Genomic DNA, 72,089 nt, shown 5'->3' with positions numbered 1-72,089 from the left:
TAAGAAGCAATATATTGAATAAAATAAAGAATCACAGAAACCAGTCGAACATTCACTACAAAATCCATTAGCATACCTAAAATCCATGCATGTTATACAGTAGAAAAATTAACCTAATTTTCTAATTACCATCAATAACACTGATCTTGAAGAAACTCATTTCATTTTTTTTTTGATCGGCCAGAAACTCATTTCATAATCATAAAATAATTCAGAGAAAACCAAAAAACCATACTCATTTAATAATTACCGTCTCGTTTAGAATGAGATGATCCCACACAACCCATCAACTTCACGTGTGTACCCCTCTTTATAAGACCTGATTTGTAAAAGACTATCAACCCTAATTGAAACTTTAGAAAATAACTAGGAATAACTAAGAAACATCAGGGAAAATAAAAACCTAGATACATCGGTGCGAAATTCACACAAAAAAAAAAAGTTGATTTAAATCCAAATTCAGAACCCTAAAAGGTTTACAGCGGTGGGAGGTGGCGAGTGGCGGTGGAAATTGGCCCTGTGAAGAATAACAAAGAAAGAGAAAAGGTCAAAAGCTCTTCCGAACATCCTGCTTTTTGGTCAATTTGCATATATAGTAGTCAACGAATATTTGGCCCTGTGTATAACAGAAAGGGCCCTGTGAATAGCTGCCGTCTAAAATGAAAGTTCTCTCCAAAAGCACTTTACAAAAAAGTTGCCAAACATAATTTTTGGTAAAAATTTGTTACAAAGTGTTTTTGGTTGAAAAAAACAATCCCAAACGGGGCTTTTATGGGAGGTCGATCGCGGTTTAATTTTGTATGAACCAAAGAATAAAATATACAGGGAGCTGGCGTTGGATTCTGATTGTACTGAAAGGCCGATTGTTGCAGAGAATTACAGGATGAGCTCAGTTTGGCTTTAACTAAAGTACTTGATGAAGGATGAATAATTATATGAAATTACATATTAGACTTAGGACCGTGTCTATATTTGTTTTTGTTAGGTACTAATGTCCCGGTTTTATGTATAAAGGATGCAAGACTCTGGCAGCATACTGTAGCATTGCCAACAAGGTTTCAAAGCATACATATAAAATACTCATTGAATTAGCTTGTTTATTCCTTTTTCAACCACATAGTACGAATTTTTGTTTTCGCCTTTTCCTACTTCGGATCCTGGTTTGGCCACTGGATTATGGAGTAAGATAACCTTGAACTAAATGTTTCTCTGTTACCTAACACGGTTTTGCTAATAGCACATATTTAAAGTTAGTATGAAGAACAGTGAGATGTTCTTGGATGGTCCATTATGGTTTCGTCTTCTATGGTGAATCATTGGAGGTTAGTATGACAAGATTGGTCTATCCTTTGATCTTGAATTGTCCAAGTCCCTTCACATGAGGCCTATAAAACCATCAAGTTAGAGAAAAGTGTAATCAGGCAGTTCAGTGTCAGTATGGGTGTGATTTGCCACCTCCACAGGTTTTTGAACTTGTTGTGATTGATTGTCACGTGATTGTAGTGTGTCAGCATACTTGGGATGGATTCCAGTTGATAGAGATACTGAAGGCGATACCTGGTTGATTCTCTCGAAAATAGGTTGTGAATCGTGATTCAAGTTAGAGTTCTAATGCTCAGTCAAGCATTACAATTCGAGCTGTCTGCACACCTTGCACTACGGCTATTATATATGTTTATTCTTGTTGCAACCAACTGATTGGTCTATGCAAATTTGGTTCCACCCTATCCTTTCTCATTATATGAGGGGTCTGGCTGTCTCGATTGGGATCTTGTATGAATAATGTGTTGGAAAATCACGGAAACAGAGGATAAAAATCAGAGGACGAAAAGAATGTTGTATCACTGGAGCTTCAAGGCCTTCCGATTCTTTTCAGCAATTATTTTGAACCTTCTCAATAAATTGGCGAGTACAATCGGTCAGCGAAATATTGCTGTAAGGATACAATGATGCCCTACCAACTTTGTTGGATTCAAAGGTTGTACTCCCTTGACCCAACCAAAAACACACTGTATTTGTTTCTGAAGATGCTTAGAGAGAAAGAGTTTCATGTCTTTTGGAGATGTCGTTTCATCTTCAAAAGACGCTATCAAAGGTCGTCATCCATTAATGGGAAGAGACGCGACTGTAGAAAATTTTGGAAATCGAATTAGGTTTTGAATTTCAAAACCAGAAAAAAATTCTACGAGACGGGAGGGGCTACGCCCCCTCGGACCCCCCTTCGTAGCGGCAAACAATATTGAAAATATCTAACATTTTCCCCCTATTTTCAAAATTGAAAAAATCATAAAAGAAAGTAAAAAAAAAACTTTAAAATCAGAGTGGCTGCATCATCAAAGTGACTGCCTACGTACCCGAGTGGGATCAAGCCAACGTAGTTCACGCTCAGTTGGGAAATAAGCATCTTCGTCGAAATCAATACATAAATGATAGGTATCTTTTCGATTTGAACCTTCACTCAGTGTAAGAAATTCAAATCCTTATCGGGGTTCAGTGGTGAAACCAGTCTTGAACCAAGTTCCCCATGTGATAAAACCGAAATCTCCACACATACTGATTTCTTAGAGTAGTGTATTTTGTAGCCCGCGCATTAATGGCCCTGCGCTTATCCTGAATTCATGAGTCACTTAGAGAGCGGTTTTTTCTCTTAGTAAATGGCCTGATTTCCATACTCATATAGGTAAGTTTCTATGGTGTTTCTGCGTTATACCTGTAAATAATTGTAGACTCATTAAGGATTAGCATCCATCCTTTGTTTCTTGCAGAACCATGACACTAATTTGAAATGGGAAGTTTATTATTAGTGCACCATGACCACTTCCATAACTTGTTGGTACCACATTGAACCTTATTTATCTTTTTCAAAATATAGGTTGGGTTTCTGCTATAGGAGATCAACTTTCCTTCACAGACCTTAGTCCCATTTCCTTACATTTTACTGAAAACATCGCATTTGGTCGAACACAGTCGGGAGGGGCTGCGCTCCTCGGACCCCCCTCATAGCGGCAAACAATATTGAAAATATCTAACATAATGGGAATTCAAGTTCAATATCCTAATGTGCTAATGTTGATGGTCTCTTTGAGGTGGAGATTTGCAGAAAATTGTGATGTTACGCTGTATTGTGTGCACTGGTCAGAATGGTCTGCACCAAGATCCTTTTTTTCTGAAGTATGTGTTGTCTCCTTTCTCACAGTATAAGCATGTGGTGAGGGGGTATGTGTTTTCTTCATCAATAACCATCACTCAGCCTTTTATGACGACGCATTTTGTAAAAACAGACTGCCCTACTCAAGGAAGATGCCATGAAGAATATATTATGTTACCTGGTAGAGAGGCAAAAAAAAAAAAAGCAAAATCCTGGTAAACGGGTAGCTAAAATAAGTTGGCTTTGGGGTTACAAATATACACTTGGTGGAGGGAAAAGAAACCTTGCAGTTGCACTCAAGGAAGATATAAGTTTGAGTTTGTGGGTTTTAGATGTCTGGATCTATGTTATCAAATCCGTCCTGGGCGCTCGCCTAGGTGCGCGAGTCGGCCAGGGGTGCCTAGCAATAAAAGGCGCCTTGAACAATTTCATTTTTCTGGGCGCCTTTCGGCGCCTAGCATCTAATACAACATAGGTCTGGACTTCTTCGGTAAAAGGACAAGGGATTACTTAGTATGATCTAAAGAAAATAGTAGTACATTATTAAGTTCCAAATGAATGATGGTAGCAACAGAGAACACTAATTTCAGTAATTTGTGATGATAAAACCAGCTTAATTATATGGAGTTCGGGTAGTCGTTTCTGCAATCCTCTTCAGCAAAATAGAGTGACTTTCCCGCAACATTATGTAAGATCCTTTTGCGAGCTTGTTGCATTGCTCCAAACATGACATGATAAGGGGCATTGTCGGATTCGGGTTCTCGAATAATACCCAAACAAAAATAATTCGGAAGGATTTTAAAAGCAGTATCCTCATCGTGTCCGTGGAGGAAAAATGCGGCATCCTGAAAGTGGAATGTGATTGTTGGATATACAAAAGGCTTGATACGTCTTAGGAAACAAAGAGTATATTTAAATGGAGATGGTGTAACAGGATTAAGACCAAACCGCTCAAAATACTCCGTCACCTTCTCCGCAACCCTATCGAAGAGACTTTCGCGCATACGGCTCACTGAAGCCCCTGAATCTATTATACAACCGCCTCTTCCCGTACTCACCCTATACTGGAAATCCCTTCTTTGGAATCCGACTCTACTCCCATTCACACTAATATCCTCTAAAACCAAATAATAATATTGTTCGCCATAGTTAAATAAGGGAGTTCTGTATGCTTGTCGAACTTCACGATCAAGTCTCGTGTCTGAACCAAATCTTAAGTACGTATGGGTTCCGTCCATACCATCCCTATATGGCCTCAGGCAGTATTCAAATTTACCTAAATTTAATTGTTTTACTAAAGACTTAGATCCTCCACTTAGACCGAGTGTTCCAGAAAAAACTTCAGGTTGGCTACCAGCCATGTTCACTTGGTTAAGTCCACAACCCATGACAATAATAAAAGATTCAAGCCGACGGTAATCTGAATTTATAGTGAATTTTTCTTTAGCCAATTTACCTGTTGTAGATGTACCGTCCTCGTAACTTCTTTCGTAAGTACACATGCCTTGATCATCACATAATCCTGGGTAGCAATCAGGGTTTTCGATGGTACCCATTCTTCTCCTGTTACACCTTAGAGGTTGATACGTACTTGAACTTGTTGCAGGATAAAGGGGTTGTTGTTGAGGGAAAGAAGAAGTAGCACCTTGACATTGAATCCATGTAAGTGGGCTACCAGTATCAACCATTAAATAGTGTCGCTTGTAAGGTTCTGGACCAACAAAAGTACCTATTCCCACCGCTGCAACATATGATCCAGAACCATCGTAAGTCACAGGAAAAAGTGCGTTTATCGAGTTATTTAAACTTGATATTTTCCTCCCAATGTAACGTGCTCTATTTTTGGATTGTTGGATGAGTCTTTCGAATCTTTCTTCTTGTGTTAAATGATCGCCTGGATATAAAGGTGATTCTTTGGAGTCTCTATGAAAGATCTTCATGCTAAACCCACTTGGATTAACAGCAGTGACTGAGTTTGGCAATAGGGATATATGGAAAAGAATTGTTAGAAGAAGAATGAAAAGAGAGATCATTCCACCCATTTTTGGAGGTGTTCTATGTTTTTCTCTAATAGTGTATGGAATAATGTTTCTTGTGTCGTTTATGTATATGTATTAGTAGTTATCATGCTTGGTAATGATATTTATTATTATCAGAAATATCCATTAATGCTAATATTTTGAAAATTATTTCACGCTTTAATGTTTTGCATAGAAATAAAACTAGATCTGATACGATTTCATCATTACGATATTGGTCTATAATAAAAAAGAATATAACTATGAAATTTGAAAATGTTGTTTCGGGTTTTATTACTTGATGTTAACCTTAGCTAATTGGGGACAAAGTTACAACGGCAACTTACCACCAATGGAAGCATTGAAATTTTCTCATATGGGCCATATGGCCATAAAAATAATAATTAAGTCTGATTTTTAAAGATATTGACTCTAAAAATATTTTGGATTTTAGTATTTAAATTCATAAAATCAAATTTTGTCCTAATTACACATCAAATACTCAGATATTGGTTAACAATAAGTCAATAACACTAAATATATTTGGGATTCTATCATTAAATTTTATCCTGATACGAGGATTCACTAACTTTAAAAACTTTGGATTCTCAACATCGTATGTATTCTATTGAATTTTGATGGAAAAAACATGTAAACCACGAGAAATTATTGGGCGGTGACTACAAGTACAAAGTAACCATAGAAATAGGAGAAACACCATGAGATATTATTGTTTATTAGTATTACATAAATTATTCCTTTGTATTATATATAAGTAAAGAGAAAATTTGAACTATGAGATTGTACCGCACACAATGAGTCCTAAGACTATAACATGGAATAATCAATTGGAAATTAATTTATGTGATTATGGAGGATCAAAGATTAGAAATGGGAGAATCGACCTGAGATGTTATATTGTACATAGCTTTATTTTTTTCCACTTCAACCATTTCAAAATAATGGGTTGGTTTCATGTGCAACACATAAAACCATCATAGTATTTTGAAACAAAGAGAATATACACAAGTGAATAGAAAAAAATAATTATCTGAGTGCACCGCGCATAATGGGCCATAAGTCATAAGTCCTACAACATTATCGTGTATCCACAATAACATCAGATCAATTACAAATTATCTTCTTAGTATCTTCACATACGGACTCACACGCTTTTTATGTAGCTAGGTTCAAAGTATGACGTACACGATTTCTACATAGGCACCGGATGGTTATACCAACGGACCCGTACAACTTAACATTAACACTGATTACTACTGGTTAACTTGTGATAAGATAAGGGAACACTCTTTTCGTAAAGATTGTCTCCAGGGAACTTTGCTACTGTGGACAAAAGCACTTAGACTAAGTCCCATGGGTTAGATTTGGCTGCTAGATTATCCAAAAAGCGATGTGTATTTGTTAACGCTACTTCTCTTTCTAGATATATCTCGCATGTGAACTTGTATCTAGATAGTTTCGTTGAATGGTACAGCGCAGCCAAAATCACATTTTCGCAGAATGGTTCAGATTGATTTATTTTTTGATCCGACAGCTGAGATGGTTGCGATGTTCCATTCAGCACATCTACTTTTCGTTATTCCATATTTAACACATTTAGATGCTAGATTGGAATAACCATAAGACTTCAATGCCAACCTAGGTGTCAATCTAGATGCTAGATTAGAAAACCATAAGGCTAAGACTTTTCACAAGCCATAAATGTGTCAAACGGGTCACATAAGTAGCATTATATTTGGATCCTCGGATGGAGTCTTAGCGGGAAGTTGAACCTCAAACTGGCCTCAAAGAAAGGGGAATTCTCAACAACTCAAAAACAAGACAATCGACACGTTGATCCCTTCATGATGCGGGAAAATGTGAAAAATATAAGAACCTACATGAAAAAAATTCAATGTATAAATGTCAAATGCAGGAAACTACTGAAAAAGATAACAAGTTAACAAGTAATCATGGTTTTCTTTACTTCCATATGATGAGACAGGGGACCGTGTGATATTAGTTATCATATGGAGGGCAACACAACATTGGTCAACTGGTATCTGTAGGTACATAAAACCCAGTGTACACAAGAATGCAATATTATTATTATTAAGCATATTTCTATGCACATGCCAAAAAAAATCTATTTGGCATACCAGGTGGCATGGCAAACCAGTTGTGCCACTATGGGAATACCGATAAGCAATATACTTTCTAGCGAATGATATTTTGATCGAGCGATATTAACAACGACTATTTTCCCCTACTGGTTCCTATATATACGCCCTCGTATTTCTTCAACGTACTCACACCTATTTCAACCTATATTATCTCTATTCTTATTTTAAATTTCATAATCATCAATGGAGATATCTAAGAGGTTGCAAGAACTGGACGATGAGGATGCTAAAGATAATAAACTCATCGACATTTTGATGCTAGTACATACGGGCCAAATACCTAGAGTTCTAGATCCACAAGAAGTATTGACAAGAAGGTATAAGTATCGAGGGAGGGAATTTTACCATTAGAAGCTGATGCACGATTATTTTCTTCCCAATTGTGTGTACTTTAATCAAAATTTTCAAGGTCGATTCTGTATGCCCATATCGTGGTTTGAGTCCTCGTGAAATGCATAAAACTATGCTCACTTGCATAATTCTTCATAACATGGTAATTCATGAAACCCGTCGTGATATGAAGTGGACAAACTATGAAGATGAAAATTTGAGGCCGGAGATTCGACCACAAAGAGGCGTCCCTGCAAGGAATTATGCTCAAATGACTAATTACATTCAGAACCGAAATTTGTATGACATTTTAAGAGAAGATCTGAGGTTGAATCTTTTGGCAGAGCATGGAAGACAATGAGTTATGTATTTTAATTTAAGTTATTTATTTTAATTAAGTTATGTATTTTTATTGAAGTTAATGAGCAATAGACTTATTTAAGTTAAAATGAGCAACAACATTTCGACTTAATCAACTTTTCATTTCAAACTAATATTAAAACTTATAACTTAATTTAATATATCAATCATGTAGAGGTTCTACTACATCAAACTCATCATCAGTTCCATTATCATCATTATCATCATCAAAATTGTTGTTAGTAAATCCAGCTTGTTGTTTCAATTTGTGCTTGAATTCTGTCGAATTCAATTTTCCACACATGTTTTCGCTGGCGTTCATAATTGAAGTGTTAGCTGGAAGAATGTTATGCTTATCATAGTCAAGCCCGAGTTTTCCTTGAGAAAGACGACTTTTTTTTACTCTCCCTGTTTTGAAATTTCCTATCAACTGCTTTTTGCTTCTCGACGGTCTTTTGATGTTCCGTAAACTCCGTCATGTTAAATCCGTCGGAACTCCCTCCTTCTTGAGCTAATTTTCTAGCTAGTCTTGCATTGTTTCTCCCTGGCAGTTTTCTCTTACCGTCATCAAAATTATTATAAACTAAGTTACCTTTTTGGTTTCTTGTAGTATCTGGTGAAAATTTTTATGGACTTTGTGAAAATGATGAAGAATTTGGTGTTGAGGGAGAAGATTTTTTATATGGTGACTTTTCAGGTACTTGTTGATTAGTTAATAACAAATCTGGACTATATTTGTTCAACACCTTCGAAATATGATAAAAACTTTTGAAAGAGAACTGTTTACCATGTTTCGCTGTCAATCCTTACGAACCTGTCTTTTAAAATCAACATCCAGCTGACCACTCTCCTTGCCTGCTCTCTTGGCTTGTATTATCAATGCAACATAAGCGACTATTTCCCTGTTGATTACGACGAAGTGTTCTTCCAATCCTTTTGCATAACGAAAATTGATGTTCATGGTTTGTTCTTCATATTTATGAAATATATTTGTTACCATGTTGTTGTGCACCATCGATACAATCTTGTGTGAAAAACATAATTACGACAAATGCAATCATCCTCTACCATGTCGTATATTGCACCATGGACTTTGCCTTTGGATTTGCCTTTGCCTTGACTTTGATATTGTGAATCCATATTACAAAAAAAAAAATAGTAGAGAAGGAGTGATTGTTTTAGATTTGAAGAAAAAGATCGAGAAATTCTAGAAAGATTTAAAAATTCTGGTGTGAGTTGAAAAGAGAATGAAATTAGGTATTTAGAGAATGAAATGGTAGTTGTTGGATGAAGATATGATGAACGATGATCAGAGAACCGAGCGATAGCTTGACTAGCGCTAGCGATCTGAAGACCATAGAGCGCTCGGTTGATCACCGAGCGACCGAGACTCTATCGCTCACAGGAAACTCTGTCATGTATGCGTATATGTTATTCCTGGCATATAGACAGAGTTTGGAAGTTTGGCATACCCATACAGTGGGTGCATATATGCCAAAAAATCAGTATTTGACATACTCATACGAATATGCCTCGTAGAATACATACCATATCCATTAATTTTTGTCGATAACTAATATATTTGAATATATTTCCACTAGATGATTTAATACATACCAAGATTACTTACCAAATAACCAGCACCTAAAATCCAGTAAAGTTGTAGATTCTTGTATGACTTGGTAAATGCGTATGTAGCTTTATTGCCCAAGCTCTATCTTTTTTAGCACTTTATACTCTTTTATGATATCAATTTCATCAGAAACATTCAGACATTATCGCGTTTTACTATGAATCCTTCTGGTTGCTTCATGTAAATTTCTTCATCTAGGTCGCCGTGAAGAAAAGCTGTCTTTACATCCAACTGTTCAAGGTAGAGATCTTCAGAAGCCACTAGACATAACACTACTCTGATATTAGTCATCTTTACAATTGGAGAAAATATCTCGTTGTAATCAACACTAGGTTTCTGCTGAAAACCTTTCACAACCAACCTCGCCTTGTAGCGAATTTCTCCATTTGCTTCAGATTTCATCCGATAAACCCACTTGTTATGAAACGCCTTCTAACCTCTTGGTAATTTTACTAACACCCAAGTTCCATTCTCATCAAGTGAATTTATCTCATCCTCCATAGCAAGTTGCCACTTGATTGAATCATCAACCTCTACTGCTTCCTTAATATCTTCAGGTTCGCCTCCATCCGTAAGTAATAGATAATTCAAAGCATACCTTGGGTTTGGTTTAGGAGTTCTTGACGATCTTCGTACTTCTTGTGAAACTGTAGGAATAACTCCCACTCCAGTAGAAGTCTCTTTAACTTGTACTTGTCTGCCATCATCAACATCATTCTCTTCTTGTTCCACACTTCTTCCAGAAACATCATCAATATCGATATACAACTTCTTATCGACATTGCTTGACCTGACATCTTCAACTTGTGTTGTATTCCTGTCCTTGTACAGCTGATTCTGATTAAAAATGACATCTCTACTTCTAATAACTTTGTGACCCTCATAGTCCCAAAGTTTATACCCAAAGGCGTCAATTCCATAACCAAGGAATATACACTTCTTTGCTTGAGCACCTATCTTATACCTCTCACCGGGACTAAGATGAACATGACCAACACAACCAAAAACTTTCAAATAGGAAAGATTTACCTTTTTTCCAGTCCAAACCTCCTCTGGTATCTTCATATCTAATGGACTACTAGGTGTCCTGTTAATTAGATAAGCATCCGTCTCTGTTGCATGTGCCCAGAAGGTCTCGGGCAAACAAGACTGCAACCTCATGCACCTTGCACGTGCATTGAACGTCCAATTCATACGTTCTGCTACTCCATTCTCCTGTGCTGTCCTTGGAACTGTCCTCTCCAAACGAATTCCATTCGTAACACATAACTGTAAGAATTCTGTCTTGTCATACTCACAACCGTTGTCTGACCTTAGACACTTCAACTTCAGACCAGTTTCTGTTTCAACCAAAGCTTTCCACTTCTTAAACACTTCATACACCTCGAATTATTCTTCATGAAGTAAAGCCACACCTTCCTTGAGTGATCATCAATAAAGGTGACATAAAACTGGAACCCGCTGTGAGATGCAACATCAATTGGTCCCCATACATCCGTGTGAACCAAATCAAGTTTTTCATTTTTCAAGTCTCTTCCTCCTCTGCTGAAACTAACTCGTTTTTGTTTTCCAAGAACACAATCTTCACAAAAACTCATATCAACAGACTTCACCTTAGGTAGATATCCTCCCGAACATATAATCTTCATGTTCATCTCACTCATGTTCCCTAATCTTCTATGCCATAAGTTAGTGTCTTCACCCCTATTAGCCACTGCTAAAGTAGTTCCATCTGAAGTCCGGTATAGAGTATTGACTCTAACTCCTCTAGCTAACACCATAGCTCATTTCTTCACTTTCCAATTGTGTTTCGTTAACACAACTTCACAGTCATCATCACAAACTTGGCCCACACTCACCAAGTTTTTCTTCAAATTTGTAACGTGTCGTACATCCTTCAATTTCCATATCGACCCGTTGACTTTCAAGACCACATCACCCAAACCAGTGATGTCGCATGCTTCACTGTCACCTAAGAATACTTGGCCATAGTATCCTTCTCTATAAGAGATCATAATATTTTTATCACCCGTTGCATGGAAAGAAGCTCCCGAGTCTATAATCCAAGACTCATCTTGCTTGTCCTCAGAGAGTAATAGAAAACCTTCCGTAATCACCTTCTTGTTATCAACAATGACCTTCACCGGTTCCGCAGCTGCAACTACGTTGACCTCTTCTTGATTACCTTTGTTTCCACCATTATTAACACCTTTGTTTTCCGGACAATCGCGCTTGAAGTGTGCTACTTTCTTACACGCCCAACACTCAACAACACCTCTAGGTCAAGATTGAGATCTCCCCCTAGAATTTCCTCTAGACTTCCATCTGGATTTGTTGTTGTTGTTTTCTATTTGAACTCCTGCCTTTATCTTCATCATGCATACTTAAGGCCGAGCTTGAAGAACTAGAAACATAACCTTGTTCTATTTTTATCCCCTCTTAAACGATCAACCTTTGTTGCACATCATCAAGCTTCAACTTCTCGCTCCCTGCAGAATTGCTAATGGTTGTCCTTGCAGTCTCCCAACTCTTTGGAAATGACGACAACAACCGTAAAGCTTCAACTTCATCATCAAAAGTAATACTAACTTTTGAAAGCTGAGAAATAATTGATTTAAACTTCCCAAGATTTGCTGAAATCGCTTCGCCTTCTTGCATCTTCAGATTAAATAATTGTTCACAGAACATAATCTTCCCCGAGGCTGATGACTTTTGATACAACTTTTCAAGTTTTGTCCATAAGATTCTTCGTACTCGTTTCCTCTTGTACGTTATTGTAGACTTCCTCCGTTAGGCATCTACGGATCACGGCTACACACTTGCGATCAAGAGTATTCCATTCATCGTCTTTGTGTGCTCCCTTTTTCGCAACTCCACCCAATGGATCAGCAAGGTCTTTCTCATATAGGTAGTCTTCCATCCGAGACTTCCAAAACGCAAAGTTCTTCCCACTAAAAACTTTAACCCTAGCTACCGTACTTTCGTTATTATCACCCATAACTCCCAATCCAATCGTACTATGATAAACCCTAAAGCTCTAACCCGTGCTCTATACCAGTTGTCAGGATTTTCTTAGGGAATCACTGACAACCGCGGAATAACGGATCTTGAGATATTATTATGAATAATAAGTAAACCAAGCACAAGAAGCTATGAAAATACGAGAAAGATAAATCAACTCACAAGACACAAGATTTATAGTGGTTCGACCAATACATACAACTCGTATATATTGTCTACGCCCACTTGGAGCCGCACCAACTCAAATCCACTATGAAGAAAAAACGATTACAACGTCGTGTGAATCCCAGCAAACCCTTGGTTACACCTGATAGAGACATTTTTGTGTCTAAATTGTACTCAATGTCTCTATTGTTAGTGCTCGATTTTTGTACTAATTTTGATGTTTTGTGTGTTTGTAGGTGTTTTTGGAGAAATACACTTGTGTGGAAAAATTTGCTCAAAAAGTGCTATTTGGACTCTCGGAGAAAAGTAGTAAAGGCACCCTCAATTTGGATAAGGGGCACCTCAGTTGGGCACCTGCTATTCGCACCCCCAGTTTGGTTAGGGGGACACCATCTCAGTTGGGAAAATCTGGTTTCAAAGAACCTGAATTAGGGTTGGCAGTTTGGACGAGAATGAAGGAGACTCAACGACTGGGAATTGTTGGGATGACTTGAATGGTGGTAACAGGTGTGGTATGGTCGATTTCGTCAGCTATATTTGTCTAGATTCTTGGTGAGAAGAAAACATGGGAGTGCGTACTTGAGAAGAGTTTTTCACGGGATTGTACGTGTTTTCTGTGCATGGCGTAAGATGGATGTATGTTTAACTACTTCTGGGACGTGTTTCAGACTAATTGGAGTGTGTCAGATGTGCAAAGACGCGTGAAGATTCAAAACAGGGAAGAAATCTCCGTATCTTGCATGGGAATATTTTTTATTAACTTCCGGGAATTATTTGGAGTTATGAGAACATATTCTCGGTCAGAATGGGTATATATAGGCTGTTAGCACCACACAGAAGGGGTGTCGAGAGTCTGGGGGGCTGAGGAGAGCCAGAGAAGAAGAAATTCAAGTTTTCCCAAACGCGGTTTCTGTTGTTGCTGCTGCTGCACCAAGAACACGAAGAACATAAGACCCACACAGAGCAGTCTTATTTTGCTACAGTTTCAGCGACTGTCGTCCAACAGTCTTATTTGTTAGAGTGACAGTCTTATTTGTTACTGTCGTAGGAAAGTCTTATTTGCCGAGGGTCGTAGTTCTCTGGTTTGTAACAAATATAATTTTTACAAACCCGGTTTTGAATTATTTCTCCCTTTTCATCATTTGAAAACACCGTTTGAGCAATAATAATGAGTTTTGAGCGTGTTTCCAACATGATGAGCGGCTAATTCTCCCACAACCAAGGCAATGAGGAAGCTATTTACGCATGAATAATTGGTAACTATTTTATTTTCTCTAATATTTAATTATAATTCACTCAATCACTGCTTTTGCATAGTTTTAAATTGTTTGCGTAATTTTCCTAATCAGTTGTGATTCAATTAGATAGGTTATGCTTTGTTTAGATAATCTATGTTTAAGGGATACAATTGATGTTTGAGAATTTGCTTGATTATTAATGAGTTAAGATATAAAGGACTTAAAAGATAATTAGAGTTTTGGATTATTTACCATCATTAATTCATGTGTAATAGTGGAATCAGTGTCTTGGTTGTTTTCTCATACCTCTCGCCCACTTTGTTAATATTTTTGTATATAATTTTATTAAATCTTTAAATTTAATCTTCACAAGTCCGAGAGTTTGAACCTCATTACTACAACATCATTCAAAAAAATATTACCATTTTGGCGCCGCCGACGCGGATTTGTGCTTAGGTAGAATTTTTAGTTTTTTTTTTTTTATTTCATTTGTTATTTTTACGTTTCTTTGGGTGTGTCTTTGTATTACAGGTTTGAAGTTGGATACTAAAGACTTGGAATCAAATCTTAAAGCCAAAAGAGAAGGAAAAAGACAAAGCAAAAAAACAAAAAGAGCTAAAGAAAAATTAAAAAAAAAAAGAGAGAATTTATTTTATTTTTTTAGAGACCTTCCATTTTTTTGTAATTAGTTTTTTTTTATTATTTCCTATCTTTTGCACTTTATTTGGACTTTGGACTTGGGAAATTATTTTTTTTAAACCCTAAGGAAGGGTACATTAAATATAAAACTGTTTGCAGGGAAGGACGATGATTACAATATCGTCTCGGCCCCTCGGGTTCGCACATGACATAGGAGTCGTGGCCCGAGTCGACTTCAGCGGTTCTGTGCCCGTCTGGTACGGGAGGTAAGCTTTCGAAACACCCGCGAATCCCCTGTCAGCGGGTTTATTGTATGCCTTAAGGTGAATATTTGCTGAGGATTTGAATACGGTTGTTTTAATTTCCTAGTAAAGGGCAAGGCCTGGCCAAATTAAGATAAGGACTCGGATTTCATCACCGTTTCCTTCTTGCCCACATTAGGAAAACGAAACCAAACGCGAACCTAAGCTTAAAATTTTGACTAAAACGAGACCTATAGGGTAACGAGCTTAATAGGAAAGTCGTTCGAAAAATATTGATTACTCTTTTGAGCATACTTTGAAGTTCATGATGGTTTCTGCGAGTTGAATGCGTGACTGCGCCGCCTTATAATACCAGTGAGACCTTGGGTATCAAAGCTCCTCGCATCTTTTCTCATCTCAATTCAAGTTACTTAAACTCGGATTGATTCCAGAGAGGTTTGCTCAGATTGTAACGAATTCCTTTTCGAAAGATTAGAATCTGGTCTAGAAACAATCTAAGTGGAGCCATCATGCTTGTTGTTTTCTAGATTTTATAGGTTTGATTTGGTCGACTCAGCCTTGTTTGTGATTGTGTAGAATTCCCTTGCATTTAAGAATGTCGAACTGGTATGAGAAGCCAATACAATGATTATCGACCTGAATTTGAATATGGACATCATACTTTTTATGACCATGTTGGGAATAGTGGTTGGGAACGCCATCCTTTGGAAGGATATGGGTCATGCCTTGGTGAGCCCAATTACTATCCACACATGCATCAGTCTTACGAGCAAGAAGATTATAGTACTAGTTCTTCGTATCTAGAGCATACAATCAAACTATTGAAAAGTAGTCCTTTTTATGATCCCTCTGTTCCTATTCCTCCTTTAGAAGAGTCCCTCAGGAAGTTAGCTGAGTCGACGCGTAAGTTAGCTGAGATGAATAGTATAATTATAGACGAAAGAACTACAATAATGAGTGAACCTTCTTTAGAAGACCACCTCAAGCGGATAGCTAAGACGAATGAAATAATTGCTCGAAATTACTTGAATTTCCAATATAGTGTATCCAATAATATCCTTGAGAATGAAGATAGTTATTTACATAATCAAGATAACAAGGTTAGAATTGGTAGCATTACTTGTTTTGATGAGGTTCAAATGTGTCAAATATTTAGTTGTCAGACTAAACCTAAATGCTTTAGGAAATTAAAATCAACACATTTTCTTAAGAATGACTACTACCCTCACTGTGGTCAATTTTGTAAGTCAAACCTGATTGACTTAGAGGATCCTCAATTATTTAGGTTATTATTATGTGCTTCTAAATTTTTATTTGAGTTTTTACAGACTCTAGGACCTAATAATTCGGATCTCACTTTTGAGGAGTTGCAGACTAAAGAAATATATTTAGACCCTTTTATAGAACCTGAACCACAATTAGACGTAGTTGTCTTAATCAGGAAACTAGGTAAGGGCCTGCTAGTCTTGTTCATTTTCTTGGTTTACTGCAGTTTCCTTTGGTCAAATCTATTTGGTTTTGAGGACCCACAGTTATTCCGGCTACTATTATACGGTTTGAGTTGACTAATCCTTTCCTAAGTCTGGCTGAAGACTTTAAACTTACCACTTCTTGGGAGGTAACAATGCTCATGCAACATGGTAATATATTTCCTTAACTCCTTTTCTTCAAGTGGTAAAAGTTTCTCCTTGTTGATGCTTTTAATTTTATCTTTAGGACATCAAGGACAATGTTAGATTTAAGTTTGGGGGTGGGGAAGAACTTTTTAGTTGCACTTTTGAAACTTCTAGCGTCATATGGTATCCGATTAGCTAAGTTTACATACTGTTTCTCACCGAAAAGATAGAAATTGGAATGCTAGGGATAACAACCTTTTGAGACATTAGAGAAAAAGACATTGAGATCCTTGAAATTCAGGAGAGAACTTGTTCCTTTTAGAGGGTGATCGTGATGGACCTAACCATACATGATGGAAAGGCAAGTAGGTCAGGAACTTCCAGAAAGACAAAGCAACCTCACAATGTAGTCTTAGTTACTGGATTGAGACTCTCTCTCAGTGGAAACTTATCATCATCAACAAGCGGAGCGACATCAAAATCTATGAAGAAAGTTGAAGACGTTTTAGGTTTAGAAGCAACAGTAGAAAATAATAATTTAAAAATCAAAGTTGAAGTTATAAGAGCAAATGATATAAATTGTTAGAATCCATGATACCAAGACATCACAAGTTGCGAAGATCCAAGTTTTGAAAGTCCTTCTCTCATGGCCATGTAAATTGTTGTCTTGTAATTTTTGTTTCCAAAAAAAGAATAAAAAAAAATGAAAAAATGAAGAAAAAAAAATGAAAAAAAAAATGAAAAATGAAAAAAATCATCATTACGTTTTGTTCAATAAGTCCAAAGGGAAGTAGAAATTATAAGTCAAGGAAGAAATCGAAGAGAAGAGTTAATTGTCAAGGTTCTATGAGGTTCGATAGTTTATCATCAACAGTTGAAGACCGAAGAAGACGTTGTTTCTACTGAGCACTATGAGATAGTCGAAGAAAGATACATTTGGTTGCTTTGTTAGTCCGCTTTCAATCTGGCACAAGATCTTTCTAGCACTGGTTTAACTCATCACACGTAATTAGTCCAGCTGTGTAGCAGATGTCCCTCTCATCTTTATCTTTCTCCTAATCTTATCCAGCTGTAAATCAGCGGACGCATCTTACAATGTTTATCTAGCTGTGTAGCGGATATCTCTTTATCTAGCAGTGTTGCGGATGTGTCTTCCCTTTTCTTTAGTCAGCTTTAGAGCTGGCACCTTTAATTTCTCTAGCATTCTAGTTACTTGGAGATAGGTTGAGAATATGTATGTCCTCATAGCTCTTTGGATACTTGTGACCAAGTAGGAGTAATGGTTTTGTGGGTACACCTCTGGTAAACCCTCCCGAGATTAACTCGGTTTTATTTTCTTATTGTTAGTTTTGCTCGAGGACTAGCAAATAATAAGTTTGGGGGTATTTGATAGACACATTTTTGTGTCTTAATTGTACTCAATTCTCTATTGTTAGTGCTCGATTTTTGTACTAATTTTGATGCTTTGTGTGTTTGTAGGTGTTTCTGGAGAAATACACTTGCGTGGAAAAACTTGCTATAAAAGTGCCATTTGGACTCCTGGAGAAAATTACTAAAGGCACCCTCAATTTGGATAAGGGGCACTGATGAGTGCCAAATATTGTATATATTTATCCCTTTTTGTTGGCATTTAACTCATCTTTTGTGCATTAATTCTACATTTTATCCCATATTCTGTATTTTCATTGTTTTCAAGAATAAATATTTTTCTTACTTAATTTTGCATTTTTAGGTAATAAATAAAGTCTGGATGAATTGCGGAGCGGAAAAGAGCTGAAGAGTAGTGAGAAGCCGGAAGAAATTACGCAAGGAAGCCGCAAAGAATGGAGCGCACGTCCAAAAAGCTAGGAATGGGCTCAAGAAGGAAGAATTGTTCTTAAAGAAGATATGGGCTTGGCATACCCAAGGCCCAAAACCCTTACCCAAACCCATTTTCTATAACCAAAACCGCCTCCATCTTCAGCCGTCGGATTGGATCCATCTCATCATCCGATGGTCGCTCCTTCATCGCGCATCAAAATCTGAAGATCCTGCAAAACACCATAGTGCCTAAATTCCAAGCCTTCAGATTAGATCACATTTAGATCCTACGGTCGCTTCTTTGCATGCGCATCAAACCTCGATACTTCCGCTTAACACTACAACACCTAACTCCATCTGGCGCCGTTAATTTCGTTGTATATCTGCATCCAACGGTCGCTGCCAGCATCTTCACTTTTATCCGTTAGATCAATCTTCATCTCCACACCCCACGGCTAAGCATCGCAAGACATCGAAATCTGATGAGCCCGCCTCACACTCGAACAACCTAACCCTATACCCATCAAACCAAACAGACCCTATCCCTAAAACTATCGGCTTCTCCTTCTTCTCCCCCTTCCTTCTCCTCTGCAACTCCACGACCACCACCCATTCCGCCACCATACCTCTGCCATAACCACCTAACCACCTCCAATTCAGTAAACCCATCATCCCATACTGCAAAACCTATTCACCTAGCCTTTATTGTTTCATCAAACCCACACTCACGCCTCTGAACCCTAGGGTGTGGAGTTGATGAAGTAATTCATGCTAGACACAAAGCAGGAGCGTGAGAAGAATCAGAGCAGAGAGATAAAGCATGGGTCGACGATGTGGTGAAGACCTGTCAATCAAATTAGGTAAAAAATCAAACCCTAGGTCTGTAAAATTAGGGTTTTTAATTTAGGGTTCATAGGTCCTTTTTTGTATAAATTGAACACAAGGGTGTCGAATAGAGGGTGTTCTTGGACTAGCCAAGTTACCAATTAGGTTTAATTTTAGTTTGTAAAATTTTAATTTCAATTTCAATTTATGCTTGTTACTGTTTTAATTTAGTGTTAATTTCTTGTTTGCATGTTGTTTTAATCCCACTGATAATTCCATGTTAATGTCTACTTTCAATTTCTTTTGATTTTCAACTTCAATTTCTTTATCAATTTCACTGTCTTATATACACTGTCCATGTTTAGTTTAATTTTTAGTATCATGTTTAAGTGTCACTGTTAGTATTGTGTTAGTGTGACTGTTAATTCTCTAGGTTCATTGTTAATGTTAGTATTTTATCCCTCTTTAGTTCACTGTTAGTTGTTGTTCACTGTTGAGTAATGGAATGATAAGTTAAAACCTGGGTGCATTGTGTTGATTGAGTAGTGGGGAGAAACTAGTGCTCACTAGTGACAATGAGCAAGCTAGTTCTCTTCCCACTCTGGAAGAATGCCTAGAGCCATTGACTTGGCTTTGTTTCTTTTTCTTATTCATTTTCCTTAGCTATATCCACATCCCTGCCCTTGGCCTTAGGCCTTGGTTTGTATTGTCATCTTTCTTTGCTGTCTAGTATTTGCTTTGTTTAGTTCTTGGCTGTTCTTTTGTTTTCTTCATTTGCTTCATTGTCTTTGCTTCACTGCTATCTCTTTTTTTCTTCCTTGCCTTGCACTGCTGCATTGCTTTCCCCCCTACTGCTGATGTTGCTTCCCTTGCTGTTGCTGCTGTTGCTGCAGCTGTTGTTGCTGCAGCTGCCTTTTCCTTCCTACTGCTGCTGCTGCTTCCTCTTCAAAGCCTAGCTCAAGCTAAAGGCTCAAGGCCCAGATCATCATTAAGGTCTAAGGCCCAATTCACTGTTACATTGAGCCCAATTCACTATGAAAGCCCAGCTCAACCCAAGGCTCAGCTAAGACCACAGTTCAGTTGAAAGACCACAGGCCCAGCTCAAACCAAAGCCCAAACCATTCAACTGTGGGCTTAATCCAAAAGCCTGAACTCAACTCTGAGGCCCAGTTCAGCCCAAGCCTAAGTTTAAGGCCAAAGCCTAGTGCACTTCAAGACCCTTTGGTATTCAAAGCCCATTAGCAAATTTAGAACCCAAAATAGCTAAACACTACAAAACACTCCCAATCTCTGTGGATCGACCCGTACTTGCACGAGCTACAACCGACGACCGTGCACTTGCGGTATTACTGTAGGCCCGCGTTTTCATTACGCTTTAATTTTATACGCTTTCCCGGGCCCACCAAGTTTTTGGCGCCGCTGCCGGGGACCATTTCGCATTTAAATATAATATCTTTGAGGCCTACCAGGCACCTCAGTTGGGCACCTGCTATTCGCACCCCAGTTTGGTTAGGGGGACACCATCTTCTACCTTTCAAATATGTTTTTGGTGGGAAAATCTGGTTTCAACGAACCAGAATTAGGGTTGGCAGGTTGGACGAGAATGAAGGAGACTCAACGACTGGGAATTGTTGGGATGACTTAAATGGTGGTAACATGCGTGGTATGGTCGATTTCGTCAGCTAAATTTGGCTAGATTCTCGGTGAGAAGAATACAGGGGAGTGAGTACTTGAGAAGAGTTTTTCACGGGATTGTACGTGTTTTTAGTGCGTGGCGTAAGATGGTTGTATGTTTAACTACTTCTGGGACGTGTTTCAGACTAATTGGAGTGTATCAGATGTGCAAAGACGCGTGAAGATTCAAAACATGGAAGAAATCTCTGTATCTTGCATGGGAATATTTGTTATTAACTGTCGGGAATTATTTGGAGTTATGAGAACATATTCTCGGTCAGAATGGGTATATATAGGCTGCTAGCACCACAGAGAAGGGGTGTCGAGAGTCTGGGGGGCTGAGGAGAGCCAGAGAAGAAGAAATTCGAGTTTTCCCAAACTCGGTTTTTGCTGTTGCCGCTGCTGCACCAAGAACACGAAGAACATAAGACCCACAAAGAGCAGTCTTATTTTGCTACAGTTTCAGCGACTGTCGTCCGACAGTCTTATTTGTTAGAGTGACAGTCTTATTTGTTACTATCGCAGGACAGTCTTATTTGCCGAGGGTCGTAGTTCTCTGGTTTGTAACAAATATAATCGTTGCAAACCCGGTTTTGAATTATTTCTCCCTTTTCATCATTTGAAAACACCGTTTGAGCAATAATAATGAGTTTTGAGCGTGTTTCCAACATGATGAGCGGCTAATTCTCCCACAACCAAGGCAATGAGGAAGCTATTTACGCATGAATAATTGGTAACTATTTTATTTTCTCTAATATTTAATTATAATTCACTCAATCACTGCTTTTGCAGAGTTTTAAATTGTTTGCGTAATTTTCCTAATCAGTTGTGATTCAATTAGATAGGTTATGCTTTGTTTAGATAATCTATGTTTAAGGGATACAATTGATGTTTGAGAATTTGCTTGATTATTAATGAGTTAAGATATAAAGGACTTAAAAGATAATTAGAGTTTTGGATTATTTACCATCATTAATTCATGTGTAATAGTGGAATCAGTGTCTTGGTTGTTTTCTCATACCTCTCGTCCACTTTGTTAATATTTTTGTATATAATTTTATTAAATCTTTAAATTTAATCTTCACAAGTCCGAGAGTTTGAACCTCATTACTACAACATCATTCAAAAAAATATTATCAACATCGCCAACAATTACCCGAGACGATAACCTTGTCTCTTGTTCCTCACCAATATGCTCTCACAACGAAACCTATCTTTTTACCCTAAAATCTATACAAGAAATCTCTCACCGATCTCTTAGGCGTTTTCTACACATTGTACAAATTCTACAAGGCCTAACTACCTATTTATATAGATTACAAACATGGCCACCAAAAATTCTAACCGGTTTAGGAAACTCCTTCCCTAAATAACCACGGCTAACTTTAAGAAATAATTAGTTAGTCTTCCATAACTAACGCCCTGTGCGTGTGAGCTTGTCGGGTATAGACGTGAGAACAAACTGGTTCCCCTTGCTGCTATAGATGCTCGTTGGAAACATCTCTCCATGGTGCCTTCACAGCTTGTTGAACCATATTGTGACTGGAAACCACTTGTGGAAAACATACAGAGTAGGTGGGACACGAGTAGTGAATATCAGCGGGGCGAGATGTGGGCGAGGCTAGTGGAGATTGGTGAGCCGGTAAAAACAAGTTTGAAAGAATCTTCGGAAGTGTACAACACCAGAGGTCGTCGCTCTAAGAAGAAAACTAGGCAAGAAAAGAAGAATGAAAACTCGAACAAACGCTTGCCCTCTTTACATGAGTATGGATTACTCTCAGATGGAAATGTCATTACAACCCTTGGAACGAATACAACAGCTCCCACAAATCCAACACCGAAGAGGAGGAGAGCGTCATCGTTGAAGTCTGATAAAAAAGGCGTTAATGTCTCAGACCTTAATTCTGATCCGGGTAACAATGCGCACCTTATGTATGAAGCACCTCTTAACAATGCTCAACAAGGCTATGAAATTGGTCCACCTCATCAGCTGTCCCATACAAATGCATGTAAAGATCAGCCTGCATCTTCATCCACTTGAAAGCCAAGAATCAGGTCAACCACAAAAGATGAGCAGCACCTGCAATTGGAGTACAGTAAGCTGGATGGCTGAATATTTTCACATGCAATATCTAGGTTGGTAAATGTTCGACAAGATGGCCACTGTGGTTTTCGCTGTGCCGCTAAGTATCTGTATCATGGTGATACTCGAGGGTATTTAACAGTTCGTATGAAGATGGTGTAGGAAATGGAAACGTACCGGGAACTCCATGAACCTCTAGTCGGTGGAAGAGAACGGTATGATCAGATTTTACTTGCACTTAGATATTATAAGAACACATGCTGTGACAAGTATTGGATGGCTCTGCCCGACATGGCGTATATATTTACGTCTGCTTTCAATTGCGTTTCATGTTTTTTTCTTGCAATGGAAACACAAACATACTTACCATTACGGACAAAGCCAGAAGAGCCGGTTGTGTATGTTTCCATCCTCAACGTATAGCAGAGGCATTTCATGATAGCTGAACTAAAGCCACATGGACCGATTCCTCAGTTATGTCGTGGATGGAAATCATTTGCTAACCTAGTTTCCCATGCATGGGAGGATGTTGTCATGTATATGACACTGAAATGGACACTCTCATCCCTCTTGCAACCATCTCTCGGTCCACCAGGTAAAGGGCAGACTGCAAGTGATCCTATTATCGTTGTTGGCCTTGAAGATTTATAAAGTACCACCAGTACGTATATAGTCATAACTATGTATTGTATTTTGGGTATTTTTTGGGAAGGTACACAAGGTAATACGAGGGCCAGTGCGCATATAGTATGTATTTTATTTTGGGATTTTTTTTGGGGAAGTAATACGAGGATTATGTACCTCAAGTCCTTGTATGTTCTGTAAACTACAGAGACCTGTTATGTATTTATTTTTAATTATTTACATCATCTTTGATGAACTAGGCTTTTCCTGTTGACCGTTTATCTGAACTGACAAAGATGTAATGAATATATTTTGTTTGAACTGAAAAAGAAGTTTCGAGTTCCAAAATGTGTATATGTTATTGAATATCTGAATATCACATGCAGGTTTGATGTATTAATCAAGTACTAGGATATGCTTGAATATCACATGCAAGTTTTATGGAGAATTTTCATGAGAGTTCTCGGCATCTTCCATTCCTCTAGCTGTAAGCATTGAAGCTCAACAGTTCAGCGTGATGCTGGTAGCTACGTGACCTTAGCCTGTATAGTAGCAAGGCAATGGCTACATGGAATTTGGATTGAACTTTGATTGTTGCAGTTGGGGCTAATGTTCACCTATCTGCATCAGTTTCCCCAACCTTACGACGACAAATTCAAATTGCTTGGATTATCTTTCAGTAGACTTGGATTGTTGCGGCTTACCTGTTCAATGTGTGCTATGTTTCTGAAAAGGATGTACACAGATTAGCAGATATAAATGGGAACCATAAAGCAACCACAGTTAAAAGTTTTCTTTCTGACTACTTCTGTTAGATGCAATGCTCAAAACTGAGATGATTTAAACAATGAGTTCTTGTTCTGCCATATGCCTACCATCGTAATATCAAACAACATTTTACTGTCGTGCTTCAACTGGGATGTTTTTCATGGATAAATTGACAAATATAATAACTAAAACATTACAACTATAAAAGAACTATATGATAAGCTTCATGACAACTTGTATGCCTAGTTCCGCATATCTTACAAATCTGATATCAATCAATTCCTTGTTTTCTGACTGATCTTTGATTGATCCACATTGATTGATTTTGCAATAGGAATTTCATTTTGATATTTTCAGTTGACCTTCATCATGTTGGAGTCTTGCAACAATAGAAGAAACGTCAGATGTATCAAACAATAAATATAAAGAACCGTATCAAACAACTCTACCACAAACAAATTGATGAGGGAAGAATCACAGGTTCAAAAAGCTGTCCTTAACACATTAGTTCGCGGGTATACTCTAAAGTAATGCTAAACCCCAACATGCGATGATGTGTCCAGGATAAGACTTCCCGATATAACTTGTATTAGCACAATACAAGTTACCCACTCTTAAACTCAGCAACGGGGATGGAAGTAAAACGCCGCACGAAAATAAAAGCAAGAAGATGAAGAAAAGTAGACCTAGAGATGGTCGCTGCTTGTGTGTTTTGAAAAGAGATTTTCGAGTTGTATTTATAGGAAAATTAACTTGCAAATCAAGTTAGGTTTAGGTTTTTTCTTATAAAACGAGTTTTGTTTCTTGTAAAACAATTAAACACAAAAAAGAAATTTTTTCCATAAATAAAACTCTTAAATAAATTATTTATCAAGTTAAAAACTTGCAAAAAATAATTTCAAGTAGACACGGACTTGGTGCTTGGTACACTGCGCATGGGCATGGGTCGAAACATGTATTTCACCCGCTCCACCCACATTGTTTTACAACATATCCATGAGAACATGGTAATACAGTGGAGAACCTCTTTAGTTTTCCACAATGTGGGACTAAGGTTCCATTTCATTCACTCAAAAATGAGTGAGTATCCTTAGACCCTTAGGTCATGAGATCAAACCACACCAAGACCAAAAAATCATTTATTAAATAACTCATTTTCTCCAAAAATCCCCCACATGAATGAAATCTCGGTAAAAAACGAAAAATCAGAGTACGGAAAATACCATTTAGGCAAAGGTGTCATGAGGTCTTGAACCTTGCTTAGAGAGAAGTTAACGGAACTACTAGCTAGACAGTGAACTATGTCTTGAACTGCTAGCGTTTGGTGTAATTCTAATAACATCGATGCATGATATTTTCCAAGTGTTGCTATGTTTGTGCCGTTTTGTCCATTTTGGCCCTGGACATATCCTGTTTCTCAAAATGCTTTAGATAATCGGCTCCATTCTCATTGGAAGCGACCCACTTCCTCATTCAGATAGGTGATTTCCATCAAGAGTGTTTACTGCTACACCCCACTTCAATCTTAAATTGAAACTATAGAACTCATTAAGACTTAATTAAAAGTCATCCTCCACATGCAGTCACACTATCACATCAACACCATAGGGAAGGGACAAAGAATGAAATTCTCTGATAGTGTTTACCTTTATCCACCATAAATTAGTTGTCTCATTCGAAACCTTGTTATTGGAATCTCCAGTAAGCAAGGTTGAGTATCCTTCATGGAAAGTTTAATTATTTGAGCCTAAGACCCATCCCCTTCGATGCTTTACTAACTATCTCCTTGGGAAAACCTTTCGTCAAAGGTTCCGCGATATTTTCCTTGGACCTTGTCCAATCTATGGAAATAACGCCTGTGGAGATTAGTAATTTTAAAGAATCATGTCTTCTACGCATATGTATATACTTTCCATTGTAGAAGCTATTATTAGCTCTACCTATTGCAGATTTGCTGTCACAATGTATAGATATAGCTAGCACAGGCCTATACCAGAGAGGAATATCTTCTAAAAAGTTTCTTAGCCATTCAGGATCCTCTCCTGCTTTATCTGACGCAATAAACTCCGACTCCATAGTTGAGCGAGCTATACATGTCTGTTTGGAACTCTTCCAAGATACAGACGCACCTGCTAGAGTTAACACATATCCACTCGTAGACTTAGACTCCTCTGAGTCTGCTATCCAGTTGGTATCGCAAAATCCCTCAAGGACGGCCGGTTACCCTTCGTAATTCAAACAAAATGTCATTGTGTACTTCAAGTACTTTAGCACTCTATTAAGTGCATCCCAATGTTTCTGCCCTGGATTACAAGTATACCTGCTTAATCTACTCACAGCATAAGCAATGTTTGGTCGCGTACAATTCATCAAATACATCAGACGTCTTATGACTCTCTAGTATTCAAGTTGGTTAACACCTACACCCTTATTCTTCATGATTTTGCAAGAAGAATCATATGGAGTGCAAACAGGTTTACAGTCAAACTGATTATATTTCTTAAGTATGGATTCAACATAATGAGATTGCCTCAGACTATAGACATTAGAAGTTTTTCTAATCTTCATCCCTAATATGACATCAGCGGGGCCTAAGTCTTTCATGTCAAAGTTCTCATTCAACATTTTCTTAGTGGTATTAATAACATCCATGTTTGTACCTAGTATAAGCATATCATCAACATACAAGCATACAATCACACAGGCATCCTTGACAAGTTTAGTATAAACACACTTATCAGATTCATTAATTCTAAAACCACTAGAAATCATCACATGATCAGACTTCTCATGCCACTGTTTAGGTGCTTGTTTCAATCCATACAAATATTTCTTCAGTTTACAAACCTTCTTCTCACAACCTTTAACTACAAAGCCTTCGGGTTGTTCCATATAAATTTGTTCATCTAATTCACCATTCAAAAACGTTGTCTTTACATCCATTTGATGTATCTGTAGTTTATGGACAGAAGCTATTGCAATTAACATCCTAATAGAGCTAATTCTACTTACTGGTGAATATGTATCAAAGAAGTCTATCCCTTCTATTTGTTTATAGCCTTTCGCTACCAACCTAGCTTTGTATTTTTCAATAGTTCCATTTACATTACGTTTTCTCTTGAAAATCCATTTACAACCTATGGCCTAATACCCTGGAGGTAAATCTACAAGTTCAAAAGTACAATTTTCTCGAACGGAATCCATTTTACTAATTGAAGCTTCTTTCCACCACGGAGCTTCAGGACAAGTCATGGCTTCTTTATAAGTCTGAGGATAAGACTCGGCTAGGTATGTAATGTAACCAGGATAGGTTTTCTTAGTTTTAACCCTTTTACCTCTTCTAGGTTCTATTTCTGGTTCATTTTCCTCTAAAGGTAATGACTGACTGGATGATGGAAATTATAAGGGATCATCTAAACAACTCATTCGAGAATCACGTTTCATAGGAAAAACATTATCAAAGAACTCAGCATTCCTAGACTCCATGATAGTATTCAACCCTATGTCAGAAATTTCAGAACTCACAGCCATAAACCTATGAGCACTAGAATGCTCAGGATACCCTATAAAAACACAATCAATGGTTTTGGGTCCTATCTTATTTGTCTTAGGAGGAGGGATGGCCACCTTTGCCAAGCACCCCCACACTTTGAAGTAATCATAAGATGGTTGTTTACCTTTCCATAACTCATATGAAGTTTTATCTGATCCTTTAAAGGGTACTCTGTTCAGGATGTAATTGGCTGAGAGGATAGCCTACCCCCACAAATTCGAAGGTAATCCTGAACTAATCAACATGGCATTCATCATATCCTTAAGGGTACGGTTCTTACGTTCAGCTACACCATTGGATTGAGGTGAATAAGGGGCTGTAGTTTCATGTATTATACCATGTTCTTCACAGAAATCTCCAATAGGAATTAGATACTCACCACCACGGTCAGACCTAAAAGTTTTAATGGTAGCATTCAATTGGTTTTCAACTTCACGTTTATATATCTTAAAGGATTCTAAGGCATCGTCCTTCCCTCTAAGCAAATAAACCTGACAGTACCTCGTACAATCATATATAAAAGTGACAAACCATTTCTTACCACCTCTAGCTTGAACTGACTTCATGTCAACTACGTCTGAATGAATCAATTCTAAGGGTTTAGTGTTTCTCTGGACATTCTTCCTGAATGATTTCTTAGCATGCTTAGATTCTACGCAAATCTCACACTTATGACTTTTATCTAAAGTGAATTTGGGTATGCAGCCTACGCTAGCCAGTTCATGCATTAATTTGTAATTTACATGACCAAGTCTACAATGCCAAACATTCGATGACACATACATGTAAGAAGAAGAATCATTCAATTTCACTTCAGGACAGGTTACATTAAGTTTGTAAAGACCCCCAGTCTTATAACCCTTACCCACATAATCATTGCCCTTAGTTACTATAAGTTTTCCAGACTCAATTGAAACATTAAAACCCTTATCATTAAAACAGAACAAGAAACAAGATTTTTGCAGATGTCTGGAACATGAAGAACTTCATTCAATGTGAGAGTCTTGCCAGATGTGAGCTTCAGAACGAACTTTCCTTTTCCTGCAACCTCTGATGCAGATGAGTTACCTATATAGAGTTTCTCGCCTTCCCCTACCCTCTGGTAGGAGGTGAACATGTCTCTGTTCCCACAAACATGCTTGGTAGCTCCAGAGTCTACCCACCAGTCCATCACATTGGTCACCAAATTAACTTCAGACACTACAGCAGTAAACTCATCCTTGTTCTTTTCAACCAAGTTAGCATTATCCTTCTTGTCCTTACGATGTCTACAGTGAACTGCCATATGGCCAGTAACTCCACACGCATAACAAGCACCCTTAATTTTAGTAATGCTAGACTATGCTTTTCGAAACATACCTTTCTTGGGAGGACCACGCTTAGAGTTACGATTGTTACTATCACATTTTCCAGTTTTGGAAGATCTATGTTCAGTCATATGAGCTTTATTACTCATGTCCCTTGCAGAAGCCACATTCTTATCTTTGGAGCACAACAACTCTTCCACTTGAATCTTCTTCCCTAATTCAACCATGTTGATCTCGCCAGTTTCATGTCTTAGCTTTTTCTTGTACTCAGACCAGGAAGTTGGTAACTTCTCAATTACCGCAGATACTTGAAACGTCTCATCAATGACCATACCTTCAGCAAGAATCTCATTAGTAATCTGTTGAAATTCGAGGAATTGATCAACAACAGGCTTATCATTCGTCATCTTGAAGTCCATAAAATTCGCCACCAGAAATTTCTTGCTCCCTGCAGTCTCCGCTTGATACTTTGCTTCTAACGCAGTCCACAAATCATAAGCACTGAAAAAAAATTTAGCATTGTAAAAATCATACATCGTATCTTCCAAACCATTCATGCTATGATTATTCGCCAGAAAATTACACCGCTTGTTATACTCGATCACCTCCTCAGTTAAAGCTTGGTCTATCCTTTGATCTTGGAGGTTAGTATGACAAGATTGGTCTATCCTTTGATCTTGAATTGTCCAAGTCCCTTCACATGAGGCCTATAAAACCATCAAGTTAGAGAAAAGTGTAATCATGCAGTTCAGTGTCAGTATGGGTGTGATTTTCCACCTCCATAGGTTTTTGAACTTGTTGTGATTGATTGTCACGTGATTGTAGTGTGTCAGCATACTTGGGATGGATTCCAGTTGATAGAGATACTGAAGGCGATACCTGGTTGATTCTCTCGAGAATAGGTTGTGAATCGTGATTCAAGTTAGAGTTCTAATGCTCAGTCAAGCATTACAATTGGAGATGTCTGCACACCTTGCACTACGGCTATTATATATGTTTACTCTTGTTGCAACCAACTGATTGGTCTATGCAAATTTGGTTCCACCCTATCCTTTCTCATTATATGAGGGGTCTGGCTGTCTCGATTGGGATCTTGTATGAATAATGTGTTGGAAAATCACGGAAACAGAGGATAAAAACCAGAGGACGAAAAGAATGTTGTATCACTGGAGCTTCAAGGCCTTTCGATTCTTTTCAGCAATTATTTCGACCCTTCTCAATAAATTGGCGAGTACAATCGGTCAGCGAAATATTGCTGTCAGGATACAATGATGCCCTAGCAACTTTGTTGGATTCAAAGGTTGTACTCCCTTGACCCAACCAAAAACACACTGTATTTGTTTCTGAAGATGCTTAGAGAGAAAGAGTTTCATGCCTTTTGGAGATGTCGTTTCATCTTCAAAAGACGCTATCAAAGGTCGTCATCCATTAATGGGAAGAGACGCGACTGTAGAAAATTTTGGAAACCGAATTAGGTTTTGAATTTCAAAACCAGAAAAAAAATTCTACGAGACGGAAGGGGCTACGCCCCCTCGGACCCCCCTTCGTAGCGGAAAACAATATTGAAAATATCTAACATTTTCCCCCTATTTTCAAAATTGAAAAAATCATAAAAGAAAGTAAAAAAAAACTTTAAAATCAGAGTGGCTGCATCATCAAAGTGACTGCCTACGTACCCGAGTGGGATCAATCCAACGTAGTTCACACTCAGTTGGGAAATAAGCATCTTCGTCGAAATCAATACATAAATGATAGGTATCTTTTCGATTTGAACCTTCACTCAGTGTAAGAAATTCAAATCCTTATCGGGGTTCAGTGGCGAAACCAGTCTTGAACCAAGTACCCCATGTGATAAAACCGAAATCTCCACACATACTGATTTCTTAGAGTAGTGTATTCTGTAGCCCGCGCATTAATGTCCCTGCGCTTATCCTGAATTCATGAGTCACTTAGAGAGCGGTTTTTTCTCTTAGTAAACGGCCTGATTTCCATACTAATATAGGTAAGTTTCTATGGTGTTTCTGCGTTACACCTGTAAATAATTGTAGACTCATTAAGGATTTGCATCCATCCTTTGTTTCTTGCAGAACCATGGCACTAATTTGAAATGAGAAGTTTATTATTAGTGCACCATGACCACTTCCATAACTTGTTGGTACCACATTGAACCTTGTTTATCTTTTTCAAAATATAGGTTGGGTTTCTGCCATAGGAGATCAACTTTCCTTCACAGACCTTAGTCCCATTTCCTTACATTTTATTGAAAACATCGCATTTGGTCGAACACAGCCGGGAGGGGCTACGCCCCCCGGACCCCCTCGTAGCGGCAAACAATATTGAAAATATCTAACATAATGGGAATTCAAGTTCAATATCCTAATGTGCTAATGTTGATGGTCTCTTTGAGGTGGAGCTTTGCAGAAAATTGTGATGTTACGCTGTATTGTGTGCACTGGTAAGAATGTTCTGCACCAAGATCCTTTTTTTCTGAAGTATGTGTTGTCTCCTTTCTCACAGTATAAGCATGTGGTGAGGGGGTATGTGTTTTCTTCATCAATAACCATCACTCAGCCTTTTATGACGACGCATTTTGTAAAAACAGACTGCCCTACTCAAGGAAGATGCCATGAATAATATATTATGTTACCTGGTAGAGAGGCAAAAAAAAAAAGCAAAATCCTGGTAAAAGGGTAGTTAAAATAAGTTGGCTTTGGGGTTACAAATATACACTTGGTGGAGGGAAAAGAAACCTTGCAGTTGCACTCAAGGAAGATATAAGTTTGAGTTTATGGGTTTTAGATGTCTGGATCTATGTTATCAAATCCGTCATGGGCGCTCGCCTAGGTGCGCGAGTCGGCCAGGGGGTGCCTAGCAATAAAAGGCGCCTTGAACAATTTCATTTTTCTGGGCGCCTTTCGGCGCCTAGCATCTAATACAACATAGGTCTGGACTTCTTCGGTAAAAGGACAAGGGATTACTTAGTATGATCTAAAGAAAATAGTAGTACATTATTAAGTTCCAAATGAATGATGGTAGCAACAGAGAACACTAATTTCAGTAATTTGTGATGATAAAACCTGCTTATATGGAGTTCGGGTAGTCGTTTCTGCAATCCTCTTCAGCAAAATAGAGTGACTTTCCCGCAACATTATGTAAGATCCTTTTGCGAGCTTGTTGCATTGCTCCAAACATGACATGATAAGGGGCATTGTCGGATTCAGGTTCTCGAATAATACCCAAACAAAAATAATTCGGAAGGATTTTAAAAGCAGTATCCTCATAGTGTCCGTGGAGGAAAAATGCGGCATCCTGAAAGTGGAATGTGATTGTTGGATATACAAAAGGCTTGATACGTCTTAGGAAACAAAGAGTATATTTAAATGGAGATGGTGTAACAGGATTAAGACCAAACCGCTCAAAATACTCCGTCACCTTCTCCGCAACCCTATCGAAGAGACTTTCGCGCATACGGCTCACTGAAGCCCCTGAATCTATATACAACCGCCTCTTCCGGTACTCACCCTATACTGGAAATCCCTTCTTTGGAATCCGACTCTACTCCCATTTACACTAATATCCTCTAAAACCAAATAATAATATTGTTCGCCATAGTTAAATAAGGGAGTTCTGTATGCTTGTCGAACTCCACGATCAAGTCTCGTGTCTGAACCAAATCTTAAGTACGTATGGGTTCTGTCCATACCATCCCTATATGGCCTCAGGCAGTATTCAAATTTACCTAAATTTAATTATTTTACTAAAGACTTAGATCCTCCACTTAGACCGAGTGTTCCAGAAAAAACTTCAGGTTGGCTACCAGCCATGTTCACTTGGTTAAGTCCACAACCCATGACAATAATAAAAGATTCAAGCCGACGGTAATCTGAATTTATAGTGAATTTTTCTTTAGCCAATTTACCTGTTGTAGATGTACCGTCCTCGTAAATTCTTTCGTAAGTACACATGCCTTGATCATCACATAATCCTGGGTAGCAATCAGGGTTTTCGATGGTACCCATTCTTCTCCTGTTACACCTAAGAGGTTGATACGTACTTGAACTTGTTGCAGGATAAAGGGGTTGTTGTTGAGGGAAAGAAGAAGTAGCACCTTGACATTGAATCCATGTAAGTGGGCTACCAGTATCAACCATTAAATAGTGTCGCTTGTAAGGTTCTGGACCAACAAAAGTACCCATTCCCACCGCTGCAACATATGATCCAGAACCATCGTAAGTCACAGGAAAAAGTGCGTTTATCGAGTTATTTAAACTTGATATTTTACTCCCAATGTAACATGATCTATTTTTGTATTGTTGGATGAGTCTTTTCAATCTTTCTTCTTGTGTTAAATGATCGCCTGGATATAAAGGTGATTCTTTGGAGTCTCTATGAAAGATCTTCATGCTAAACCCACTTGGATTAACAGCAGTGACTGAGTTTGGCAATAGGGATATATGGAAAAGAATTGTTAGAAGAAGAATGAAAAGAGAGATCATTCCACCCATTTTTGGAGGTGTTCTATGTTTTTCTCTAACAGTATATGGAATAATGTTTCTTGTGTCGTTTATGTATATGTATTAGTAGTTATCATGTTTGGTAATGATATTTATTATTATCAGAAATATCCATTAATGCCAATATCTTGAAAATTATTTCATGCTTTAATGTTTTGCATAGAAATAAAACTAGATCTGATACGATTTCATCATTACGATATTGGTCTATAATAAAAAAGAATATAACTATGAAATTTGAAAATGTTGTTTCGGGTTTTATTACTTGATGTTAGCCTTAGCTAATTGGGGACAAAGTTACAACGACAACTTACCACCAATAGAAGCATTGAAATTTTCTTATATGAGCCATATGGCCATAAAAATAATAATTAAGTCTGATTTTTAAAGATATTGACTCTAAAAATATTTTGGATTTTAGTATTTAATTTCATAAAATCAAATTTTGTCCTAATTACACATCAAATACTCAAATATTGGTTAACAATAAGTCAATAACACTAAATATATTTGGGATTCTATCGTTAAATTTTATCCTGATACGAGGATTCACTAACTTTAAAAACTTTGGATTCTCAACATCGTATGTATTCTATTGAATTTTGATGGAAAAAACATGTAAACCACGAGAAATTATTGGGCGGTGACTACAAGTACAAAGTTACCATAGAAATAGGAGAAACGCCATGAGATATTATTGTTTATTAGTATTACATAAATTATTCCTTTGTATTATATATAAGTAAAGAGAAAATTTTAACTATGAGATTGTACCGCACACAATGGGTCGTAAGACTGTAACATGGAATAATCAATTGGAAATTAATTTATGTGATTATGGAGGATCAAAGATTATAAATGGGAGAATCGACCTGAGATGTTATATTGTACATAGCTTTATTTTTTTTCCACTTCCACCATTTCAAAATAATGGGTTGGTTTCATTTGCAACACATAAAACCATCATAGTATTTTGAAACAAAGAGAATATACACAAGTAAATAGAAAAAATTAATTATCTGAGTGCACCGCGCATAATGGGCCATAAGTCATAAGTCCTACAACACTATCCACAATAACATCAGATCAATTACAAATTATCTTCTTAGTATCTTCACATACGGACTCACACGCTCTTTATGTAGCTATGTTCAAAGTATGACGTACACGTTTTCTACTTAGGCACCGGATGGTTATACCAACGCACCCGTACAACTTAACATTAACACTAATTACTACTGGTTAACTTGTGATAAGATAAGGGAACACTCTTTTCGTAAAGATTGTCTCCTGGTAACTTTCCTACTGTGGACAAAAGCACTTAGACTAAGTCCCATGGGTTAGATTTGGATGCTAGATTATCCAAAAAGCGATGTGTATTTGTTAACGCTATTTCTCTTTCTAGATATATCTCGCATGTGAACTAGTAGCTAGATAGTTTCGTTGAATGGTACAGCGCAGCCAAAATTACATTTTCGCAGAATGGTTCAGATTGATTTATTTTTTGATCCGACAGCTGAGATGGTTGCGATGTTCCATTCAGCACAACCTAATTCTACTTTTTGATGTTCCATTCAGCGCATCTACTTTTCGTTATTCCATATTTAGCGCATTTAGATGCTAGATTGGAATGACCATAAGACTTCAATGCCAACCTAGGTGTCAATCTAGATGCTAGATTAGAAAACCATAAGGCTAAGACTTTTCACAAGCCATAAATGTGTCAAACGGGTCACATAAGTAGCATTATATTTGGATCCTCGGATGGAGTCTTAGCGGGAAGTAGAACCTCAAACTGGCCTCAAAGAAAGGGGAATTCTCAACAACTTCAAAACAAGACAATCGACACGTTGATCCCTTCATGATGCGGGAAAATGAGAAAAATATAAGAAACTACATGAAAAAAATTCAATGTATAAATGTCAAATGCAGGAAACTACTGAAAAAGATAACAAGTTAACAAGTAATCATGGTTTTCTTTACTTCCATATGATGAGACAGGGGACTGTGTGATATTAGTTATCATATGGAGGGCAACACAACATTGGTCAACTGGTATCTGTAGATACATAAAACCTAGTGTACACAAGAATACAAGATTATTATTATTAAGCATATTTCTATGCATATGCCAAAAAAAAGCTATTTGGCATACCAGGTGGCATGGCAAACCAGTTGCGCCACTATGGGAATACCGATAAGCAATAGACTTTCTAGCGAATGATATTTTGATAGAGAGATATTAACAACGACTATTTCCCCCTACTGGTTCCTATATATACGCCCTCGTATTTCTTCAACGTACTCACACCTACTTCAACCTATATTATCTCTATTCTTATTTTAAATTTCATAATCATCAATGGCGATATCTAAGAGGTAGCAAGAACTGGACGATGAGGATGCTAAATATAATAAACTCATCGACATTTTGATGCTGGTACATACGGGCCAAATACCTAGAGTTCTAGATCCACAAGAAGTATTGACAAGAAGGTATAAGTATCGAGGGAGGGAATTTTACCATTAGAAGCTGATGCACGATTATTTTCTTCCCAATTGTGTGTACTCTAATCAAAATTTTCAAGGTCGATTCTGTATGCCTCGTCATATGGTGAAAAAGATTATTGAAGAGCTTTCTCGAGTAGAATCTCAATTTAATTATCAGTTTGATGCACTGAATATTAGAGGTCATAGTGCTGAACAAAAAGTTACTTCAGCTTTAAGGATTCTAGGTTAAGCACTCTAGAGGATGCGAACGATGAGTACCTTCGTATGGGTAAAACAACTTCATTCACTTACCTTTCATTGTTTTGTGAAGTAATGATTAATCATTTTGGTCCAACATATTTACGAAAACCAACCGAGGAAGATGTTAGACAAATACTGGGGGAGAATGAGGCAAGGGGATTCCCAGGAATGCTAGGTAGTCTCGATTATATGCATTGGGAATGGAAAGGATTCCCCGTTTATTGGGACGGTCAATATAAGGGTCATTATCCAAAACCAATAGTTATCCTTGAAGCTGCTGCTTCTTACAATTGTGGATATAACACTTTTTTTTTGGTCTTCCGGGTTCACAAATGATATCAATGTTTTGCACTAGTCGCCTCTGTTTGAAGATTTAAAGCATGGAATTTGTCCCCAAGTTCGTTTCATTATTAACGGCCACCAGTACACTCATGGCTATTATCTTGGGGATGGTATCTACCCAAAATGATCAACCTTAGTTCAATGATATTGTCAGCCTCCTTCCGGTGCATTAGACCGTTCATATCGGCATTTTAACGATGCCCAAATGGGAGCAAGGAAGGATTTGAAATGCGCTTTTAGAATTTTTAAGAGGAAGTTCGCTATAATTTGTGGCCCATATCGTGGTTTGAGTCCTCGTGAAATGCATAAAACTATGCTCACTTGCATAATTCTTCATAACATGGTAATTCATGAAACTCGTCGTGATCTGAAGTGGACTAACTATGAAGATGAATATTTGAGGCCGGATATTCGACCACAAAGAGGCGTCCCTGCAAGGAATTATGCTCAAATGACTAAGTACATTCAGAATCGAAATTTGTATGACATTTTAAGAGAAGATCTGAGGTTGAATCTTTTGGCAGAGCATGGAAGACAATGAGTTATGTATTTTAATTTAAGTTATTTATTTTAATTAAGTTATGTATTTTTATTGAAGTTAATGAGCAATAGACTTATTTAAGTTAAAATGAGCAACAACATTTCGACTTAATCAACTTTTCATTTCAAACTAATATTAAAACTGATAACTTAACTTAATATATCAATCATGTAGAGCTTCTACTACATCAAACTCATCATCAGTTCCATCATCATCATTATCATCATCAAAATTGTTGTTAGTAAATCCAGCTTTTTGTTTCAATTTGTGCTTGAATTCTGTGGAATTCAATTTGCCACACATGTTTTCGCTGGCGTTCATAATTGAAGTGTTAGCTTGAAGAATGTTATGATTATCATAGTCAAGCCCTAGTTTTTCTTGAGAAAGATGACTTTTTTTTACTCTCCCTGTTTTGAAATTTCATATCAACTTCTTTTTGCTTCTCGACGGTCTTTTGATGTTCCGTAAACTCCGTCATGTTAAATCCGTCGGAACTCCCTCCTTCTTGAGCTAATTTTCTAGCTAGTCTTGCATTGTTTCTCCCTGGCAGTTTTCTCTTACCATCATCAAATTATTATAAACTAAGTTACCTTTTGGGTTTCTTGTAGTATCTGGTGAAAAATTTTATGGACTTTGTGAACATGATGACGAATTTGGTGTTGAGGGAGAAGATTTTTTATATGGTGACTTTTCAGGTACTTGTTGATTAGTTAATAACAAATCTGGACTATATTTTTTCAACACCTTCGAAATATGATAACAACTTTTGAAAGCGAACTGTTTACCATGTTTTCGCTGCCAATCCATACGAACATGTCTTTTAAAATCAACATCCAGCTGACCACTCTCCTTGCCTGCTCTCTTGGCTTGCATTATCAATGCAACATAAGCGACTATTTCCCTGTTGATTACAACGAAGTGTTCTTACAATCCTTTTGCACAACGAGAATTGATGTTCATGGTTTGTTCTTCATATTTATGAAATATATTATCCCACATGGTGTTACCATGTTGTTGTGCACCATCGATACAATCTTGTGTGAAAAACATAATTACGACAAATGCATTCATCCTCTACCATGTCGTATATTGCACCACGGACTTTGCCTTTGGCTTTGCCTTTGCCTTGACTTTGAGATTGTGAATCCATATTACAAAAAAAAAATAGTAGAGAAGGAGTGATTATTTTAGATTTGAAGAAGAAGATCGAGAAATTCTAGAAAGATTTAGAAATTCTGGTGTGAGTTGAAAAGAGAATGAAATTAGGTATTTAGAGAGGGGGAAAATGGTAGTTGTTGGATGAAGATCTGATGAGCGATGATCAGAGAACCGAGCGATAGCTTGACTAGCGCTAGCGATCTTAAGACCATAGAGCGCTCGGTTGATCACCGAGCGACCGAGACTCTATCGCTCACAGGAAACTCTGTCATGTATGCGTATATGTTACTCCTGGCAAATAGACAGAGTTTGGCAGTTTGGCATACCCATACAGTGGGTGCATATATGCCAAAAAATCAGTATTTGACATACTCATAGGAATATGCCTCATAGAATACATACCCTATCCATTAATTTTAGCCGATAACTAATATATTTGAATATATTTCCACTAGATGATTTAATACATACCAAGATTACTTACCAAATAACCATCACCTAAAATCCAGTAAAGTTGTAGATTCCCTTATGACTTGGTAAATGCGTAGGTAGCTTTATTGCCCAAGCTCTATCTTTTTTAGCACTTTATACTCTTTTATGATATCAATTTCATCAGAAATATTCAGAAATTATCGCCTAGACATAATCGCTAAGCTAGAGAAAGAAACACAGACAAACTTTGGTTGCACAGACAACATCAATCCACAAATAATTTGGAACCGGTCAATGTTGAAGTAGATTTAATATGTGGTATTTGTTTCATAGAATAGCATATTCACCTGCTTCTCTTCTTAGTATTAGTCTCCTTCAAGTTTCCAATAATTTTTCTCTTTTTCCTTCTTCCCACAATAGTAATATAGTTCAGTGAAACTAAGCTATCGAAATAATTCACTGTTGTTTCCACCTTTAAACTATCAAATTTTGATATCAAAGCAGTTCTGCAGTTTAGATCATACATAATTATGCTACATGTGTTCCCGAACAAAATCTCACCATTCTTTAATGACCCGATAAGCTTCACATTAAAATAAGAATTACATACCACACTCGGAAATCTAATGGTATATAGTTTTTCCCAAGATTATGAGACTCCATAATCTTGCATTGCCCATAATTCAAATGTCTTCTTCTTAACACGAACAAGTACGCAAAGGCAATTTTCCAACACTCCCACATTTTTAATGTTAGTCTTTTGCATAGTCAGTGGTAGTTTCAGTTCCTTGAATCTCTCTTCAGTGATATCCATTAAAGAACACCCTAGGCACATTAGAAAATAGATAACCATATCGGACAGATCGAAGGGTTTTCCACGAGTTTGATTTTAAAGAATAAACTTTTGTGGAAAAACTGTTAAGGATACAACAACTAAAGCCTATATCAGTGGCTTGATTAGCGCTGATCCTTTATCATGCCAGCTACCAGATCATTCCTCAATCACAGTTGTACGGCCTGTATCAAAGGCATGATTTGTGCAATATTTCTGTTATTCTCATTCATGTAATATCTGCTCTATTTAGAGTAATATAACTCATATAAATAAGATAATTCTCCACCAAGATAAGTGCGGAAGATTTCACCAAATATTTTTTCTCAACATGGTATCTTGCCAGCGATCCTATAAGCCATGCTTAAAACCAGAAATAGTTCATCTTCATCATCATATCAGCACCAGAAACTAAAACACTCCAACAGATCCATGTCAAGCACCTTATCAATGTCAAGCTCAATGACACAAACTATTTGTTAGCGAAAACTCAGTTTAACCCACTTATGAAAGGTTATCGATTGATGGGTTATATTGATGGAACCTATCCAAAACCAGCAAGAACCCTGCCAAATACTGAAACTGTTAATGCCGCTTACACCAAATATGAAGAGAAAGATCAAATCCTGCTTGGTTGGTTGCTATCATCTCTCACAGAAGGAGTTCTTTGTCGTGTTTCAGGACTCGGATCTGCAAAAGAAGTCTGGGATGCACTTGAAAAACGTTATGCACCCAAGACTCGAGCTCATCATATGAATCTCAGAAGACAGCTTCATAGTCTTCAAAAAGGTAATAACTCTATGAAAGAGTATTTTTCAAAATCTAAACAGCTATTTGATGCTCTTGCAGCATCAGGCAATGCTGTATCAGAGGAGGATATCCAAGAGTCCATTTTGAGCGGCTTGGATCAAGCATATGATTCCATTGTTACATCTCTAAGCACAATGGAAAAGGTTGATATGGATTCATTCTATGCACATCTGCTTACTTATGATATGCGATTGGAGCATCATATGTCTTCGCTTCAACATCCAGTAGCCCATGTAGCTGCATCCTCAAATGCTATACCTTTTCAGAGGTCGGATTAGAGAAGAAACCAGCCACCTAATCGACCACCAAATCGACCAGAACAAAGAAGGATCCAACCTCAAACTAATCAGGGTGAAGGACCATGTCAGATATGTGGCCGTAAGAAGCATGATGTTCTACATTGCTGGTTAGACTTCAAACAGGATTTCGTTCCTAGAAAGCCCAGACAATCTGCTTATCTTGCATTACCAGGAGAAGGGGTTGACAATCAGTGGATAACTGATACTGGTGCTACTCACCATCTCACCGCAAATCTCAACAATCTGAATGTTCGTCATGAATATGATGGCATTGAACGTGTCCATGTTGGTAGTGGTAATGCACTTCCAATCGAGAATATTGGTAAAGCTTCTTTCAAAATCAATAGCCTGTCTTTCAATCTAAATAACATACTTCATGTTCCTCAAAAAAAGTCAATTTGTTATCAGTTTCACAGTTTTGCAAAGACAAATTTGTATGCTTTGAGTTTCACTCTAATTTCTTTGTTGTAAAGGATATCCACACGAGGACAATATTGCTGCGAGGCAGGAGTAAGAATGGACTCTAAATCTTTGATGGAGTATGAGAGATACAACAATCCAATCCATCTACCTATGTTGCAGAAACTATCCCTATTTGGCATCAGCATCTAGGACATATGATGCTCAAAACAGTTCGTAAAGTTGTTAAGCAGTCTTCCCTTCCAGTTTGCAATAAAGAGTTTCAATTCTGTCATTCTTGTCATGTTAGCAAGAGTCGTAAACTCCCATTTTCGAGTAGTACTACTGTTATTGACAAGCCATTGAGCTTGATTGTTTCTGATTTATGGGTTTCCCCAAACTTATATAAACATGGTTTTCGTTATTACATTATTTTCCTTGATGTCTTTTCTCATTACACCTGGATATATCCACTTCATCGTAAATCTGATGCTTTGCCTATCTTTGTTCAGTTCTAAAAAATGATAGAAAACCACCGAGCATAAAATGAAAATTTTTCAATAAGACAATGGGGGAGAGTATAAAAAATTCACATCTTTTCTCAATGAGTCAGGGGTAATACATAGGTTTACTTGTCCTTCATCACAGAATGGCATAGCCGAACGTCGCATTAGACATATCACAATGTCTGGTCTATCCCTATTGTTTCAATCCTTAATGCCAACTTCCTACTGGTCAGAAGCTTTCTCTACTGCCTACTATCTAATTAATAGACTCCCAGCTTCTCAAACTAAAATCAAAACTCCTCTGGAACTACTTTTCCATAAGCTACCAGATTACAGTATGTTAAAAGTCTTCGGATGTCTGTGATATCCTTGTTTACGACCATATATCTCTAACAAGTTAGAACCAAGGTCAAAAGCTTGTGTTTTTGTAGGCTATAATAGTGCTCACAAAGGTTATATGTTCTTACACCTTCCATCCAATCGTCTATATATCTCTCGCCACATCAAATTTGAAGAGCACATCTTCCCGTTCTCTACCAAGCAACAGGTAACTTCAGACAATACACTACAGAGTCAGTTATGTACTAGAATATTGTCTTCTTCTCCTCTATCTGTATTACCAATGTCTCCTATGCAGACCTTGACACTAGCTGAGCAAACGCTGGCTCCTGGAACAACAACATCATCACCGTCTACGCAATTCTCAGTTCAACCATCTATTGACAGTGCACAACGCAACACAAATACTGGTACAACTTCTACAACAATTTTGGGTTCAACAACACAGCAACATCAACAACATTCTATGGTGACTAGAGCCAAAGATGGCATCATAAAGCCTGTCAATAGATTGTGTTTAGCAGCCACCAAACATCCTTTACAAACTGATAAGTTTTTCGAGCCAAAGTCATATACAGAAGCATTCAAAGATCCGAACTGGAGACCACCCGTGGATGAAGAAATCAATGCTCATATACATAATGGTACATGGACCAAAGTACCATATGTTGATGGAATGAATGTCATCTGTTCCAAGTGGGTGTTTCGAGTTAAGCAGAAACCAAATGGAGATATGGACAGAATAAACGCACGGCTAGTTGCAAATGGTTTTCATCAAAAAGCAGGTGATGACTATGGTGAAACTTTCAGCCCCGTGATCAAGCCTTGCACTATAAGATTAGTTCTATCTATAGCAGCAACACATAATTGGGATATGAAACAACTTGATGTTCAAAATGCGTTTCTTCATGGTGTGCCTGAAGAAGAAGTTTACATGAAACAACCTACGGGGTATGTTGATCCTGAGAACCCAACATATGTGTGTAAACTTAATAATTCAATATACGGCTTAAAACAAGCTCCGCATACGTGGTACTTCAAACTCAGCTCTTATCTGATTGATTTGGGGTTCAAGGGATCGATTGCTGATTCCTCCTTATTTGTGCAACAATCGACACAAGGTATTACCTATGTACTTGTTTATATTGATGACATCATAGTCACAGGCTCTAGTTTACTAATTATCAATAAACTCATAAATGATCTGAGTACAGAGTTTGCAGTTCGTGATTTGGGTAATCTCAATTATTTTTTGGGTATTGAGGTAATTCAACAAGGTGGTGCAATCATACTCAGTCAGCGCAAGTATATTACTGATTTTCTTAAACGTACAACAATGGATGGTGCAAAGCCTGTCTGTACTCCTCTTGCAGCCAATACAAAGATACTGTGAGTCGGCAACAACAAGTTTGATAATCCAACCATGTACAGAAGTGTTGTAGGAGATCTTCAGTACCTTCATCTTACTCGACCATATATTGTTGTTGCAGTTGCAAAAGTTTTCCAATATATACATGATCCGTATGAGGAACATTGGGAATTAGTGAAGCGAATTCTTCGTTATCTGAAACACACGGTTGAATATGGTCTGGCAATACAAAAATCAACTGATTTATCACTACATGCTTATTCTGATAGCGACTGGGCAGGCAATTTAGATGACAGAAGGTCAACAAGTGGATATTGTATCTACTTTGGTGGAAATTTGATATCATGGAGTGAAAGGAAACAACGCACTATGTCTAAATCAAGCAGTGAAGCTGAGTATCGAGGCATTGCAATAGCTACATCAGAACTTGTGTGGATTCAGTCATTGCTCAAAGAACTAGGAATTCCTATGTCTACTCCTTCTTTATGGTGCGGCAACCTTGGAGCAACATATCTTACAATCAATCCGGTGTTTCATGCACGTACTAAACACATAGAAATTGCCTACCATTTTGTTAGAGAAAGAGTGGCTGGCAAACAATTAAAAGTCAAGTTTATTTCTTCTAAAGATCAAATTGCAGACATCTTTACTAAGGGTCTAGCTTCACCAAGGTTTCAATATCTCAGAGACAAGTTGAACATTCGAAAACTCATGCTCAACTTGAGGGGGGATGTTAAGGATACATCAATTAAAGCCTATATCAGTGGCTTGATTAGCGCTGATCCTTTATCATGCCAGCTACCAGAGAATCATTCCTCAATCACAATTGTACGGCCTGTATCAAAGGCATGATTTGTGCAATATTTCTGTTATTCTCATTCATGTAATATCTGCTCTATTTAGAGTAATGTAGCTCATATAAATAAGATAATTATCCACCAAGATAAGTGTGGAAGATTTCAACAAATACTTCTTCTCAACTAAAACTATGTGTAGAATCAAAAATATTTACCAACTTGTAATAGTCGTTCCTGGAATCATAACCAAAACCATGGGATCCACGGTGCGTCTCTAATTTGGGTAATCTCTTGTATTCCTTTATGGCTGGATTCCAAAGAAAATATAACCGCAACCGACAATTCCAGCCGTATACCAAGCCAATACATGAGCCGAACAATTTAATCTTATGTTTTGATGTTTTGTAGCGGAAATCCATCTCATTAACAAAAGCACTTTCAGATGATAATGAATCATACCTTATAGAACTAAAACTATTCTTTTTTTTTTACTTTGAAGCATTAAACTATAATTGATTGTTTGTCTAGTAAAACTAAGATGCGTTTGAACAAAAACAGGGCTAGAAATTATATAAAACCAAGTTTTGCAGACACACTGACATACAAAGTTGGATTTCACAGGTAACCTTAGCAGGATTTCAAGGTAAATATCATCCGGAATGCTTGACATAATGGGGTGCTTCTCCTTCTTCTACAACTTCTAGTTTCTTGGGATTAGGGGTTTTTGTTTTAAGCATAGTATTTATAGGCCTAACAACCCTAAAATTGCCACATTTTAGGTAAGATTGATGTTTGCACCACATCAGGATCTCACTGGTTACCTTAAATGTATCTCAAAGTAAATCTCTTCTGGGATGCTTGGCATGGCATCGCTTCTGAATTCTGGCAGAACGAGGGAATGAGTAACTAGGATTTTTCAACAATCCTAAATAGCGTGATCAAAATAGGCTTAAAAAGAGGTCACCAGTGGGTCACTCCGAATGAAATGGGTCTCAATGTGATTCAGTGGATACTGTGGTTTATCTTCATAAGGAAATTGACTGAAATGACTGAAAAACATACATTTCTGCAAAAATATAGTAGTACTTTACATGCTCTAAACAGAACTTGTGTACCCTTTTACAAAAGCTTTCAATCTTTCTGTCTCGCCAACTTGAGGAAGCCAACGAGTAAGGATCTCCATCGTAACATAGTTTGGATTACAATTCTGTTTCGCCATCTTATCCATGACGTCGAACGCTTTATCCAACCGATTTCTCTCACATAAGGCTTTCAGTACGGCGTTGTACGTAATTACATTTGGGATCACTCCTTTACCTTCCATTTCATCCAGAAATGATATGGCCGACTCGATGTCCTCTTTCTTGCAAAGTGAACCAATCAACATATTGTATATCTCAGTATTGGGTGGGACTTTTGAGTTTGAACCCATATCATTGAAAATCTTCATGGCATCATCAAAATTTTCGGCTTTGCACCATAAGTAACTACCGTGGGAGCAAAACCTTTCTCAGTCATGTTTTTCATGACCTGATGGGCAGTTGTAAAATCCCCTGATTGGCATGATCCCGAAATTATTGTATTATATGTAACCTCGTCTGGTCGAATTCCTGCATCTATCATCTCCTTGAGAAGTTCCTGAGCTATATCCAATTTATTCTTTTTGAGTAACCCACTGATTAGAACATTGTAACCCAAGCGATCCAAACGGAAACCAATATCTTCCATCTTAGACTTTATGGAGCATGCATCATCCAACCTCCCCACCCGACTTAATCCATTTATCAAAGAGTAATAAACAATCGCACTTGGAACGCGACAAGTTCTCACCATATCATCAAAAATCTCTATTGCCTTTTCAATATTGTTCACATTGCAAAAGGCACTGATCAAAACATAGTAAGTAACAACATTCCCTTTCAAACCTTTATCTTGCATTTTACTAAAGAATTTAAGTGAACTACCGACTCTTTCATGCTTGCACATTCCATCTACTAATACATTAAGCGTTACCACACCTGGAGAAACTCCTTCTTCATTCATTTGATCGAATAACTGAAGCGACGTCTCAATCTCACCTGCTTTAGCAAACCCATCAATCAAGCAATTGTACGTCACATTATTGGTAGAACACCCATGTCCCAGCTTCATTTGTTTCACAAATTCCAAACCTTCTCCATGCCTCCCCATTTTGCACAGCCCATCCATAACTGTTGGGATTATATGTTTTAAAAATATTATTAATTTCCAATAAATTAGTATCTCTTTTAAATGGTTTTATTGTGACATTTATTCTTCCTTTAAAGAATAAATTAATTTCGTTTTTAATGTCAAAAACCGCTTTTTGTTGAATTGGTTATTGATGCTAATTACCAGCTTATTAATGCATTTCATTTAATCTTTTTTAATTCTTTAACTATTGTAAATCAGATTTTGATGAAAAGAATTGAGAGAGTAGTTGAAACATTTTTAGTGAGAGAGTTTTTCTTTTATGTTTTGGTGTTAAAAAGAACTTGGAGATTTGTTGAAATCCTTTTTGTTGTGAGAGAGTTTTTCTTTTATGACTTGGGTTTACAAAAGAAAATAATTTTAGAGAAAGAAAAATAAGTGTGTGAACATCTCTTATTTTTCTAAATGAGTTTCTGAGCAAAAATGAAGTGTAGAAGTTTCACATCCTCTCACCGTGCAAGAGTGATTGTGTAAGAGATAAAACTCGGCTGTTTTATCTTGGGACGACGCGCCATTGAAGAACTGCTTGCACAATCTTGGGCAGAGCCGCGAAACGTCTTAAAGATAGCGACCTAGTCCGCGACTCATCCATAAAGTTGTTTGTTTCATGTTTGATTTTATTTGTTTGCAGGCATAATTCGGAAATTGTTCCAAGAATTTTAAGACATTTTTTCTGCAATGGAAATCAAAAGAAAAACGATTGCTAAAATGCGATAAATATCATTTGTTTTATTTTCATTTTATAGAATTATAATCTGTATAATTTTTCTTTGACAATTGAAAATGATGCTTGAAATTTTAGGTAACCTAATACCTAGAGTTAAATTTTATGTCTGATTTTGATGGACTAGGTTTGTAACATGGATAATATTTTTATCATGAATATCTAACATAGAAAAATATTGTTGATGTGAAACGAATGTTTTTTAACATGTTGCAGAGATGTATTTTTATCTCCTATATGGAAACGCATTGGGTCTTGAAATTTTAACCAGATATATTAGACATCATGAGGGTCATCCATGCGAAATTTCAGAATTTTTGGAGTCCTAAAACTATTTGTAAAGTATTTTAGAAAACTACACAACGTTGCTGAAAATTTCTGACGAGCAGAAACTTAGTCCTTGTTGAATTCGCTTTTATGATCTTTGTGTTGATATTTTGTATTTGTGTATAATATGAAACCTGTAGATAAGGAACTTATCTTCAAAACCCATTTTAACATTTTTCATTTGGATTTTTAGTTTGAGAGACGTAGTGATTTTAAAATCGTTGTGTATGTTTTTCCAAAATATAAGACGTATATGGTACTTGAGATTAGAGATTAGAGATGTAAGAAATTACTTCAAAAAATCATGTTTTGATTCTATTATTTCATACTCTTGTTTTGGTAATGAAAAGGAAGATTATTGTTAGTAATCAAACTAGTGCACCACATATGTTTGATAAAATGCTTGATAGAGAGTTATAAATATATGATGTTATAACTATATAATTTTGAATTTTTATTTCACACTCAAGAGAAACAAAGAGTACTATATTTTGATTGATTTTTAAGTAATTATGTAAGTGTATACGTTACTTATTTTTGGTTCCAAATGCTCACATGTAAATGATTGTGACAGGTGAAAATTCATTTACTTGAGCAAAATTTTATTTTCCAATGAAATAAAATTGAAGGAGATTAATCGATTTTTGGAGCAACGGGGTTGCTGATTTCTTTGTTGGTGTGCAAAGAATGGAGAATGGTTTATAACCAGTTGAGCTTTAAAAGCAATGGAGGTATGTTTGATGAACTATTTGTAGTTATTTTAGTGATCAAATAATGGCATTCTAAATTGAATAAATTGATTGTTCAATCTTGGAATAAATACTAGGGAAATAAGATATTGAGAATTATTGTGTATGACAATAAACATGTGACTCATATAAGTTTGGAACTTATGAGGTGGAATTTTATACGAACCCAAAACCGAAATAATTAGAAACCTAGTCAAAACTAATGTGAATATCAACTCTCACCAAGAAATGAACATAATATTGATTATGAATTTATTGTTATTCTTGCACGGCAATGTAAGGATATCAAATGTTATTAACAACGCTTTTCAAGCCAAGTTAATGTGAATTGTGGATACGGTGATAGGTTGGTATATATTGGTGTTTTACACTATGTTTGTTTTGATAGGTTATGGTTCAAAAGTTGAACCTAATCATTTTGAAAGAAAGTGGTGTTGAGATATACTCACATCACTAGGATTTACGGTATTGGTGCGATCTCAAAGTTTACTTTGGGTAGAACAATTTTATTAAAAAATGTTCATACTTCCGAAATGAGAAAGAATTCTAGTTTCCGCCTATCTTGTTATTAACAAGATTCATAGTAGAAATTTATTGAACTTGATCATTGCACTACTACAAATGATAGGTTATGGATAAAATGTTTGAATATAATATTGCAATTTTATCATAACATGAATTGAATTTTGAATATTTGAAATATGAGATTTTGTCATGCTTTTAAGAAATGAATGAGTTAGTAACGAATGAGAGCATGTTATAGTTTCTTATAAACTTGGTGAATTTGTGAGTAACATGTATGTAATCTTACCTAACTCATAAAAGCATGTACACTTCTAAATCTTACGCAACTTGCAATGGTTTTGGATGAAATAAAATATTAGAGAATTTTATAAAGATGCTTAGAGTAACTTGTTTTCATATCAATTATGATCTATTGAGTAGTGAATTAGAAAATGTTATTATCCTGAAAATTGGTTGAATTTTTTATTCTCTATATTGTGTAAAACGTTTTGGGTCTAGATCATTGGTTCATTAGTTTTTCACATTTTTTGGAGTCTTTGGACATTGTTTTGAAATTTTTCTTTGAGTCAAAAAATAGTGGGGTTCCATTCCCTATGATTTACCAACTTTGATTTAAATCAGAGGAACTAGAAAAATGAAGGTGACAAGTAATTCACTAAGAATGAACCTAGAAATGCATAACTATAGTGAGACTAAAAGTTAGTTATGAATATTTTGTTGCTGGAAAATAACTTCTTATAGAGAGTAACTTTGTTCTTCAAACTATTAAATTTTTGGCAAAAAGTTTTTATGAGCCTATTGTTTTTAGACAAGCAAACAGAAAATTGTTGACTCTTGCATTCATGTCGCTAAATAACTTACATGCTTGTTCTGTTGATGTTGTTTCTATAATGTATGATTTGTTATAGTCATAAGTAGAAATATATACTTTTGTGTAAGTTAAGGATGAGAATCTATGTAAACCAAGCATGGAAAACTATGTAGCTTCTACCGTAAAAGAAAGCATATAAGTTATATAATTTATCGTTTATATTCTGAAAACAACTTTAAACAATTTATAAAATAAAAATTGTTTACTTGATTCATTCGAATGATTTCAGAATTGATGAAAGTGAAATGCACAATACTCTTTGTTTTGTATGCATAAGTGATTTTTTGAATTTTTATTCAAACTTATAGGATGAAAATGAAATTGAGAACATGCTTAGTTTGCTATTTGACATGAAAGACTTGAGTGAAGATGATGTATATTTTTGAAATGAATTTTTTCTTTCTTTGGATCATTTTCATTTCAATGAAAATAGAATTTTTAAAAGAGACAGAAATATATATAGTCTGACTATAAACAAGTTTTCACTCATTTGGTTTAGTGCTAATGCTTTTGAGATTGTAAGTGATTGCACTAGACATGAGTATGGTAGCTCAGTATGCTTCTTTGCTACGTGATTGACCATATATATATAATATTTTTTGTAGTGGGGGTGTAATATATTGCTTCCATAGTGGGGGTTTTATATTCATATTTACCAACCCTAGTATGGAAAATTAGTAAAATATTGAGAAGGTTATAAGGTGTTTCAAACACACCTTACACCTAAAAATACACTATCTAAATGGTTACCACAATTAATTAAGTATATTGTGAAGCTGATTGGACATCCTTTCAGGTGAATCCTCTAAGGGATGGAGTGATTAGATCCTCTACTAGATAGAGGAACATACATATTAATCTAATGTGATAGTACCGCAGCTATTGCAAGATTTAAGAAATGTAACTATCACTATAAGAGTTGATGTTACGAGAATGGATTATATAGTGTCTGAAAAGAGTATTCGTTAATCCTTTGACGAAAGGATTAATAAGAAGGTGTGAATACATCTTATGGGATGAGGTTAATTCCCATTGAGATTGATTCATCTATGATGGATACCCAACCTAGAAATAGGTTCAAAGGGACTAGACGAAGTCATGGATGATATGTAGATGCGAGAATCATGCTTTGAATAATCATCCCACGGCATGACATCCTGAAACGAGTAAAGGTTGAGTTTAATTTTTTATTTTTAAAATTTTAAACTCTTAATGATGTTTATATCTCTATTTAAAGTGGGGTACTTTCAGGAGTACTCTTGATAAACTCACCTATATGAATGTGAAAGTGTGGCCACTTTCTATGAGAATATGGGTAGTTCTCTAGAGCATTCATTAAACTGGGATACAAGCGCAGGGACGTAATGTGTTGGCTTTATACTTTACACTAGTATAGTCGTGTGTGTGAAGCAATCTTTTTATCTCATAGAGTTCAAGACTTATGTTCACTCTATGGTTAGATTTTAAGAGAGCCTATTAACACTACGTAAAGGTTCAAGTCCCGAGACACCTTTGCTTATGCACAACTCTATACGTTCTTGCTCAATGTTTTGAAAAATATAAGTGGGGGATTGTTGGGATTATATGTTTTAAAAACATTATTAATTTCCAATAAATTAGTGACTCATTTAAATGGTTTTATTGTGACATCTATTCTTCCTTTAAAGAATAAATTAATTTCGTTTTTAATGTCAAAAACCATTTTTTGTTGAATTGGTTAATGATGCTAATTACCAACTTATTAATGCATTTAATTTAATCTTATTTAATTCTTTGACTATTATAAATCAGATTTTGATGAAAGGTATTGAGAGAGTAGTTGAAACATTTTTAGTGAGAGTTTTTCTTTTATGTTTTGGTGTTAAAAAGAACTTGGAGAGTTGTTGAAATCCTTTTTGTTGTGAGAGAGTTTTTCTTTTATGACTTGGGTTTACAAAAGAAAAGATTTTTAGAGAAAGAAAAATAAGTGTGTGAACATATCTTATTTTTGTAAATGAGTTTCTGAGAAAGAATGAAGTGTAGAAGTTTCACATCCTCTCACCGTGCAAGAGCGATTGTGTAAGAGATTAAACTCAGCTGTTTTATCCTGGGGACGACGCGCCATTGAAGAACTGCTTGCACAATCTTGGGCAGAGCCGCGAAACGTCTTAAAGATAGCGACCTAGTCCGCGACTCATCCATAACGTTGTTTGTTTCGTTTTTGATTTTATTTGTTTTGCAGGCATAATTCGGCAATTGTTATCTGTATTAAACATAACCATGTCAGGTAAAACATCAATCCCTTCCAATTTCTTACTCATTTTCTCAAGCAACTGAACTGCTTCATCGATTTTCTGCGATTTACATAGATAATTAACAAGAATGCCAAACGTCACAACACTCAGTTTGATATTCATTTCTTTCATCTCAGCTAAAATCAAACTTATCCTTTCAAAATGTCGATCTTGTCCTAGCCTCGTCAGAAGTGCATTGCAGGAAGCATCTTCCACTGGACAATTCATCTTCATTGAAACATGTAAAAGCTCCCAAGCTTCATTACTCTTACCACTTTTGCAAAACATAGTAATGATTTTTGTTAGCACCATTGTATCAGGAAAGATGCCATTTTTACCCAAACTCGAAACCAATTCAATTACTTGATCACCTGTTAAAGTTAACCGCCGTCCCCCTCCATTTCCCGGTCGATCGCTATTCAAAATTGCGGCGTAAATAACAGAACCAGTACTACCATTAGGAGGAAACTTACAACCTGGTTTAAGCATTTCGTCGAACAAAACCTTAATTTACTCATTTTTGAAGAAATACTATCGATTTTTTTGTTACAGAGGGAGAGGGACTTATTAGAATGATACTTCCACCCTAGATTTCATAAGGGCAACTCATGTTGCGATTTTTCAAAATTTTCTTTTGGACCTAAGAGCAGTTCCTATGGTAATGTTCAAACTCAAAATTTTGTTCAGCCACGTGGATGGTCAAACGAATTTCTCCACTATGGTAAAGCAGGGAAAAATGAACAGATTTGGTTTTCTAGGACCCATTAGTATTTCTTTTTAATATAAAATATTTTGTAAGGTAAAGATGAAAGATAAAATATAATATTTAAGTGAGATAAAACAAAATGAAGTGAGATAAAATAGGATAAAGTGGTTTCTCTTTTTTTCCTTCTCCCCACAGCAGTAATAGAATTTAGTGGAACCAAGCTTTCAAAATAATTCACTGCTGTTCTCATATTTGAATCAAGTTTCTAGCAGTTCCATACTTTGTGTCATATAAAATTAAGGTTCTGCATGCATAGTTGAATAAAATCTCTCCCGTTTTAAAAGACCCCATAAGCTTCACATCAAAAGAGGGAGTATACATTGGGATCTCGAGCATAATTGTATGAAGTCTAGACCAAGATTTCAAAACTCCATAATCCTGCATTACCCATACTTCAAAAGTCATCGTTCCAAGGGGAACAAGTACAAAAAGACACCCTTACAGTACCCCCATATACATATGTTTCATATAAGTGGTTGGTAGTGTCTCTGGTAGTTGATGTTCTTTGAGCCCTCTTCACTGATATCCATTAAGACTATCATCACGGATATTTTATCACCTATCACCCACCCAAACCAATGAAGAGCTCCACTAAATAACACCCTGGATGCTTGAGAACGACAAAACTCATATTGGGATTGATAGCTTCTCCAAGTATTTGATGTTAAGGAATAGAATTCTATACTCATTGGGTATTCGTGAATACTGACGACCTTATAATAGTTGGTTTTGTCATAGTTATAAATATAGGTTAGAGGGAATGACTTCCACACAGAAACTTGTGGAGTCGAGATGTATTTATATTAAGAAAGATACATCTTAGGTGTTACAACTTATTTGCTATTCAAACGCTAACAGATGATATTCTAAAGATAACAAGAGAAACTTAAAACTAGCACAAAGACTTTCCAGTACACTCGGTCTTGTTTTACCCAATCTGTTGAGACTTCTCAGATGCTGAGTTGTTAGCCTTAACACCTCCCCTCAATTTGTACTGCAGTTGACGGATGTGCAACTTGCTTTGAATAATTTCATATATAGGGGAAGGAAGACCCTTAGTAAAAATATCCGCCAGCTGATCTCTTGAGCTTATAAACTTGACAACAAGTCGTTTATCAACCACTCTTTCTCTGACAAAGTGGTAGTCGATCTCGATGTGTTTAGTTCGTGCATGAAATATTGGATTCGTTGTTAAATAAGTCGCCCCCAGATTATCACACCAGAGAATAGGTGTGGTATGCACAACTGATAATTCCTTCAACAAAGACTGTATCCATATCAGTTCAGAGGTTGCAATAGCAACACCCCGATACTCAGCTTCTTTGCTAGATTTCGAAACCGTTTTTTGTTTCCTTGCACTCCAGGATATCAAGTTACCACCAAAATAGATACAGTACCCACTTGTAGAGCGCCTGTCATCCAAACTTCCTGCCAAGTCTTCATCAGAGTATGCCTGGAGAGAACAATCTTTGGTACGTTTTAGATGCAAACCCTAATCAACTGTATTTTTCAGGTAGCGAAGAATTCGTTTAACCAACTCCCAATGCTCCTCATATGGATCATGCATATACTGACAAACCTTATTCACTGCGACTGAGATATCCGTCCTGGAAAGATGTAAATACTGTAGTGCACCAACAACACTATGATACAATGTAGGATCAACAAACTTCCTTGTTCCAACCTTTTGTATTTTAGTAGAAGGAGATAGTGGTGTGCAAAAAGGTTTTGCACTATCCATCCTTTTGCATTTCAGTAGATCGGTAACATATTTCCTTTGAGTCAACACCAGCTCATTAGTATGTCTCAGAACCTCTACACCCAAAAAATAACTTAAATCACCCATATCCTTTAAAACAAAAGATGCTCCAAGATCAGCTATCAATTTTTGTATCTGTTCTGGATGCGAACCGGTGACAATTATGTCATCCACATAGATTAACACATATGTGACAGAGGCAGCAGTCTTTAAAATAAACAGGGAGTTGTCAGATATGGATCCATGGAACCCTAATTTCTGCAAATAAGAACTGAGCTTAAAAAACCAGGCCCTTGGCGCCTGTTTAAGTCCATAGAGGGACTTATGTAGTTTTCAGACATGATTCGGATAATCTGGATCAACATAACCCGTTGGCTGACGCATATACACATCCTCTTCTAACTGGCCATGGAGAAAGGTATTCTCCACATCAAGCTGTTTAATTTTCCACTGATTCATAACAAAAATAGAAAGCATGAGACGTATCGTGCACGGCTTAACGACAGGACTAAACGTCTCCCCATAGTCCAAACCCTCCTACTGATTATAGCCTTTTTCAACTAGACAAGCCTTGTTCTTGTTTATACTTCCATCTGGGTTATGCTTTACACGGTATACCCATTTTGATCCAACAACATTCATGCCCTTTTCGTACTTCACTAGAGAATACGTCCCATTGCGAATCAGAGCATTAATCTGAACATCCATTGCTTCCTTCCACTTGGGGTTCTTTGAAGCTTGACTGTAACATGTTGGCTCCATATAGTCTTCATCAGGTAGTGGGTGCTTGGAGGGAGTTAAACATAATTTTTTGATTGGTTTCACAATACCATCCTTTGATCTCGTTACCATCGAATGAGTCACAGATTCTCGCTGAACTTCAGGTGTTGCAGATGCTGTTTGAGATTGTGCATTTGAACCAGATGATGAGGCAGAGTTAGTTGGACTGATATATGTGGACAACAGTGGCAACTGCGAAGAGTTTTGTGACGCAGACACAGTTGGTGAAGCTTGCATATAGGCTTCACTATGCCTTGGTGATTGTTCAGAAGTTGGTGGTGTAGCATCTGGTTCATAACTACGAACAAATGGTGGTGAAAATAATACAGAAGTACTTGATGGAATTTTACCTTGGCAAGACTGAGGATCCTTCCATTGTTGAGACTGAAAAGGGAATGTACTTTCTTCAAATCGAACATGGCGAGATATATAAACCTTGTTGGTTTCTCTATGAAGACACACATATCCTTTGTGCACGTTGCTATACCCTATGAAGACACAAGGAAGGGATCTGGGGTCTAATTTTGTAGCATTGTACTGTCTAAGACACGGATAAGCCACACACCCGAAAACACGTAGGAATTTGTAGTCAGGTATTATGCTAAAAAGAAGATCTAAAGGAGTTGAACTGTCAGTTGCAGACTTAGGAAACCTATTTATCAGATAGCACGCGGTAGTAAAGGCATCAGCCCAAAAACTTTTTGGCATATGGGCATGATACAACAGAGCTAGACCAGATTCTGTGACATGTCTAATACGCCTTTCTGCTATCCCATTTTGAGGAGAGGTATGTGGACAAGAGAAACGATGTTGAATTCCTGATGCATTGAGGTAAGATGTAAACTTTTTTTACTCTAAGGCATTGTCTGACTAGAAAACTTTAATTTTATGGTTTGTCAAATTTTCAACTTGTTTGTGAAAATGGATAAAAGTTTGCATTGCATCAGATCTTTTCACAAGTGGAAACACCCAAGTGAAATGAGAAAAGACATCCATTATTAGAAAATAGTAACGAAAATCAGACATAGATTTTTTAGGGGAAACCCAAATATCTGACACAACCAAACTCAAGGGTTTGTCATACACAGTATTACTCAAGGAAAAAAACAACTTCTTTCTCTTACTTAGATGGCAAGAATGACAATACTCAAACTTTTTATTGGAAACAGAAAGGGAATATATCTGAGACACAGTTCTTAACATGGGATGACCTAATTATTGGTGCCATACTGGGAAAGATATTGAAATATGTGCCTGCGGTATAACAGGGATGTCTAGCATATCTACTCCTTCAAAAACGTACAATCCATTCCTATTCATTCCTCGCAGCAGAATGATCCCCGTGTTCTTGTCCATCACAAGAAAATAAGAATTGTGAAATTCAAAAAACACATTGTTATCTTTACAGAATTGGCACACAGATAAAAAATTAGTTTTTATCTTAGGAACATGATATATGTTATTTAACTGAAATGATCTTACGTTGTGTGTGAATGATGCATTACCAACATGAGCAATTACAAGAGTATTACCATTGCCAACATGAACCATTTCTGTTCCATCATATTCATGGGAAATGGTTAAGTTTCTCATATCTGACGTAAGATGGTGTGTTACGCCAGTGTCAGTGACCCATTCATTTCCATGTGCACCATTTGGAAGAGCAATATATGCAGCAGGCTGTCGAGGTTGATTATTGCTTGGTTTGTAGCGGAACCAACAGCGATCTGCCTGATGGTTGTCTTTCTTACATATCTAACTTGGTTGCTCAAACTTTGGAGGTTTTCTATGCGATGGTTGTGGATGACGATTAGCTGAATTGTTGTTGTTGGGTTGGGATGGACCACGCTTTGGATTTTTATAGTGCCGCGGTGCACATTTGTTGGAGGAGCCAGGATTAGCAACTGCTAAATTTGCTATGGGTTTTTGAATAGCAGAGAGATGTTGTTCTTGCCTCAATTCAAAAGTCAGAAGATGGGTATAAAAGGTTTGCATATCCAGATCTTCTTTCGTACTCAGCGCGGTGACAATCGGATCGTACGTTTGATTCAATCCATTAGTGATGGATTGTTTCATCTCATCAGCATTAACAACATAACTGGTAGCTGCAAGCTGAGCAGACAAAGCTTTAACATCATTAAAAAAGGCTTTTAGGGTTTTATTACCTTTTTTCATGGAATGAATCTGCTTCTTCAGATGCATTTGATGAAATTTTGTTTTTGGAGCAAATTCTTCCTCCAAAGTATCCCATACCTCCTTTGTTGTAGCTAAATCTCTAACAACCCCTAAAACTTCAGGAGTGAGAGTTGAGTTTAGCCAACCAACCAGCAGGGAATCTTATTCTTCATACGCTGTGAAATCAGGGTTCACAGCTTCTGAGTTTGGTAAGGTTTTTGGTGGTATTGTTTTTGCGCCATCAATAAAGCCAGATACACCATGGCCCTTCAAAATGGGTTTGAACTGTGTCTTCCATAGAGGATAGTTTGTTTCTGTTAATTTGAGTGTTACCAGATGATGAATCTGGACATTTATGAGTTGATTGGTTGTTGTCATCTCTTGTTTTTGATTGCGTTTTGATTTTTTGGGTTTTAGGTATTGGAAGCGTAGCTTGGATCAAGGATGATACCAAGTTAGAAATACAGGTTTGGGGGAATAACTTCCACACAGAAACTTGTGGAGTCGATATGTATTTATATTAAGAAAGATACATCTTAGGTGTTACAACTTATTTTCTATTAAAACGCTAACAGATGCTATTCTAAAGCTAACAAGAGAAACTCAAAACTAGCACAAAGACTTTCCAGTATACTCGGTCTTGTTTTACCCAATCTGTTGAGACTTCTCAGATGCTGAGCTAATATCCTTAACAATCATCATAACCAAAACCATGGAATATACCTCGCCAAGTATATTTATCTGATTTCCGTAATCTCTTATATTCCGTTGTAGATGGGTTCCATATAAAATACAAGTGCAAACGATAATTACAGTCGTATACCAGGCCATTGCATGAACCCAACAACAAAGTACGTTTTAAAGATTTGTAGGGGAAATCCAATTTAACGGGAACATGATCATCGGATTCACTAGAGGATGATAATGAATCATAACTTATGAACCTAAAAACATTCAAGTTATCACTTCCAAACATTAACCTATATTTGTTTGTTTGGGTATTAAGACCTAGATGCATTTTAACAAAATCAGGATCAGACATTAGTTCAAACCAAGTCTTGCAAACACACTTACAGACACATGTAAATTTCACCGGTACCTTTAAAAGGATCTCAAGGTAGATTTTCTCTGGAATGTTTGACATCGCTCCTAAGTTCTGGCAGAACGAGAAACCCCTAAAAGGATTTTTAAGGGTTTAAATGGGTACCCTTATCAAACTATACTCGTATAAAGTGTTTGAATGGGTTTTCAAAAGAGGCCGCCCATTGGATAGAGGAAATGGTTCTCTGACAATCCGAATCCAAAGTTAGTTGGGTACAAATAACCAACATATAGACATTATATGTAATCTCATCAAGTCGATTCCCTGCATTTATCATCTCATTCAGAAGTTACAAATTTTCATTTAGTTTATTTTTATTGATCGAGTTACCCAATTGATTAAAAATGTGTATTCCAATCTATTTTTTTCACCGTCATGTGGATAGAATTCAGTGAAGAAGCATTCATGAAAATATGATCAACTATTTCGAGTTGTTTTACACCGTGCTGGAACTCTAATTTACATATAATAGCTGGACATTATAAGAATCTATCTTTTCTAATTTACATGTCAAGGATCAGGTTTGGTTAGGTATCAAATGAAGCAAACCATTCGTTTTCAAATGGTCAAGTTTTTCGAGTAAGGTGTTATTCCCGGAACTTTTCAGGATATATCAAGTAGAAGGCCCCATATATATCTCTTGTTTCCCGCTTTCCAAGCTTCTTCGTTTCATTTCTTCCTCCTATAAAAAAACGAGCTTTGTCCTGTTCATACAATTACAGTACACTCGTCAGTAATGATTCGTCTCAAATATATATATTATATATATATATTTAAAAGCACCTCAGTTTCTGAAGCATAAAAATCCTAATATAATTTCCGCGTACATAGCAAGCACTAAAAGTGACTAAATACAATTCGGTGTCAGTGACAGAGTAAAGGAAAAACCCGTCCATTTGTGCGTCGGACCAGTATAATAAAGTTGGACAAGCATCATCTTGGGTGGACTGAAAAGTAGAAAAGTGATTATATGGGCATCTTTGGATATGAAAAGTAGAAAAGTGATTATAAACAAAATCAATACTGAGCATCTGCAGAAAACCAATATGAAAAATATATGGGCACCCCATGATGTTTCTCAACTTCTTGCCCAAAAACAGCACAAACTTATCTCTAATGTAAGAAAGAAAAACAGAACTTAGGATGACATGTGGAGATGAAACAGAATCACATGATCACATTTTCCTTCACTGCAAAGTGACACATAAAATTTGGTCTTTGGTTCTGCCTAGTTCCCGCTGGTCGTGGGTGGTACCTGGTAGTATGCGGATACTTGCACATAGTTGGAATCACAAGTGCTTTTCAGATTCAGGTAACTTTATATGAAGTCTAATTCCAGCTGAGGTGGTTTATATGATTTGGTTGGAGATAAATAAACGTACATTTGAGCCAAATCATTCTTGGAAGACTGAAGCTGACATGGGAATGGACGTGAAAAGCTCAATCTTGGTTTGGGCAGAGGCGGCAGGCAGAAGAGTGCATCTAAACTTCTCAAGCACAGTCCTTAACACTTGAGATGCTATATTTCTTTGATCTTGTGTAATTTTTTCTTTCACTTTATCTATCTCTGGTAGAACATGTGTATATTCACCTTTTCTTCGATAAATCTTCCCTTCTGATCAAAAAAAAAAAAAAACTCAGGATGAATATCTTTTTGTTACTTCTCTGAAATTCACATTAGCGCTGCAAAAATGTCGAAATAGATATGAGTTAAACTAAACATGATTATGTTTTATGTCTGAGCACAATAAGTACTTGTTGTGGAAGTGCTAATCTAATCGATTTTAAAGTTGGGGACAAAAACTCTGCTAGTTCTTTTTCTGCACGAATTCTGTAATTGAGATGAATCTCGAGGTGACAAATATCATACCTATCAGCTCCAAAAAGTACAAACAACTTATTAATTACCATGAAAACATAGATGAAAACGTAACTCATCTACAAGTGATCAAAAAAACCTAGCTGTGACATCTTGGAAAGATTTTGTGGTAACTCACTCAGCACCCAAGTTTCTGTACTCTTTTTCGGATAGTGGACCGAGATATAAAACGGGAAGTACTGCTTCACAGACGTTGTCTTTCAAGGCGATGTTACGCGTCTATATGCGTTGTAGCATCTAGTGCAACAATATTTACTCCCTGTTTAATCAATTTTAACCGAATCACGATAGATAACCAATGAAAACCAAAACTTGCAAACACACTTGCATGCAAACAAAGATTTCAATAGTAACCTTGAAAGGATGTCAGGGTTAATCTCTTCTGGAAGATTTGACATTGTTTATCCTCCTCCTTCAGCTTCGAATTTCTCACCGAGAGCAAGAAATATTAATTACTAGCTAGGGTTTTTCTCCTTCTAAAATTAAGGACTTTGTTGTATTAGTCTTGGTAGAAGCAGAATAACAGACTCCCAAACTTAGACTCAAATCAAATAGCAGTCCTTTCCGGCTGTCTAGAGCAACCCCTTTCCCATTGATTTTATAAAAGTAGTGAATTTCTTTATATAATTGACAAAAATAACTTAAGAAGAGGAACTCCCCGATGTGGGACTAAAAGGTTTATATAGTCTCTTAAAACTACTAAAAAACGGAAACTCCAAAATGTGGGACTAATAAGTTTCATTCACAAAGAAAACAAAATTAAATTTATTTAGTTAAAAACCTTAAAACAACAATTAATTAATATTGTTTCCAACAATCCCCCACATGAATGAAAATCTCAATAAAACATGAAAGTACAGATAGATCTTGGTAAATCAACATCCCAATCTCACGACCCAAACATACTGAACAGATATGCGGATCGTACAAGTGTTGAAACCATACTAGTCCTTTCTACGTCCTCTCCCTTACACAACAGTGTGTTGACCCCAGGGTCATACTATGGATTGCAAAAATCATAAAGTATAGAGAGATTTCATCTTTAGTTCCTCACAAGTGAGACTAAAGGTTCCTTTCACCAAAGTGAAAAAGTATGAACTAGTGAACCCTTAGTGACCCTTAGGTCCTAAGTTCCAGTAATACCAAAACCATTAAAACGAAAATCACATAAAAAAGCGCAGGAAATACCATTTTAGGCAGAGGTGTCCAAGAGGTCTTGAACCTTTTCTTAGTGAGATATTACCGGAATTACTTGCTAGAGATAGTGAACTATGTCTTGAACTGCTAGCGTTTGATGTAATTCGCGATAACAACTACGGATGATATCTCTAAGGGTGCTGCCAAGATCATGCCGTTTTGTCCAATTTGGCCCTGGACAGATCCTGTTTCTCAGAATGCTCTAGAGAATCAAAGCTCATATTCTCATAGGAAGCGTCCCCACTTCCTCATTCAGATAAGTGAGTTTCCATCAAGAGTGTTACTGCTACACCCCACTTCAATCTTAAATTGAAACTATAGAACTCATTAAGACTTCTTAAAAGCAACCTTCACATGCAGTCACATTATCACGTCTACATCATAGGGAAGGGACAGAGAAAGAAATTATCTGATAATGTTTACCTTTACCCACCGCGAATTAGTTGTCTCATTCTAAACCTTGATCTTGGGATCTCCAGTCAGCAAGGTTGAGTATCCTTCATGGAAAATTTAATTTATGAGCTTAAGCCCCATCCCCCTCGATGCCTTTTTAACTATCTCTTTGGATAAACCTTTCGTCAAAGGTTGCGCGATATTCTCCTTGGGACTTTATCCAATCAATGGAAATAATGTCGATTGAGATTAGTTATTTTTAGTTTTATCTATTATAGCTTGGCTAACACAATATATAAATATAGCTGGCACAGGCCTATGCCAGAGAGGAATGTCTTCTAAAAAGAATCTTAGGCACTCGACCCCCTCTCGTGCTTTATCTAACGCAATACTCTCAGATTCCATAATGAATTGAGCAATATATGTTTGTTTGGAAATATTCCAAAAAAAAAACCCTCATGCTAGAGTGAAAACATATCCACTCGTAGACTTATACTCGTCTGAGTCAATTATCCAGTTTGCATTAAAAAGTCCCTCAAGGACAACAAGATACCTTTCATAAATCAAATAAAAGGTAATAGATTATTTTAGGTTCCATAATACTCTACTTAGTGCATCTGAATGCTCTTGCTTTGGACTACAAGTATATCTACTTAACTTACTCACAATATAGGCAATGTCTGGACTCTTACAGTTCATTAAATTCATCAAACATAGCATAACTCTTGAGTATTCAAGTTAAGATACTCCATTACCCTTATTTTTCTTGAGTATACAAGAAGAATCATACGGAGTAAAAACAGACTTACAATCAGACTGATTGTATCTCTTAAGCACAAATTCAACATAATGAGAATGACTAAGACTATAAATGTTTCATTATCTTCTAATCCTCATCCCTAAGATTACATCAAAAGGGCCTAAGTCTTTCAAGTCAACGTTCTCATTCAGTGCATGTTTTTAGTGGAATTAATCACATCTATGTGTGTATCAAGTATAAGCATATCATCAACATACAAGCATACAATCACACAGGCATCCTTAACAAGTTACTTGTAAATATACTTGTCAGATTCATTAACTTAAATCCTCTACACATTATCACATGATCAAAATTTTACATGTCACTGTTTAGGTGCTTATTTTATAAACCATACAAACATTTGTTCAACTTACAAACTTTGTCTTCATAACCTTTCACTACAAAGTCCTCGGGTTGGTCTATGTAAATTTCTTTATCTAATTCACGGTTTTAGGAAAGCTTTCTTAACATCCATCTGATGTATCTCCAAGTTGCTTATGACAGCAATATCAATTAGGATCTCAGCAGAAGTAATTCTCTTCACAAGTGAATAAGAATCAAGGAAATTTACACCTTCTTTTAGCTTATAGACTTTAGCTTCCAACTTAGCCTAATATTTTTCCACAGTTCCATATATCTAACGTTTCCTCTTAAAGATTCATTTACATCCCATTGTCTTACTCCCTAGAGGTAAACTAGCAAGCTCCCAAGTCTGGTTCCGGCGGACTAAGTCCATTTCACTAAATGAAGCTTCTTACCAGAATGGGGTTTCAGTAGATATCAAGACTTCTTTACAAGTCCGGGGATCAGACTAAGCTAGGAAATTTATGAAGTTGGTTTCATAAGAAGTCTCAAGTCTAATTGTTTTACTTCTATTAGGCTCAACCTTAACTTCATCTTCCTTTAAGATAAGTTCTGACTATTTGAAAATAAATCTAGGGGATCAACAACACATCTCTAGTGAGGTACATGATTAAGAATAAACATGTTAAAAGAACTCATCATCCCTAGATTCCGCAATAAAATTCACACCAAAGTCGAAAAAAATAAGAACACACAACAAAAAATCTATATGTAGAAGTATACTCACCATACTCTATATAAAGACACAATTGACATCTTGGGTTTCTATCCAGTTCTTTCAGGAAGAGGAATGACAATCTTAGTCAAATACCCCCACACTTTGACGCATTCATAAGAAGGTCATCTACCTTTCTATTCAAGATATACTAGTTAAGAGGACTGCCTGCCCCCACAAGGCCGCAGGTAATCCTGAACTAATCAACAAGGTAATTGTTATCTCCTTAAGGATACAATTATTATGTTCAAGGCTTCCAATTGGTTTTCAACTTCAAGTTTATACATCTTAAGGCTTCTTAGGCATCATCCTTATCCCTAAGAAACTATACAAGATAGTACCTCGTACAATCATCTACGAAAGTTATAAACCATCTTTTACCACAAAGGTTTTGGGTTGAACTCATGTCAACTAGGCCTAACTGAATTAATTCTAAGGGCTTAGAATTATTCTGAACATTTGTGCTAAAAGATTTTATATCATATTCATTTTACTTTTGTGTTCAAGATCCAAACTAAATTTGGGTATGCAGCCTATGCTAGGCAGTTTATGCATTGACTTATAATTTTATGGTTCCAAGTCTACCATGCAAAACATTCAAAGACACACAAAAGAAAGCACAAGAATCAATTATGTTCACTTCATCATATTTTTCTTTAATCTTATATAGACCCTAACTCCTATAACTGTTGCCTAAAAAATCGCTGCCCTTAGTTATAGCAAGTTTTCCACATTTAATTAAGATCTTCAATCTTTTAACATCTTCAAGAGAACAAGATACAAGATTCTTACATATGCTCGGAACATGAAAACTTCATTTAGTGTGAGAATATTACAGTTATGAGATTATGGTCGACCTTTCCCTTTTATGCAACCTCTGTCGTGGATGAGTTACTCATATCGAGTTTCTAGACATCCCTTATCCTCTGATAAGAGGTGAACATGTCTCTGTTTCAACAAACATACTTAGTGGCTCCAGAGTCCACCCACCAGTCTCTCACATTGGTTATTAAAATAACTTCCGACATCATGTCAATGAACTCGTTTTAATTTTTTTCAACTAAATTAGCATTAACTTTCAACTTATTAAGGTTTTATGTTGTCTACACTTTACTTTCGTATGCCAGGAATTTTACAAACATAACAATCACCCTTAATTAAAATAATGTCGGATTCAGTTTTAAGAAATATACCTTTCCTATGAAGACTACACTTAAGTTGTATTTGATGTTCTCGCCTTTTTCAGCTTTGGGAGACTTTTGTTCATCCACATACGCCTGGTAGCCATGTTCCTTTTCAATTTCATGTCACAATCCTCGTTTATACTCTGACCATAGACACAGTAATTTACCAATCACCTAATACACTACATCTCACAAACCTTAGTTCCGAATCGGAAAATAATATATGAGTTTTGAAGATAACATCTAGATCTACAAACTTCGTTTGAATCACCATTTAAAAAAGCTCATGGTTACCCCATAAAAACTACTTTAGTTAACAACAAATTTCTGCCCGTCAGAATTTTTCAGGAACGTTTCTCTTCTTTGTAAAATATCAAAAAAATACTTTTACAACTCCAAAAATTCTGAAATTTTACGTGGATAACTATCAGTATGACTACTACTTTGTTTCAAAAGGGTTCATAGAAATTCCTTCTAGGTTGAGAGGTAAATTCGAAACTCTACAGCTGACAAAAAATTCGTTTTTTGTTTATCACTCCATAATCAAAAACAAGGAAAAAATCAAATAATCAAAAGTTATTTATACTTAGCTCCTTTACAGTGGAAGTGATCGATTTGATAAAACAGACGATGTCCCCAAATTCCCGTAACAGCGACAAGGCAAAACTTTGGAAAAAAACAGAGTGAGTCAACACGTTGCCCTTAAGACATTAGCGCTTGGCTACACTCAAGAGTGATGCTATAGCCCTCACAGGACGGATATCTCCAGGATAAAACACCCTACTACACCTACTACTAGCATATGTAGTAGATGCTCAAACTTGAGCTTGGCAACTCCGAAAAAACCGTTAAGGAAAATCGCGAACACGCTCTAAAATGTTTTCCCTTTAGGGGTCCCTCTAAAATATAGAGCAACCCCTTTCCCATTGATTTTACAAAAGTAGTGAATTTGTTTATATAATTGACAAAAACAACTTAAGAATAGGAACTCCCCGATGTGGGACTAAAAGGTTTATATAGTCTCTTAAAACTACTAAAAAACGGAAACTCCACAATAGGGGACTAATAAGTTTCATTCACAAAGAAAACAAAATTAAATTTATTTAGTTAAAAACCTTAAAACAACAATTAGTTAATATTGTTTCCAACACATGTGTATATTCTTTTTTTCTTCGATAAATCTTCCCTTCAGATAAAAAAACGAAAAGAAAGAACTTAGGATGAATATCGTTTTGCTACTTCTCTGAAATTCACATTAACGCTGCAAAAATGTCGAAATAAATACGAGTTAAACTAAACATGATTCTGTTTTATGTATGAGCACAATAAGTAACATGTTGTGGAAGTGCTAATCTAATCGATTGTAAAGTTGGGGATAAAAACTCTGCTAGTTCTTTTTCTGCACAAATTCTGTAATTGAGATGAATCTCAAGGTGATCGGCTCCAAAAAGTACAAACGACTTATTAATTACCATGAAAACGTAGATGAAAACGTAACTCATCTACAAGTGATCAAAAAAACCTAGGTGTGACATCTTCGAAAGATTTTGTGGTAACTCACTCAGCACCCAAGTTTCTGTACTCTTTTTCGGGTAGTGGACCGAAATATAAAACGGGAAGTACTGCTTCACAGACGTTGTCTTTCAAGGCGATGTTACGCGTCTATATGCGTTGTAGTATCTAGCGCAACAATATTTACTCCCTGGTTCATCAATTTTTATCGAATCACAATAGATAACCAATGAAAACCAAGACTTGCAAACACACTTGCATGCAAACAAATATTTCAATAGTAACCTTGAAAGGATGTCAGGGTTAATCTCTTCTGGAAGATTTGACATTGTTTATCCTCCTCCTTCAGCTTCGAATTTCTCACCGAGAGCAAGAAATATTAATTACTAGCTAGGGTTTTTCTCCTTCTAAAATTAACTACTTTGTTGTCTTAGTCTCTGTAGAAGCAGAAGAACAGACTCCCAAACCTAGACTCAAATAAAATAGCAGTCCTTTCCGGCTGTCTAGATCACCATCAGACGCACATCGTAGAGTGATTCAAAGTGCGATTGTGTGAATTCCAACGAAAGGGAATAGACACGGCGGTCCAGGGTATTATAACCATTTCTCCCTAGCTGTCTTGGCTATCTTATAACCATTTCGCCCTAGCTGTCTTGGCTATCTATATATATACCGATGTCTTGACTTGCACGGTTTGATCATGCTCTATCTTAGTACGAGAAAACCCTAATAAAACCCTAAATTTTTTTTTTCTCCTTTACTCTACAATGTCAAGTATTCCTGAAGAGATCTACCATGATATCCTTTTAAGGTTACCGGGGAAATCTTTGGTTTCATGTAAGTATGTTTGCAAGTCTTGGTATAAACTAATTTCTAATCCTAGTTTTATTAAGTCTCATCTTAATCTTGCTAACCAACGAAACAAGTATCGTCTTATGTTTGAATGTGATGAGATGAATAGCGTGAATTCCATAAGTTATGATTCGTTATCATCCTCGAACATATATGATGATGCTGTTGTTGTTGAAATGGATTTTTCCTCCATATCTTCAAAATGTATTAATGAATTGTTAGGTTCATGTAATGGCTTGGTATATGGATTGAATAATCAGTTGGAATTCTTTTATCTAGAACCCAGCCACAAGGGAATACAAGAGACTACCCAATTCAGATACATACTATTATCACGGTACTTTCCATGGTTTGGGTTATGATTGTAAGACCGACGATTACAAGTTGATAACTGTTAGGGATAGTTACAAGAGTTTTCTGGTCGAAGTCCATCTTTAACATCAAACTCATGGAAAAGCATTAAAACCATCCAACGAAATAGGTTGGGAACTCATTATGTAACCTATTCTGGGGTGTTGTTAAATGGATCTCTTCATTGGCCCCGGGAACCCGAAGCATTAGTCTCAATGAATATAAGCCAAGAGGGATTTGAACTATTGGAATTGCCAATAACTGATGGTTATGACTTTATGAGTATAGGAGTGTTAGAAGGGTGCCTTTGTGTACTTTCTGATCATGTGGATGAAAATTTTGAAGTATGGGTAATGCAGGAATATGGAGTTCCAGAATCTTGGACTAAACTTTATGCGATTAAATTTCCGAGAAGAGAGTATCATTCCAGTATGGTGGAGTTATTAGCGTCGTTTAAGAATGGTAAGATTCTGTTGAAGGACGAGCCACTCGATGATGGAAAGAATAGCGTATTTTTATATGACCCGCAGCATCGTTTACTAGTTTAAACGATGGAGAAGCATTCAGTTATTTTGAAAGCCTGGTTTCGCTAAAGTCTTATACTTTAGGAAAGAGAAAAAGAGAAGAATCACTAGAAACTTAATGAAGAATAAGCAGTTGTGGGTTGAGCCACCAATTTTTATTAGGATAGCAATGGGAAGAATCCTTTCTTCCTACCGATTCTGTTAATTTGCATGTAATAATGGCAACTGCAAGATGAAACTTATCTTATATAAAGACAACTCTCTTTATTGATGTTTAGAAAATCTCTCAAAACTAAACACAAGCTCTAATCTTGCTCATATGATCAACCACATGTTTGGTGATCATATATATATAGAACTATGAATTCATTTTCCTAGTCCTATTACCTTATTACATGTCTTTCCTTTTCTTAGAACTAGATGACTTCTAATTCCCTTAGGATTACATCAATTTCCTAATCTTGTCCTAACCAGCTTGTTAGTGACTTCTATGTTGAAGTTTAACCAACATTCTCCACGTTAAGCTTCAACCTTACCCGTGACAGATCTTGTACTCCAATCAGTTCTCTCATTTCTTCAAACTTGATCCGAGCTAATGCCTTTGTCAATATATCTTCTTTCTGCTCAGTTCCAGGTATGTGTTATACGTTAATGACCTCCTTCTCGATGCATTCTCATATGAAATGATACCTTTTGTGAATGTGTTTCGTCTTCCCATGAAACACTGGATTTTTAGTGAGTGCAATTGCAGACTTATTATCAATCTTGATGAGAACTTTTTCAGGTTCTCTTCCTTTGATTTCACCCAACAGTTCTTGAAGCCATATTGATTGTTTAGCTGCTTCTGTTGCATCCATATACTCAGCTTCACAGGATGAGAGGGAAACAATGTCTTGCTTCTGTGAACACCATGTAATAGGTGCTTCTCCTAGATAAAATATATGACCAGTTGTACCTTTTCCATCATCTTGGTCAATATTATGACTACTGTCACTATACCCAACAATTCCCTTTGATCCTCCTCGACCATACTTCAATCCACAACTGATTGTTCCTCTTAGATATCTCAATATCTGCTTTATTACATCACCATAATACTTCCGTGGACTCTGCATATAACGGCTTGCTACTCCCCACAGAGAAAGCCAAGTCTGGTCTTGTGTGTAACAAGTATCTAAGGCATCCAACATTTCTTCTATAACTCGTTGAATCCATCTCAGCTTCTTCTTGTGCCTTTGAAACTTTAAGTCCAAACTCCATTGGTATCTTAGTTGGATTACAAGTTTCAAGTCCTGCTTCTTTCAGAATTCTCCTTGCATAAGCTTCTTGTTTAATCTGAATCCCATCTACTCCTTGATGGAATTCTATGCTAAGGTAATTAGTGAGTTTTCTGAGGTCTGACATCTCAAACTTTGATGACATTTCTCTCTTGAACTCATTGATCACCTTAAGGGAGTTGCTAGTCAAAAATAGATCATCTACATAGACTGCAATCACAAGAAGCGTTCCCTTTTCTTCTTTTCTGTATACTGATGTTTCTTTAGAGCACTTAACAAATATGATTTCTCTTAAGATTTGAACTAGATTTGTATTCCAGGATCGAGGAGCTTGTCTTAGACCATATAGAGCTTTTGATAACTTATAAACCTTATGTTCTTGTCCTTTTACTTCAAAACCTTCTGGTTGTTCAACATACACATCTTCTCGCAATTCACCATGTAAGAATGCTGTCTTAACGTCTAAGTGGTGAATATCCCATGAGTTTGATGCTGCCTATGCAATTAAGAGACGAATTGTCTCCATTTTAGCAACTGGTGCAAAAACTTCATCAAAATCTATGCCTGATTCTTGTACATATCCTTTAGCTACAAGCCTTGCTTTGTATTTATTGACAGTACCATCAGCATTCCATTTATTTTGAAGATCCACTTAAGACCAATCACTTTTACCCCAACTGGCTTATCAACACTAGAAACCAAGTCTTGTTTCTGTTGATTGAAATAATTTCTTCTCTACTTGCTTGTGTCCATTTAGTCGAGACCTTTGCTTCCTGAAAATTCCTTGGTTTATCATTAACAGAAAGTAGCATAATCTCACATTCTTCTGCAGCTTGAAGAACATAATCCTTCAGATACTGTGGCTTTTGTATCTGTGTTGTTGATTTTTGCAGTGGAATGGGTTGAGTTATTTCATCGATCTCCTTTTCTTCTTCTTCTTCTTCTTCGTCTTCTTCTTCTTCTTCTTCGTCTTCTTCTTCTTCTTCGTTATTCTCAGTGTTTTCATTATTCTCTTCTTCTTGTTGATTAACATCATTGTTTCCATTGGTATTAATTATTATGGGTCCTTTGCCTTCATCAATTACTTGACCCCATCTCATGTGAAACATTCCTGGATCCCTACTTGGTCCATCATTAGTTTCTTTCCAGTTCCAGTTTGCTTTTTCATCGAATACCACATCTCGACTCACTATTACTCTTTTCGTTGTTGGATTGAATAATCTGTAAGCTTTGGATCCAGGCTCAATTCCTAGATGCACAAGAGTCTGAGATCGATCATCCAGTTTCTTAAGAGTTGCAGAATCAACTTTTGCCTATGATTTGCAACCAAACACTCTTAAATGATCTATGTTTGGTTTTCTCTTTCGCAAACTTTCATATGGAGTCATGTCTTTCAGAGCTTTCGTAGGTATCCTGTTTATTAGGTATGTGGAGTGTCGTACAGATTTTCCCCATAGATAATTAGGTACCTGCATAGCCTTTAAAGAACTTCTTGTCATCTCCATTAGAGTCCTGTTTCTCCTCTCCACCACTCCATTTTGTTGTGGTAGCCCTCGAACCATCTTGTTCTGAGACATAGTTTTTAAGGTTCTGAAACTTATGTGTCCTAACCTTGCGTGCTACTTCCATGTATGATCTTCCAGTCTCATATTCAGACACAATGACCTTCCAATCATGAGACTTATCTTGTAGAGTCTATTCTGTGAGCGTGAGACTATAACTAAAATTCTTCCACTTGGGTCATGAACTGTTAGATAATCTTGTCGCATTCTAACATCACATCCAACTTCTGTAGCTTGTCCTCAACTTAGAATGTTGCTTTGTAAGTTTGGGATGAAGTAGATGTTTGTGACAAGCTTTTGTTCTCCAGTCTTGCTCTGAAATATAATTGATCCTTTCCCTTCAATTTCTACAGAATATCCATCCCCAAACTTCACTTTTCCTTTAATTTTCTCATTGAGTTCAGAAAAGTAGTGTCTCTTACCAGTCATGTGATTGCTGGCTCTATTATCTAAATACCAGATTTCTTCTTCTCCATCCTTTGATTCGTAGTTCTTTGGTATTAGTTTCCCTTCGTTTAAGAATACAACTTCGTGCATGAAAAGAGTTGTATCTGCTTCCCTTGTTTCATTCTTTTTTGCTTCTTCCATCTTTTGTATTCTTTCAGGGAATACAGAGGAGAAGTGTCCTGGTTTATCACATCTGTAACAAATAATGTTTGATCTATCCTTCTTTTATTTCCCTTGGTTTTGATCATTCTTACTTTTTGTTCTATCTTGTGAGTTAAACCTTCCTCCCCTTTATCGGCCTCTGTTAACTCTACCACCTCTTCCACGACCTCTTCCTCTTGTCGCAGAGTTTTGTTGGTAAGAGTTTGTGTACAAGAGTTTTCCTTGAGTTTCTCCATTATTTTCTTCATAAAG

At 36.7% G+C, this 72,089-nt stretch overlaps 2 protein-coding genes and 1 pseudogene across 2 annotated transcripts; all 3 read right to left on the bottom strand.

Moving 5' to 3' along the window:
- Positions 1–3,765: 3,765 nt before the first annotated feature.
- LOC113325362 (aspartic proteinase CDR1-like) lies at positions 3,766–5,190 on the bottom strand. Its single transcript, XM_026573556.1, has one exon. It carries the CDS (start codon positions 5,188–5,190, stop codon positions 3,766–3,768), a length of 1,425 nt encoding a protein of 474 aa, XP_026429341.1.
- A 27,807-nt stretch (positions 5,191–32,997) lies between these two features.
- On the bottom strand, positions 32,998–33,753 carry LOC113325361 (aspartic proteinase CDR1-like). The gene has a single exon (XM_026573555.1). The coding sequence runs from the start codon at positions 33,751–33,753 to the stop codon at positions 32,998–33,000; it is 756 nt and encodes a 251-aa protein (XP_026429340.1).
- Positions 33,754–45,433: 11,680 nt separating this feature from the next.
- LOC113325360 lies at positions 45,434–53,206 on the bottom strand (annotated as a pseudogene).
- Between the last annotated feature and the right edge of the window lie 18,883 nt (positions 53,207–72,089).

This window comes from Papaver somniferum, chromosome 11 (genome assembly GCF_003573695.1).
Source record: "Papaver somniferum cultivar HN1 chromosome 11, ASM357369v1, whole genome shotgun sequence".
Lineage (NCBI taxonomy): Eukaryota > Viridiplantae > Streptophyta > Magnoliopsida > Ranunculales > Papaveraceae > Papaver > Papaver somniferum.
Note: the sequence above shows the minus strand (reverse complement) of the source record. Positions and strands in the feature narration are given on the sequence as shown.

Coding starts and splice junctions, on each gene's coding strand:
- LOC113325362 (XM_026573556.1), bottom strand. CDS start 5,190: ATGGGTGGAATGATCTCTCTTTTCATTCTTCTTCTAACAATTCTTTTC.
- LOC113325361 (XM_026573555.1), bottom strand. CDS start 33,753: ATGGGTGGAATGATCTCTCTTTTCATTCTTCTTCTAACAATTCTTTTC.